Here is a 72,089-nt window from a genome sequence, read left to right as displayed (position 1 = left end):
CAGAATGTATGGATATGCACACCGTTGAGGAGCATGATGCTGTTAACCTTCATCTAGAAGATTTACCCCCTGACCTCACAAAACACTTCTCTTTCACAATCTTTTCAGCACTTAAAGGGTGACTGCACTTCCTGATTTTGCCTTTCTTTCTGAAGATTGCTCATTAAGAAATGCTAGCGGCCATGACTGAAGCCAAACAAGAGTTGTCTTGGGGGTGTGGTTTGATGTGGGTGTGTTATGTTCGCATATCATACCCTGGCAGGAACTGTTGTTTGTTCCTCCTGAGTCACCGTAGCAACAACAGCCACTTCATCAAAATGGTCAAAAAGATACATCAAGAAATGTGTCATTAATTTACACGTTTTTGCCAAGGAGGTCTTGGTCATGCAATTTTACATCTAGCTGAGATGTTTGGTGCAGTATTTCAGAAGTTAAAACATTTGCATGAAAAACTAGTCAATGCACTGCATACAGTCTATTGAGTTGGGAAAGTCTGGCTGCGTGCCCAGGACTGGTTTTTGAGAACAATAACATGTCTACAACTTTAGAATCTGCAAGCTGTCAAACTATCGTAAATAAAGCACAAGCTACACACTGTTTATTAGTTCTCAAAATCACTTGCTAGCTAAGCTACCCACTCAGTTTTGATTTACACCCTGTCATTTAGGTTAAAAGTTAGGTCAAATAAACATGAAATTCACTTATGTTGATTACTTTTTGCAAATCCAATCAGTTTTTCATGTCGATTTAAGGTCATCACATTGGATTTTTTGGGTTGAGATTATGTGGAAACAACTCAAATCAAATCATTTTTTAAATATTTTTTTTCTCCAATGATTCAACAACAATACAGTAAGAGTAAGTACTATGACAAAAGGTATTTCAACCCTCCCCAAACACAAAATAAACAAATAAATGACATATTACAAAAGAAATCAATTACATTAGAATAGAAATAATACTAACAATGACTAAATAAGACAAATGACAAGAGAGGCCAACATATACACAAAGCAATGCAAACAGTACATTACAGAGAGACCAACATATACACAAAGCAATGCAAACAGTACATTACAGAGAGACCAACATATACACAAAGCAATGCAAACAGTACATTACAGAGAGATCAACATATACACAAAGCAATGCAAACAGTACATGACAGAGAGACAATTGCTACATGATTCTACAAGCTCACATCTACCAAACCCCAATGGAAGTGTTTCCATATAGTCCAGGAAGGGTTGCCATATTTTCACAAAGTAATTGAATTTATTTCTTAAAGCGTAGGTAATCTTTTCCATCAGAGAGCCATCTTGTAATTGAGAGAGGGGAATCTGATTTCCATGTTGATTTCCAACAAATTGTCTTGCAGTGGCAATTTCTGTAAATTTCATGTTGAAGTTACTCCTCAAATTCACATTTGTGTTGTTACCCAGAAGGCATTTTTTAAAATTGTATTTAACTAGGCAAGTCAGTTAAGAACCAATTATTTTTTACAATGACAGCTTAGGAACAGTGGGTGAACTGCCTTGTTCAGGGGCAGAATGACAGATTTTTACCTTGTCAGCTCAGGGATTCAATCTAGCAACCTTTTGGTTACTGGCCGAATGCTAACAACTAGGCTACCTGCCACCCAAGGGACAAGTGAGAAAGGGACCTCCATAAATAACCCTTGGCTTTGGGCCAATGTTATTTCAACATAACATTGACAACATGTTGTCTTATGTAAACAAGTCTGAAGCGATGCGTAATGGGCAGATCTGTCTCACTGTCTGGAGGTTCTGGCTGCTATGATTAGCATCTGATAGAGGGCAATCAGCACAGCTGCTTCTTTCTGGTTAGTGGGCACTGTGCAAGTGGGCATGACCTTTATCCACACACAGCCATCTAGTAAGTTGTGACAAACTCACTTATAAAACTCAGTTTTGGACGAGACTGGCTTTATGAGCAAAATTATCCTATTTACACTTTGTAGTCAATGTTGACACTAGATTTCATGTTTCTGACTCATATCGATGCCACAAAGGCTGTTTAAAATCAGAGAAGTTGGTTCTAAGGTGCAGTTGACTTTTAAAGGTTATTCCAAACATGTCCTTTATTAAAGGTAATATGTTACGCTCATGAATAATCCCCTTATTGTTGAATTAGCCTCTCTCTCTCTCTCTCTCTCTCTCTCTCTCTCTCTCTCTCTCTCTCGCTCTCTCTCTCTCTCGCTCTCTTTCTCTCTCTCTCTCTCTCGCTCTCTTTCTCTCTCTCTCTCTCTCTCTCTCTCTCTTTCTCTCTCTCTCTCTCTCGCTCTCTTTCTCACTCTCAAAGACATTGTGACTTGACACAACATGCTCTTGCTCTTTACAGGCAATTTGAAAGTATATATATGTACATACAAGCAGAGAAACCGGATAACAAGCCAAGACATCGCCATCTGAGTACATGCACTAATCGGCACAGAAACAGGGTGTTCCGCGGACACACACACCTTATTTTCCAGTTGGGACTGGTAGGCTTAACGAGTATGTTCATCCTATTCACTGATGACTAGATATAGAGACCACACACTCATGAGCTCCACCACACACCGTTAGTCACAAACAGACAGTGTTTCGATCCTGCAGGGATCTTCTCCAGGACATTTCCTCTTTTAGAGCCAGAGCTTAGAGCCAGAGTGTAGGAGAAGGAGTCACAGACACCCCCTCTCTCTTCACACGTTTCACTATAGTAGGGGAGTACCAGTGCCACTGCAGTATACTTACTGTATATTTTAATAAGGGGAGGAATAAAGAGATTAGCTTTTTTCCCCCTTCAGTCTGCAATCTGAAGTTCAAACAATAACATAGCGGTCACCCTGTCACTGATTTGGTAAAAAAGCTGTTGGATGGGCTGGAGAATTGTAACCACTCTCAAATTCATAAACAGAGCTATGTATGCAAGGACTGATCATCCTCAAGATCAAATGTATAATTCTGCCCATGTTCTGAGGCGAAATAGTGTTTAATTACAATGACATTGTTTACAAACATTAGCGTAAAACAAGCTAATATTTTGGATTCTGATGGGGTACGCCAGTTAGACGAATGAGCCAACTAGACGAATGAGGCAGTTTTAAGTTATGTTTTTCAAGTATCAACAGAATCTATTATAAATCCCAAAATGTAAATACCAATCACCCCTTTAAATGCATTACATTATTACCATATGCTCTTATCTAGATCGCCTTTACATTAGTGAGTGCCTTCATTTTCATACTGATCACCCAAGGGAATCAAACCCACAACCCTAGCATTGCAAGCGCCATGTAAGCACTAACCCTAGCGTTGCATTGCAAGCGCCAGCTAAGCCACGGTGGACACAACTGAGTATGCTCCATAATCAACTTTTGCCTCAGGAGACTAAGGATATGTGGCTTGTAACATATCCTTGACAATTCATGCACCTTTTTTCCCTTTTAATAGTTTTTTTAGTGTCCTTGGGTCTCTTGAAAGACGCTTTAAATCCCATTCTTTTTATTACTGTTATACATTTTACTCACGGCCCATCCCAGTTTACTGTACATATCAAATAGAATTAGCGCTACATTCTCCAGATCATGGCTAACTGTTCTCAGTTGTAGGAGAACCTTTGACCATTCACCAGCCCTGATAATTCCCTGTGCTCTGACGGGCACCCTAGTTGCCACATACTGTCTAGGTAATGGACAGTCAATAGGTGAGAAATAAATAGATTTAATTTACTCATTCTGTCTGTTATTATAAATAACTGTAGGATAATGTCTAGTGCAAACATCATCAGATTGTGAGACCACATTGAGGTAAATGACTTAAGAAATGTATGGAGCATGTCTTTAAGAAATGTATGGAGCATGTCTCTAAGAAATGTATGGAGCATGTCTTTAAGAAATGTATGGAGCATGTCTCTAAGAAATGTATGGAGCATGTCTTTAAGAAATGTATGGAGCATGTCTTTAAGAAATGTATGGAGCATGTCTTTAAGAAATGTATGGAGCATGTCTTTAAGAAATGTATGGAGCATGTCTTTAAGAAATGTATGGAGCATGTCTTTAAGAAATGTATGGAGCATGTCTTTAAGAAATGTATGGAGCATGTCTCTAAGAAATGTATGGAGCATGTCTTTAAGAAATGTATGGAGCATGTCTTTAAGAAATGTATGGAGCATGTCTTTAAGAAATGTATGGAGCATGTCTTTAAGAAATGTATGGAGCATGTCTTTAAGAAATGTATGGAGCATGTCTCTAAGAAATGTATGGAGCATGTCTTTAAGAAATGTATGGAGCATGTCTTTAAGAAATGTATGGAGCATGTCTTTAAGAAATGTATGGAGCATGTCTTTAAGAAATGTATGGAGCATGTCTTTAAGAAATGTGTGTTAGAACTGCTTCTGTACTGTATTGTTCTGGTTGTCAGCTAAGAGCAGATAGACCGGACTCCATACAAAGAACATACGGCAGGCCGCTTGTTGATACCCCCAGCATAATGCAGGCTGGGACAAGGTGCACCAATCTCCTTCAACCTTTAGAAATATCACATTTTTCTACAAAAGGTTCTAGGATGGGCGTTGCCACCTGTTGGGGCCTGCCTTCCAGAAAGAATACTCGATTTGGTGCTGGAGGTGGTGTAGGCCAATCAATGAGACACTATTTACTCCACACACAGAGTTTACAGTAAGTCATAAATCTGTCTGCGACCAGGGAGCCTAATTCCACCTCCACCACATCACACTGTAAAAACCCTTAACAACTGTGTTGATATACAGTATGTCGTGGAAGAAGCCAAAGGCATTTTTCTGCTTTTAGTTTAAAAAATAAAGACTCGATAGTACGGTATATACTTTATGTAACAGCTCAACCTGGTGTGGAATGAGGTCAATTGTGAGCAACAATATCAGTCAGCTTCATGTGGAATTCTCCATCTTCCTTTCCATCCTACTCTTGTACTACAGTAATCATGGTATTAATCGTCATCAATTCTGTCCAATATTGACTCCACCAACTCCTCACAGTGGCACAAAGGAGGTTTTTGGATTGCTTCCTCTCAATAGGCTTCAGTGTATTATGATTTTACATAAGCTCTGTCCTTTACACTCAAAACAACAGCGCTAGTTCTGATCGGTCCACAGACAGATTGCTGGACTAACACCATTGTCATCCAGCCAACGAGGCCTGGGAAATCAGCAACACTGGCCACTGGGATGCCAGGCTGCAGCCAACTAGATCATCTTACTCATGGCTTAGCTGTGTGAGTCATGCGACAGTGGTGTGATCGAGAGCGACTCATCTAGTCCACACCCATTTTGCCAGGCGCCGGCATCTCTACCACACTAAAGCCAACCAATGGGATGACACTGTCTACTGGGCTTGTACCAACAGCTTCTCCATGAGCCTGGCAATGCAGGACTCCAACTGTACAGAGGAGAGAGTGAAGCAGCTTGAGAATATGTGGTGAATACCTGTCACATAACGCCTCTGGAAGGGCTCCACACTCTGGAGGTGTGGCTCTAGCCGACAGGCATTTGTGTGTTTGACTCACAATACCTTCAGAATGTATTAACACCCCTTGACATTTTCCACATTTTGTTTTGTTACAGACTGAATTTAAAATGGATTACATTCAGATTTTGTTTCACTGACCTACACACAATACCCCATAATATCAAAGTGGAATGATGTTTTTAGACATCTTTACAAATTAATAAAAAATGTTAAAGCTGAAATGTCTTGAGTAGTCAAATATTCAATCCCTTTGTTATGGCAAGCTGAAATAAGATCAGGTGTAAAAATGTGCTTAACAAGTCACATAATAAGTTGTATGGACTCACTCACACAATAATACTGTCTAACATCATTTTTGAATGACAACCTCATCTCTGTACCCCACATATACAATTATCTTTGAGGTCCCTAAGTCGACCAATGCTTCGCAAAGAAGGGCACCTATTGGTAGACAGGGTGTAGCAATACACCCAGTCATTACAAAGATACTGGCGTCCTTCTTAACTTAGTTGCCGGAAAATAAGGAAACCGCTCATCGATTTCACCATGAGGCCAATAGTGACTTTAAAACAGTTACTGAGTTTAAGAAAAACTGAGAATGGATCAACAACATTGTAGTTACTCCGCAATATTAACCTAAATGTCAGAGTGAAAAGAAGGAAGCCGGTACAGAATACAAATATTCCAAAACATGCATCCTGTTTGCAATTTTTTTTACATAAATGTAACCTTTATTTAAAAAGGTCAGAATAGGTTCACAATCCCTCTTGCTGCTAAGTTTCAAGACACCTTCCTTGTGCTGCTAACGCCTCATTTATGACGCTGCATTGTTTCTGCACTAACAGTGGACATTTGGGTGCAGAGACCCCAGTAGATGTAAAGACTAGGTACTTCAGATGAAATGTAACCGCTTCAAGACAACGCCCTTCTGATTAGTTCACTTTCTCTTTGAAATTAGCTTTGATATACATTTCATATGGAATGATTAAGGAGTGGGGTGGTTGGAGGTATCCTCCCTTGGGGAACTCTAGACTGTAAAGGATTGAACAAAAGAGAACATACATTCAGTATTCATAATGTAACGTGTAGAGAGATGAATGGAGCAAGATTGACTCTTATTTGTCATAAGGGGAGAGGTTGACTGGTCATAGAACAATTTATTTGGTATTACAATGAGTGTGTAAAAAAATCACCTTGATGAAGTCCCATTACCTGTACCAAGGGACCACACCCACTCATACCCACCCAGCAGTTGGCATGGAGCAGACAAAGCTGTGCCTGGGACTGGCACAGGACCAGTGTCCCACAAATTAATGATGAAAGCCGGCAGTGCCCTGCCACACCCTGGCGGTGTTCTCTACAATTATGTGCATTAATACTGGCAGGTGTGTGTGTATGCAATTCACACTGTATAACAACCACACTTCTGAAAGCGCTATCCTGAAATCCAGAATCTGCAATAGACTGAATACCGGCCTTTTGGTATTCTGAGATTCATCAATAAACATCTGTGAAAGCTGTCTCCTTTGTGTATCTGCATTCCCTATGAGGGTCGAATGGCATGTCCTTAGTTCAGTAGCTAGTTATATAATTATATAAGACGTTTTCCCATCAGCACCTGCTTTACATTTTTAATGGGTAGAATGTAAGACCATTACATGACGTATTATCGTTAATGGGATGACATGCTATTTTTTGAATAGTTAACTATGTTTACAATTACGTGATTAAATGAATCCGGTAACTATTAACTCAGTAACCTGGGGCACCACGGGAAAAGTTTGTTAATTGAGTAACCAGTCATGACAACCATCAGCCTGAGGGTGGCCTTGCGGTCAAGTCGCCTTTGGCACATTATGCGTATCCCCTCAAGGTCTGTAGTATTACTGATTGATGTGTTTGATAAGCCAGAGAGTCCATTCACCTGGGTGTATCCCAAGCTTTGTCTATTGTAAGTTTACCACAACAAAAACTGCATTCCAAAAGCAAATGTTGACAGATCACCTGGGGATTCCAAATTTTGGCAAATTAGCATCACCTAACTTGCCCAGGCTGTTGGTTGTTTGTGTGTGTCTGGTTAAATCAAATGAAAGTGTAATAGTCATGTAAACAGTTTAGCAGGTGTTATATCGGTGCAGGAAAGGCTTATGTTCAACCTTGACTCAGGGGTAGAGGTAAGATAGTAAACGTAAATCCAGGACACTCCAATTAGTATGATATGTTACAAATTGTATGGTATGTAATCATTTGTGGATGTCATCCATTTCGTACGATATGTTATGAATTTCAATCCGTACAATATGTTACAAATTTGCAAAGCATATGATATGTTACGAATTCCAATTTGTTGTGGCTAACGTTAGCTAGGTGTCTAACTTGAGCTAGGCTATGGGTTATGGGTTAAGGTTAGGGTTCAGGTTAGGGTTAAGGTTAGGAGTTAGGTTAAATGGTTAAGGTTTAGGTTAGGGGAAGGGTTAGCTAACCTGCTAAGTACACTGAACAAAAATATAAACGCAACATGCAACAATTAGTTACAGTTGTGTAGATAAAAAATATAATAAATAAAAAATCTATCGATTTTAATCCCACTTTGTAACACAATAAAATGTGGAAAAAGTCAAGGGGTATGAATACTTTCGAGAAGGCACGGTACTATTAAAAGTATCTTGTGGGAGCTGTTTTGTTAGACTTCAGTGCAGATTTATATGTCATTGATCATAAGCTATTGCTGAAAAATGTATTTGCATCCTCTGCATTATTATGGATTGTGAGTTACCTATCTAATAGAACACAGAGGGTTTGAGCCTCTCTCATGCAAATTCTGTTGAGAGTAGTGTACCGCAGGGCAGCCTGCCAGAGACATTTTTTTTCTTCTGTTTTTACAAATGACCTTCCACTGATCTTGAATAAAGTCTGTGTGTCTATGTACGCTGACGACTCACGGCTCGCTGACGGCTGCAACAGTAAAATAAATAACTGACACCCTTAATTAACATAGAGCTCCAGTCAGTTTTAAAATGAGTCACTAGCAATAGGCTGGTGCTAAATATCTCAAAAACTAAAAGCATAATTTTTGGGACAAATCACTCGCTCAATGTTAAACCTCGTTTAGCTCTATTATTGAATAATGTGGTTATTGAGCAAGTTGAAGAGATAGCATGGGGTAACCCTAGATATCAAGCTTTCATGGTTGAAACATATAGACTCAATGGCTGCTAAAATGCAAAGAGATCTGTCCATGATAGGATGTTGCTCTACCTTCTTGACATCTCAGTTGACTAGGCAGGTCCTACAGGCCCTAGTTTTGCTGCACCTGGACTACTGGCCAACTGTGTGGTCATGCGTAGCAAAGAAGGACATAGGTAAATTGTAGTTGGTCCAGAACAGTAGCACGTATCACTCTTAAATGTACACAAAGGGAAAGTGTCAGTAACATGAGTTTCAGTCTCTCCTGGCTCAAAGTTGAGGAGAGATTGACGGCATCACTATTGGTCTTTGTGCGAGATATTGATGTGTTGAAGGTACCGAGCTGTCTGTTCAAGCAGTTGGCACACAGTTCAGACACTCATCAGTACAACATAAGACATGCAGCCAGAGGTCTCTTCACAGTCCCCAGGTCCAGAACAGAGGCTGGGAAACGCACAGTATTAAATAGAGCCATAACTACAAGGAACTCTCTGCCATCCCATGTAACTCAAGGTAGCAATACAACCAGTTTCAAGAAACAGATTAAAGAACACCTTACTGCACAAAGGGGACTGTGAAGAGACACAGCCATTTTATATATATTGTAGAGTGATTTTTACTGTAATGTGTACAGTACCAGTCAAAAGTTTGTACACACCGACTCATTCAAGGGTTTCTACATTGTAGAATAATAGTGAAGACATCTATGAAATACAAAACTATAAAATAACACATATGGAATCATGTAGTAACCAAAAAAGTGTTAAGTCTGCCTTGAATTCTCAATAAATCACCTACAGTGTCACCAGCAAAGCACTCCACACATCACACTTCCTCCTCCATGCTTCACGGTGGGAACCACACATGCCGAGATCATCCGTTCACCTACTCTGCATCTCACAAAGACACGGCAGTTGGAACCAAAAATCTCAAATTTGTACTGATCAGACAGAAAGTACATATTTCCAGCAGTCTAATGTCCATGGCTCGTGTTTCTTGGCCCAAGCCAGTCTCTTCTTCTTATTGGTGTCTTTTAGTAGTGGTTTCTTTGCAGCAATTTGACCACAAAGGTCTGATTCACGCAGTCTCCTCTGAACAGTTGATGTTGAGATGTGTCTGTTACTTGAACTCTGTGTAGCATTTATTTGGGCTGCAATCTGAGGTGCAGTTAACTCCATTGAACTTATCCTCTACAGCAGAGGTAACTCTGGGTCTTCCTTTCCTGTGGCGGTCCTCATGAGAGCCAGTTTCATCATAGCACTTGTGTGCATTGACTGACCTTCGTGTCTTAAAGTAATGATCGATGGTTGTTTCTCTTTGCTATTTCGAGCTGTTCTTGCCATAATATGAACTTGATATTTTACCAAATAGGGCTATCTTCTGTATACCACACCTACCTTGTCACAACATAACTGATTGGCTAAAACGCATTAAGAGGGGAAAAAATTCCACTCGGCGTATGTCGCAAGTCACTACTTCACAGGAGAGCAGTTTGAACTTAAACATATTTTTTAATCAAAATGTATTTCTTGGCAGAAATGCCTTCTTGAACATGTGCACTTTCATGTGCCTTAATAACAAACGTGTATGCCATCTGTAAATACGAATACAATTGTTAAATTACGAGCCTTGTTGGTTAAGCCACATAAAAAGAAGCAATCTTCCCACTAGCCATGATTGGCTGAGATAATGAGTGGGCTGGACATGCCGAGAGATGAGTTCGGATTGGTCTGCCATATAGAAGGCTTCTGTCTATTTGAGCTGGTCAGTCTGTGTTGGTAATCCTGTCGAATGCGGCTTTTTTTTTAAATGTAGCTGCATAAGTGTTGCTCTCCACCTTCTGGAGGATCGAGTTTTGAAATCAGTGGAATTAGAGTATGATAGCTAAACAGATGGGAAAACACCGTTTCCGGATTATGTCTTCAAACTAAGCGCATCTGTGGCATGGATCCGTGACAGGGAGACGCGTCCATCATGCATGATGCATCATCATGCATGATGGTAAGCTAGCTACATTTTCAGATATTACACATTTCTAATTTTGACAGAAAGTGGTTTCATTTCAAGCTAAAGTGTACTGTTAGCTAGTGTTAACTGGCTGGCTCACTTGCTAACGTCAGGTGGTGTGACGTGATGTGTGTGATCTTGCATGTTGTTTACCTAGCTAGATTAATTGTTTACCCAGGTAGCTAGCTACATGTCTTAAGCTAAAGTGTACAACACCCGTTGAATATGGCCGGTGTCAGTAAACGTCGGTAAAAAAGCACAATGAAATTGTTGCCAGCAGAGCTGGTTACGCTGTTTTCATGTTATCCATAGGTAAACAAATCATCGGCCAGAGCGTCAAGTGTGCGCTCTGAATGCAAGGAAATGGGTGGGGCTAAATCTTAAGAGGGTGTGAACAATATCTGAATGGGTGAAGACAAAGAAGAGCTCTCTCACCGAAACACTAAAATGCCATTTTCTCAAAAGTGAGGTTACAAGTTTATCAACATTCAAAGCAGAATTACTTTCCCATTGTTCCTCAAATGCAGTGTGTGTTAAACCATTTAGCTCTGAGTCTCTACTTTTATCCAATGTTACATAAGACCAAATCCAGGTGGTGAGACACAAATTAACTTTTAACAAGGCACACCTGTTAATTTAAATGCATTCCAGGAGACTACCTCATGAAGCTGGTTGAGAGAATGCCAAGAGTGTGCAAAGCTGTCATCAAGGCAGAGGATGGCTACTTTGAAGAATCTTTGATTTGTTTAACACTTTTTTGGTTACTACGTGATTCCATATGTGTTATTTCATAGTTTTGATATATTCACTATTATTCTACAATGTAGAAAATAGTAAAAATAAAGGAAAACCCTTGAATGAGTAGGTGTGTCCAACCTTTTGACTGGTACTGTATTAGACCTAGATATTGTGTGTCTGTACTGACATGTAGACTATGTGTGACATTTTAAATTTATGTATTTCTAATTGACTAATAAAGTTCTGTACTATGTATTATGTTTCATGTGGACTCCAAGAACAGCTGATGCTTTTGCAGCGACTAACGGGGATCCTAATAAATACCAAATACCAATACCAAATCTTAAGCATATTGTATCGTGTTTTGGTTTGTATATGTACCAAGGGTGTGCCGAGTCGTAGGACAAAACTAGTATTGTAACGGATATGGGCAATTTTAAGGATATGATTATGATCCTAGTATATTTTTCTCCCCATGAGCCGAAAAAAGTTGTTTTAGAGTGCCAGCAAGCGTCTTTCTAATGTCAGTCAGTCTACAGAGTTTCTAAACCATTCTGTACTGTCTTTGAGTCAGTCATGTGCGTTGTCTAAATAACTCAACTGGCTAGTTTACCAGTCTGTTAAAGAAAAGGGTGGGATGTACGTTGATCCTGCTGCTCTGATTGGATAGAGTGAAGCTGTATTTCTCTGTCCACTCACTTGTTTTTGGTCTGATCATTTAGATTGCTGCTGCTTGCTATTATGATAAATCACATGGCGAGGATGTTCGCTATCAAGCTATGAATGTGCATAATATCTAACAAGCAGGGTAAGGGTAGGAAAAAATATGAAAAGCTGATGCTCAATCTGACTGAGCGACAGCAAACTTGGCTGCCGACTGCACACTGAGGAGACACAGACACACATACACACCCACCCTATCCCTGTAATGTTTAGAGAAGATCTTATGTCAAGTGTTATTGAAGTGTTGTGGTTGCAGGTTCACTTGGCACATCTAAAGCCTTTTCTTTTGGGGTGTTGCTATAGGTCACCAAGTGCTAACAGTCAGTATGTAAATAATATGTGTGAAATTATTAATAGGGTATGTGATGTAAACAGAGAGGTCTACTTTTTTGGGGACCTGAATATTGACTGGGTTTCATCAAGCTGTCCGCTCAAGAGGAAGTTTCTCTCTGTAACCAGTGCCTGTAATCTGGTTCAGGTTATTAATCAACCTACCAGGGTGTTTACAAACACTACAGGAACAAGATCATCCACATGTATCGATCATATTTTTACTAATACTGTAGAACTTTGTTCTAAAGCTGTATCCATAGCCATTGGATGCAGTGATCAAAGTATAGTGGCTATATCCAGGAAAGCCAAAGTTCCAAAAGCTGGGCCTAAAATAGTGTATAAGAGATCATATAAAAGATTTTGCTGTGACTCTTATGTGGATGATGTGAAACATATTTGTTGGTGTGATGTGAGTAATTAATAACGCTGCACTTGATTAATTTATTAATTTCCCTCTTCCAATTATTGACAAACATGCAGCTGTTAAGAAACTGTTGGAACTGTTAAGGCTCCATTGATTGATGAGGAAATATTGTTATAGATCAATAATGACAAACCTCTTGGCATTGACAACTTAAATGGAACGCTACTGAGGATGATAGCAGACTCTATAGCCACACCTATCTGTCATATCTTTAATCTGAGCCTAGAGGAAAGTCTTTGTCCTCAGGCTTGGAGGGAAGCCAAAGTCATTCCGCCACCCAAGATTGGAAAAGCGGCCTTCACTGGTTCTAACAGCAGACCTATCAGCTTGATGCCAGCTCTTAGCAAACTGTTTGAAAAATTGTGTTTGACTATTTCTCTGTAAACAAATGAACAATAGATTTTCAGCATGCTTATAGAGAAGGGCACTCAATTCAACATGACACAAATTACTGATGATTGGTTGAAGTAAATTGATAATAAGAAGATTGTGGGAGCTGAGAAACTGATGCCACACAAGTCCTCAACTGGCAGCTTCATTAAATAGTACCAGCAAAACACCCGTCTCAACGTCAACAGTGAAGTGGCGACTCCTGGATGCTGGCCGAGGCAGAGTTCCTCTGTCCAGTGTCTGTGTTCTTTTGCCCATCTTAATCTTTTATTTTTATTGGCAAGTCTGAGATATGGCTTTTTCTCTGCAACTCTGCCTAGAAGGCCAGCATCCCGGAGTTGCCTCTTCACTATTGACGTTGAGACTGGTGTTTTGCGGGTACTATTTAATGAAGCTTCCAGTTGAGGACTTGTGAGGCGTCAGCTTCTCAAACTAGACACTCTAATATACTTGTCCTCTTGCTCAGTTGTGCACCGGGGCCTCCCACTCCTCTTTCTATTCTGGTTAGAGCCAGTTTGCGCTGTTCTGTGAACACAGCATTGTACGAGATCTTCCGTTTCTTTGCAATCTCTTGCACGGAATAACCATTTCTCAGAACAAGAATAGACTGACGAGTTTCAGAAGAAAGTGCTTTGTTTCTGGTCATTTTGAACCTGTAACTGAAGCCACAAATGCTGATGCTCCAGATACTCAGCTAGTCTAAAGAAGGCCAGTTTTATTGCTTCTTTAATTAGAACAACAGTTTTCAGCTGTGCTAACATAATTGCAAAAGGGTTTTCTAATGATCAATTAGCCTTTTAAAATGATAAACTTGGATTAGCTAACACAACGTGCCATTGGAACACATGTGTGATGGTTGCTGATAATGGGCCTCTGTACGCCTATGTAGATATTCCATTCAAAAATCTGCACTTTCCAGCTACAATAGTGATTTAAACATTAACAATGTCTAAACTGTATTTCTGATCAATTTAATGTTATTTTAATGGACAAAAAATTAGATTTTCTTTCAAAAACAAGGACATTTCTACGTGACCCCAAACTTTTGAACGGTGGTGTATGTGTTATGGCTTTTCAATCTTTGCCATATCGTGGATTCAGAGCTATCTATCTAATTGAACTCAGAGGGTTTTCTTTAATGGAAGCTTCTCTAATGTCAAACATGTAAAGTGTGGCGTACCACAGGGCAGCTCTCTAGGCCCTCTACTCTTTTCTATTTTTACCAATGACCTGCCACTGGCATTAAACAAGGCATGTGTGTCCATGTACGCTGATTATTCAACCATATACACACTGAAACCCTTAACAAAGAGTTGCAGTCTTTTTTGGAATGGCTGGCCATTAATAAACTAGTCCTGAACATCTCTAAAACCTAATGCAATGTATTTGGTATAAGTCATTCCCTAAGTTCTAGACCTCAGCTGAATCTGCATATGAATGGTGTGGTTGTTGAACAAGTTGAGGAAACTAAATCACTTGGTGTTACCTTAGATTGTAAACTGTCATGCTCAAAACATTTACAGTACCAGTCAAAAGTTTAGACACGTCTACTCATGCACGGGCTTTGCACATTCTTGGCATTCTCTACATTACTATATAGCTCTGTTATTTCATGGAACTCACTTCCATTTCTTATTGCTCAAATAAACAGCAAACGTGTATCAAAAATCAGATAAAGCAACCCCTCATGGCACAAAGCCTCTCCCCCATTTGACCTAGATAGTTTTTGTGTATCTATTGATATGTAGGCTACGTGTGCCTTTTTTAAATTGATGTAGTTCTGTTGTTGTGTATTAAGGTTCTGTATTATGTCATGTTTCATGTTTTTTGTGGGCGCCAGGAGAGTAGCTGCTACTTTCGCAACAGCTAATGGAGATCTTGATAATATACCAAATACCCTCCGCGCGAAGCTTCTATTCTGCAGCTTTTTTGCAGTGACAACATGCAGGGAGGTATTTTGCCAACATCTATTTAGACATATTAAAACACATTTACGAATACGGATACGATTGCAAATAAAAGTATGGCCATATCGGCACACCCCTAATGTTTTCCAGTAGTTGCAAAGTAGCTAATTAACTAAAATGCTAAAGTTGTCTGTGATGAGATCCCAACACACACACAGCCTTCGAGTTGCTAGACGTTCAACCACCCATCCACCCCGACCAATTACCCTACTTTCGTTTCTTTTGCCTTAAGTAGCCTTCTGTCTGTAACCACGCCAGACTTAACATACCATACTAATTTGAGTGTCACGGATTTACATTTACTATGTTACGTTTAGTCTATGAGACTAGGCTGTTATGTTACTAGCGCCTAACAATGCAGTCAAATGTCAAACAAGAAACAAAATGTTTTTTTAAAGACAAGAAATCAAGAACAACTGGACGAATCCAAAATAGAGAAGATCATTTACCTTCTACATTCTCAAAGTGGTTCTCACACTTCTCTCTGCATAGTTCAACCGTATCTGTCTTTGAGACCTCTTTTCTGTCATTTATATCAGTGTGGTTTGAAAATGTGGATTGTCTTTTAACTCAAAGAGCTCAAGATACAAACATACTTCCTCTAAAAAGGACAATATAGTAAACTGAACTAAAATGGGTATTTATATGTATTATCACTCAGGGTTGGATATGTTTCTTTCTAAATGTAATCTGTACAGTTTCTAGTAACCTGTCCAAAATTGTAATCAGTAACGTAACTTTTGGATTACCCAAACTCAGTAAATTAATCTGATTACTCACCCTTAAGAAGCATGTGAAGAAGACAAATGTAACAAAATATGATTGCTTTCATTTACTTTTGGATAACCATCCCCTTAAGAGAAATTACAAGAAAACAAAAAGGATCCATCCAACGCATTTGGTGTTTCATCATAGTGGTCTCTGACTTGTGGTCAGACCGCTCAGATGGAACAAACTTAAATTTGAGCCCTTTTTCAATGCTGAACTGAATGTCATTGAGAAAACAGAAAGGTGTCTTAATGTATTTTTTATATATTTTTGATTACACTATTTAACATATAATATGGTAACGTAACTGATTACAGTTATCTTTTTTTTGTAATCCGATTACATGTAACTGATTATATGTAATCAGTTACTCTCCAACCATGTTATCACTCCATTTGACATGTTTTATTGGTTTCAAGGAGCTGGCATCGCCTACCTAGTGACTGAAACACTACAATTGTGTTTACAGTTTTATTATTGGAAGCTCTACCTTATTTTTATTTTACACAGAACAATCCTCAGCCACTCTCACCTTCTGCTCCACACCCCTTCACTGACAGGCTCCCCTGGGGTAATACTCTGTGATGTAACTCCCCAGGGGTAATACTCTGTGCTGTATCTCCTCTGGGGTAATACTCTGTGTTGTAACTCCCCTGGGGTAATACTCTGTGATGTAACTCCCCTGGGGTAATACTCTGTGCTGTAACTCCCCTGGGGTCATACTCTGTGCTGTAACTCCCCTGGGGTAATACTCTGTGATGTAACTCCCCAGGGGTAATACTCTGTGCTGTATCTCCCCTGGGGTCATACTCTGTGATGTAACTCCCCAGGGGTAATACTCTGTGCTGTATCTCCCCTGGGGTAATACTCTGTGTTGTAACTCCCCTGGGGTCATACTCTGTGCTGTAACTCCCCTGGGGTAATACTCTGTGAGGTAACTCCCCAGGGGTAATACTCTCTGATGTAACTCCTCTGAGGTCATACTCTGTGCTGTAACTCCTCTGAGGTCATACTCTGTGCTGTAACTCCTCTGAGGTCATACTCTGTGCTGTAACTCCTCTGAGGTCATACTCTGTGCTGTAACTCCTCTGGGGTAATACTCTGTGCTGTAACTCCCCTGGGGTAATACTCTCTGATGTAACTCCTCTGAGGTCATACTCTGTGCTGTAACTCCTCTGTGGTCATACTCTGTGCTGTAACTCCTCTGAGGTCATACTCTGTGCTGTAACTCCTCTGGGGTAATACTCTGTGCTGTAACTCCTCTGAGGTCATACTCTGTGCTGTAACTCCTCTGGGGTAATACTCTGTGCTGTAACTCCTCTGAGGTCATACTTTGTGCTGTAACTCCTCTGAGGTCATACTCTGTGCTGTAACTCCTCTAAGATCATACTCTGTGCTGTAACTCCTCTGAGGTCGTACTCTGTGCTGTAACTCCTTTGAGGTCGTACTCTGTGCTGTAACTCCTCTGAGGTCATACTCTGTGATGTAACTCCTCTGAGGCCATACTCTGTGCTGTAACTCCTCTGAGGTCATACTCGTTTCAGTAAGTAACTGCTGAAGCCTGCACTTTGAACCATGAGAGATTTACCTGCCTTTTACTCGTGTTAGTGCTTTATTGGGACTACAGGTAGCCTACTGGTTAGAGCGTTTGGCCAGTAACCAAAAGGTGGCTGAATCAAATCCCTGAGCTGACAAGGTAAAAATCTGTCGTTCTGCCCCTCAACAAGGCAGTTAACCCCACTGTTTTCCGGTAGGCTATCATTGTAAATAAGAACTGACTTGCCTAGTTAGCACGAGGAAGATAATCTGAACCTTAGCAGCAAGAGGAAGGTATTCCGAACCCTAGCAGCTCGAGGAAGGTATTCTGAACCTTTTCAGCTCGAGGAATGTATTCTGAACCTTTTCAGCTCGAGGAATGTATTCTGAACCTTTTCAGCTCGAGGAAGGTATTCTGAACCTTTTCAGCTCGAGGAAGGTATTCTGAACATTTTCAGCTCGAGGAATGTATTCTGAACCCTAGCAGCTCGAGGAAGGTATTCTGAACCCTAGCAGCTCGAGGAAGGTATTCTGAACCTTTTCAGCTCGAGGAAGGTATTCTGAACCTTTTCAGCTCGAGGAAGGTATTCTGAACCTTTTCAGCTCGAGGAATGTATTCTGAACCCTAGCAGCTCGAGGAATGTATTCTGAACCCTAGCAGCTCGAGGAAGGTATTCTGAACCTTTTCAGCTCGAGGAAGGTATTCTGAACCTTTTCAGCTCGAGGAAGGTATTCTGAACCTTTTCAGCTCGAGGAATGTATTCTGAACCCTAGCAGCTCGAGGAAGGTATTCTGAACCCTAGCAGCTCGAGGAAGGTATTCTGCACCTTTTCAGCTCGAGGAAGGTATTCTGAACCTTTCCCGTACTGCTCTCTCTGATGTCAAACAGTATGTCTCACTTACCACATTTAATGAGGGCTGCTTCTCCTTTAGTTGTACCATTCTAACATCCACTATAATTTTAATATTTCATAGTTATAAACGCCTAAGGCCTAACTCCTAGGGGGAAAGCACATGCCATAGTATGACAATAAAAACCAACCATTTAAAATGTTTTTATCACTTCTATAGGGAGCGGCTTCACCTGTGTTTGATTGCCTGCAAGATCTATTAATGATAATAACATACTTGTTTTCGTCTCTGTGGTGAGATTGACAAGACACTTCTATCTCAGCAGTAAGTCACTTTAACGAGTCTGGAAATACCACGCCCATCCACAGTCACAAGAGTTATAGCTGCCTGAATGAGAGGGGTATTTTAGCCCCTACAGAGGCTGATAGGAAGAAACATGCAGGAGAGGCTTTTTGTATCTAACCTTATACTTAATCCTGACCCTGACCTTTGTTGACATCAAATCAAATGTATTTATATAGCCCTTCTTACATCAGCTGATATCTTAAAGTGCTGTACAGAAACCCAGCCTAAAACCCCAAACAGCAAGCAATGCAGGTGTAGAAGCACGGTAAGGTAGTGGACTTACTTTCGCGTGAACATAATAGCACAATGCTCTGCAGAGATGTAGTACCACAGGTGTCCATGGTCTGAGACCATACAAATCCCTTTAGAGCATTTTGATGTGCCTTGTCCAACGGAAGTCTCCCATAATTTGGAGACAGGGAGGTGAAATGAAGTCAATCTGATCAGAATGCCTCCTTCACTAGAGGTGTAATTGTGGTCCTGAACCCAGATGCAGTGTAGAGCTGATCTGGGATTACTCTTGTTCATGAGAGTCCAGGTACAGTTAGGCCTATTGCAAGGTATTTACTACAGCCATTAGACATTGAGAAGGTAAACAGGGACACTAAGATACTACAGTCATTAGACATTGAAAGGGTATACAGGAACATTAGGAAGTATTTGATGATTATTTACATTCATCCACATTAGACACAATATCTCATGTTGAAGCCTGTAAAGTATCTGTACTACATTTCCATGTACATTTTAGTCATTTAGCAGATGCTCTTATCCAGAGCAACTTACAGTTAGAAAAATTCATCTTAAGATAGCTAGCTGGTACAACCACATATAACAGTAAGTATATTTTTCCTCCATAGCAATCAGCAAAGTCAGAGCTAGTACGGGGGGGGGGCAAAGTCAGAGCTAGTACGGGGGGGGGGCAAAGTCAAAGCTAGTACGGGGGGGGGGGGCAAAGTCAGAGCTAGTACGGGGGGGGGGGCAAAGTCAGAGCTAGTACGGGGGGGGGGCAAAGTCAGAGCTAGTACGGGGGGGGGGCAAAGTCAGAGCTAGTACGGGGGGGGGGGCAAAGTCAGAGCTAGTACGGGGGGGGGGAAAGTCAGAGCTAGTACGGGGGGGGGGGCAAAATCAGAGCTAGTACGGGGGGGGGGCAAAGTCAGAGCTAGTACGGGGGGGGGGCAAAGTCAGAGCTAGTACGGGGGGGGGGGCAAAATCAGAGCTAGTACGGGGGGCAAAGTCAGAGCTAGTACGGGGGGGGGGGGAAGTCAGAGCTAGTACGGGGGGGGGGGGGAAAGTCAGAGCTAGTACGGGGGGGGGGGCAAAATCAGAGCTAGTACGGGGGGCAAAGTCAGAGCTAGTACGGGGGGCAAAGTCAGAGCTAGTACGGGGGGGAAAGTCAGAGCTAGTACGGGGGGGAAAGTCAGAGCTAGTACAGGGGGGAAAGGTTAAGTGTGAATATTAGTTCACAAAAGGGGGGTTGCTGTGAGATTGTTTAAGTTTCAGATATTTTAGGAAGATGGACAGGGACTCTGCTGCCTTATCTTCAGGGGGAAGCTGGTTTCCACCATTGTGGTGCCAGGTCAGAGAATAGCTTGGACTGGGCTGAGTGGGCGCTGTCCTCCCGTAGGGGTGGGAGGGCAAAGACACCAGAGGTGTCAGAATGGAGTGCTAAGGATGGGGTGTAGGTTTTGAGCATAGCCTGAAGGTAGGGAGGTGCAGTTCCTCAGTAGGCAAGTACCATGGTCTTGCAGTGGAAGTATACCCTTGACTATTTTGAGCATAAAATATACACAAATAAATACCATTTAGTGAATGCTTTTATCCAAAGTGACCAGCAGTGTTACTTATTAGACCTGAACACCATGTGTGGACAATAGGGCCTATGCTTTAGAATGTTCAGTTAACGGTAGAACTCCAAAATGCTGGCGGAGGTGTGAGATGCAATGATTCATTCAGACCGCAACAAAACAGTTCCTCCATTTTAATAGTACATATTCCGCCAGAGGCTCATTTTGCTCAAATAATCACTCTAGCTTTTCTCAGTAAAACCTGCCAAGTATCTGGAGATGAACTGAATTTGAGCTGGGCTCTCAATGAAACAAGAGCAACATACCGTACCAAAAGGCAACCTAACTTGTCACATGTCATAGCTGAGAAGATCTTCTAAGATCCTGTGACAGGCTGATTCCCATCTACTATCTTGGAAGAATGTTAACAACAATAGGTGCACAGAGATAATGAATACAATTAAATAAAATGGTGTGACCTGATTTTAACGACCATGGTGCCAAAGCTAGTGCCTCCACTACAGATTACGATTCTACAGTCATTAGACATTGAGAGGGTATACAGGAACATTAAGATGCTACAGTCATTAGACATTGATAGGGTATATAGGGACATTAAGATGCTACAGTCATTAGACATTGATAAGGTATACAGGGACATTAAGATGCTACAGTCATTAGACATTGATAGGGTATACAGGGACATTAAGATGCTACAGTCATTAGACATTGAGAGGGTATACAGGAACATTAAGATGCTACAGTCATTAGACATTGATAGGGTATACAGGGACATTAAGATGCTACAGTCATTAGACATTGAGAGGGTATACAGGAACATTAAGATGCTACAGTCATTAGACATTGAGAGGGTATACAAGCATTCAAATCCAATTGTATTTGTCACATGAGCTGAGTAAAATGCTTACTTATAAGCCCTTAACCAACAATGCAGTTCAAGAAATAGAGTTAAGAAAATAATTACTAAATAAACTAAAGTAAAAAATAAAATAAAAAGTAACACAATAACATTACATAACAATAACGAGGCTATATACAGTGGTTACCGGTACCAAGTAAATGTGCGGAGGGATAGGTTAGTCAAGGTAATTGGTACATGTAGGTAGGGGTAAAGTGACCATGCATAGATAATAAACAGGTACGTTTGCATGCAAGCATACTGTAAAGACCATGCAGACCTTTTCAATTGACATGGCATTGACACTGATATGACATTGACAGTGTCTCTATCACGTTGCACTTTTCTGACAGTACCATGCTTGGGAGAAAAATGTCTGTGTAAGCCCTCTGTAGGTGACGGCATGAAGGGTGTGTCCCGCCCATAGTTCACTTGCACCCTGCGGACATTCTAGGTGTACTACGGAGAAAGGGATGTCTCCACCTCTGGCTTAATAAGTCTGAACAAGTATTTCCTTCTCGTTTTCACTACCGCTGTCCTTTCTTCCAAACTGCCAATGCGATACTCTGCCATGTTTAAGCTTCCCATTTTTGCACAATAAACCAACTTAAAGTGCATTTAGTAACCCAGAAATAGCCTTTAAGGTATAGGACCATTTACAGTATAATAACAAACCGCTGAATGTTGCATATAGTGTGACTTCCCCAAAAACGTTTCAAGATGTTAGCGTCTTTTGGCACCAAAGCGGTAGGTGGTATGCTTTCCCATTGCAGCCTATACAGTAGCAGGGCTAGACACAGAAGACCCATTGCAGCCTATAGAGTAGCAGGGCTAGACACAGAAGACCCATTGCAGCCTATACAGTAGCAGGGCTAGACACAGAAGACCCATTGCAGCCTATACAGTAGCAGGGCTAGACACAAAAGACAGCCAATGCCAATGCTATAGATCCCTTCAAACTCAACTCTGTACCTCAAAGCCAGTTCCGCTACATTTTTTCATTGTTCCCCTCTAATCAGGGACTGACTTAGACCTGGGACACCAGGTGTGTCCAATGAATTATCGGGTAAAACAGAAAACCAGAAGGTTCCGGACCTAGTAGGGTAAGAGTTGAACACCCCTGCATAGAGGATGACTGGAAGGCTTGGGGCATGCTACCAGCTCACTTTATCATGCTAGCTTCTCTCCTATGCCTTTCACCAGGAGAATATGAGCCAATAAATAAATCAGATGTCTAATAGTAAGGTACTTGTAAAAAAAAAAAAAGAATCCTAGCCTTGTTGTTATTTCTGTTGTCATAATACTGTCAAAGTTCCAGTAAACTGTGAGAAAAGCACCTTCCTTACTTCATAAAAATGTATTCAGAACACTGACAACTCAATCACTCCCCCAGAGTAAATATTTTTCTCTATGCATTATTTCCCTGGTTCTCTCAGCGGATCAAATTACTTACAGTACGGCTGTAGAATCTTAATTTGAGCCAGTTTGCTACAGCAGGAAAATAATCCTGCAACAACAGGAAATATATATCATTGTGTGGATTATAATTATTGTAGGGGTTAATACATTTTTCTTTAGGGCAACTCAAGTCTGACATTTTAGAGTGGAAATTTCAATTAAACATATATATATATATTTTTTGTTGTTAAACTTTAGAGACCTTTTAAACCCTGAATACACTACAAGTTTGCATTTCCCGCGGTGCAGAAAAATTATCAGAAACAAAATAATGATCAAATTAAGATCCTACATCTGTATGTGTCCACACAGCACTGAGCTTACAGTGTTTTGACTTCACAAGGTAACTATAGCAACACAAGGACTACAATTATCAATATATAACTCTTATATTGTCTAAGCCTACAATAAAGTTAGTCTTCTTCTATGCCTTTTCTGCATCCCCTCCTTATCTCCATTGCCCTCCCACAGTTCAGCTCTTTTTCAAACTTTTGTCATTCCCTCAACCAAGATCAAGAGTAACTCCAGAACAACTCCCTGTAACCAAGACAGTAAACATACAAGAGACAGGCTGAGACAGAGGCAGGCAGTTACATTCCTCCTAGCACTGAAACGCCACCTACAGAACTTGTTGTCCAGAATGTAGTGTCATACATTTCTGTCACCCCACTACGGTGTAAGAACAACCCTTACGGTAGTGCTGCAGAGATGAAACCTACAATGTAGTTAGGGATTTATCAATCTGTAAATAAAAATGTCACAGATCCTAACAAACAATGATAAATGTGAACAAAACACTGAACTATTCTTAGGCATTTTGATAGGACCAGTCTCCCGGACGACCAATCCAGTCTGTGTATCCGTGAGTGAGGCATTGAGTAGAGGGAACAGAGAAGTGTTTGTGTTTTCCAGACAGTTGTAGTCTCTGTCTCCGTGGGGATGAGTGAGATGCTAGCCTCTTCTGATGAGAGATTAAGAAGCGTGGTACAGTCTCTTCAGCAAACGTTACACATTCAACAATTCCAACACAACCGGCAGGCTATCCTATCCTATACAGTCCATGCAGATATTAGTCTTTGCTCAATCGTGCAGAGTAGCTGACCTTTTGGATATCACCATGCACAAAACCCCAGATTAAATTATGTGATGAACATTTAGTCTTCAATACACATGAGAAAGTAATGACTCTGAGAAACCTCCCTTCCCCCTCTCCCCCGGAAATAACTGAATGGGTTTGCCATTTCTCTGTGTGTGTACCTGGGTGTGCCGGAAGCCTGATTAGTTTACAGCGGCTACCCGTCTGACGAGCTGGGTCGCTCCGACCCCTCAGCCTGCAGGTGAGAGAACTAGGAGGCAGGCAGATGCTGGGGAGGAGCCCTGTACCATGCAGACCCACCCCTTGAGAGGGAAATATAAGCCAGCCGCCTCCAGAGAGCAGTCACTCAGAGGGACTTGACTTTCCTCTTAGTGAGATCACCTGCTCCACTAATCCTCTCTGTCTCACCATTTCTACTACCCCCATCAGAGGACCAGAACAGCTGCAGCCATGAGCATCAGTTACAAGAGCAGTGGCAGCATGAGCGGAGGCTTCGGCTCCAGCAGAGGATTCAGCTCCGGTGGTGGTGGCGGCGGCGGCGGTAGTGTGAGGAAGAGCTTCTCCAGCTTCTCCTCTTCAGCAGTTCCCATGGGCTCCAGTCGTATGAGCAGCTCGTCGGTTAGACGCTCTGTAGGCGGCAGTGGTGGAGGAGGCTTCGGCCTGGGCGGTGGTGGTGGTGGAGGAGTCTCCAGCTACAGCTACATGAGCGGTGGTGGAGGCATGGGCGGTGGCGGAGGCGGAGGCATGGGCGGTGGCGGCGGCGGTGGAGGCTTCGGCCTGGGCGGCGGTGGTGGAGGCTTTGGCCTGGGCGGAGGAGGTGGAGGCGTCGGCATGGGTGGTGGCGGTGGAGGCTATGGCATGGGCGGCGGCGGTGGAGGCTTCGGCATGGGTGGCGGCGGCGGCGGCGGCTTCGCCCCAATCACAGCTGTCACAGTCAACACAAGCCTGCTAGCCCCCCTCAACCTGGCGATCGACCCCAACATCCAGACCGTCCGTACCCAAGAGAAAGAACAGATCAAGGGTCTCAACAACCGCTTCGCCTCCTTCATTGACAAGGTCAGTACTGTTCTATTCTCTGAAAGCCCTTCCGTCTAACAGGATGTTAAAAGTATTAAGTATGCCATAACTATGGGCCTGTCTAAGTAAATGAAATATACTGCATTGATCATCATCTACCATATGCCAGCATAGACAGGATGCATATACAGTATACTACAAATCAGATACTGCAAAGAGATACTGAGAAGTATCTGCAATAGTAATTGATGGCTGGGATATTGTTTTATGGTACAGGTTGCAAATAGCACACTTGAATAGCTGCAAGACTGTGTCTGTTGTACGCTATTGTAAGGCTCATTAAATATTTCACAGCCACTCATTATGCAACACCCCGAAATCCTAACCATATAGGAACCAGTTAGGACTGGCTGTGAAAACAAATACACTGAATGCTGTAGTGGCTGCATCCTTTGCCTTAAAGTATAAACATGGGGCTTATCCTTTACCTTAATGTATAGACGGGCATATACTCTACCTTAATGTAGAAACAAGGGTGTATCCTTTACCTTAATGTATAAACAGGGGCATATCACCTTGTCACAGGTGGTCAAAGTTCCAATGTGCAGCCTGTTGCATTGAAACTGAAAGCACATCACTGCTTGAGTAGTTTTGTTAGACTGTAATTGCCCTGGCTCTGTGAGTTAGAGGGGAGTGAGTTTGGAAACCCTAGCCCAGGCGGATCCTATAACCACGGGCCCACTCTGAGTGGAGTGAGGGATCAGGTTATAGCCCCATTCCCATGGCAGCAGGAAGGGACTCACTGGCTTTCAATAGAATGCTATGTCTCTGATGGTGCACCTGAGAGTTTCTCCTCTCTCCCATCTCTCCCTCAGAACTGGCAGAGACACACCTGCACATGTTTGAAGTTAATATGGCTAATAATATACTTTTTCAATCTGTCTGAAACAGCAAGTTGTGTTAGAGGTTGTTCCTAAATACTTTAATATTTCAGACTACGACGGTATGGACAATAGTGAAGATCTGACATCTTCTCAAGGGAGTGATAGAAATCACCTAGCCTCACCCTGTTAGTGAAAATGCATCTTTTCATCTTTTCACAGACACAGAACTGCTTTTTTTCTGGACGGTTGAACAGATCAAATTCAGTCATCTCATTTGTCTTTCTTCTGTAAAACATTTGTATTTAATAAACCCTTAATTCCATAACTCAACCAAATGTAAATCAATGAATACTTTGCCAAGTGGGTTGTTTTACCCAAACAGGACAGTAAATGCCCTCAGGCAGGTAATTCTCAGATTCTGTAGAATAATGTCTTATAATTACAGGGTGTGGCAGCAGGCAAGTTCATTCACTAGGCTATTCCACCTCAGGCTAAGGCGGGGCAACCCAGCCATATCTGCTGGGGCTTGCCATTGGTGATAATAAGGGAGGATTGGCTCGGGTGTGGCAGGCTAAGACTCCCTCCCTCCTCAGGGATGTGCAGCCTCGCCCATGTACCTCACATGGAAGGAATCTTCTGTAAGCAGGAAACTGTTGAAACTTGTTCAGGTTATGGCAAGTCAAGGCAACATGACCTCAATAGAACAGAACACACTTATAGTACAGAGAGATATAAAGTGGATGGATGTCTTCCTGTCCGCCCCAGCCCTGAGGGAAGAACTCAGCTCAGTACCTGCCAACAGGGGTCCACAGAGGGCTGTGTGTGCAAGTCAGTCCTTTTATACAAAGGTGTAGGAGAATGGCAGCTTTGTCTGAGACTCAATAAACAGCTACAAGCATACCGTCTTCATTAACTAAGTGAATGCAAGTCTTGAAACACAAAATAAATACACAAGTTAACGTTGCCAGGGAGATGTTACCAAGGCAACTCATATGGCAATGCATATCAATCAATTAAATGTATTTATAAAGCCCTTTTTATATCAGCTATAAAGAAACCCAGCCTAAAACCCCAAACAGCAAGAAATACAGATGTAGAAGCACGGTGGCTTCTACATCACATGATACAAGGTGATATAATATTACGTAACCCGGATTGGTATTCTGTAGTGGAAGATGTGTGCAACCCTGGTTGTAGTTGTAAATATGACACCTGATTGTAACTGTTCTATTTGCATCACAACACACAGGTACGCTTCCTGGAACAGCAGAACAAGATGCTGGAGACCAAGTGGAGCCTCCTGCAGGACCAGACCACCACCCGCTCCAACATCGACGCCATGTTCGAGGCCTATATCGCAAACCTGCGCAGACAGCTGGACGGCCTGGGAGGAGAGAAGGTCAAGCTGGAAGGAGAGCTGATGAACATGCAGGGTCTGGTGGAGGACTTCAAGAACAAGTGAGTTTGACACCAGACATTGTATGGATGCTCTAACTGTCCTAAATGCTGAACCCATATAACCATATGCAATGTGTTTTTGTAGATATGAAGATGAAATCAACAAGCGTGCCTCAGTGGAGAATGAGTTTGTCCTCCTCAAGAAGGATGTTGATGGCGCCTACATGAACAAGGTTGAGCTGGAGGCCAGGGTTGACTCCCTTCAGGATGAGATCAACTTCCTCAGGGCCATCTATGAAGCGGTGAGGACCATGTCAAAATACAATAAGCTTTACATTTGAAAAAAAAATATCCACATTATGGCTTTCCTGACTTCCTCCTATCTCCTTCTTTCTCTCCAGGAGCTGAGTGAGTTGCAGGGACAGATCAAGGACACCTCAGTGGTGGTTGAGATGGACAACAGCCGTAACCTGGACATGGACTCCATTGTGGCTGAAGTGCGTGCCCAGTATGAGGACATCGCCAACCGCAGCAGAGCCGAGGCCGAGTCATGGTACAAGCAGAAGGTATGAGGAGACTTCAGTATATTTCTATCACAGTAGGTTGGTGGCAACCTTTATTGGGGAGGATGGGTGCGTAGTAATGGCAGGAGTGGAATGATTGGAATGGTATCAAATACATCAAACACATGGTTTGATGCCATTCCATTCGCTCCGTTCCCCTCAGCAGCCTCCACTGATTTCTATAGATTTCCTTTAATTAGGTACAGTACATAATAACATATAGGCTTCACACTGACTCATGCCTGGGCCAATCCTCTATTCCTCCAGTTTGAAGAGATGCAGTCCTCTGCAGGACAACATGGTGATGATCTGCGAAACACCAAGGCAGAGATGGCCGAGCTGAACCGCATGATCAGCCGTCTCCAAAACGAGATCGAAAACGTCAAAGGACAGGTACAGTAGGTTGGCAAATGATGGCCAATTCAAAATAGTATCATGTCTGGCACGACACTAATATTCCATTAAGTGAAAATATCAATCTGATTTCTGATCTTGTCTTTCTTTTACCCTGTAGCGTGCCAACTTGGAGAACCAGATCGCCGAGGCTGAGGAGCGCGGGGAGATGGCGGTGAAGGACGCCAAGCTCCGCATCAAGGACCTGGAGGAAGCCCTCCAGAGAGCCAAGCAGGACATGGCCCGGCAGGTGCGCGAGTACCAGGAGCTGATGAACGTCAAACTTGCCCTGGACATTGAGATCGCCACCTACAGGAAACTACTGGAAGGAGAGGAGAGCAGGTAATTACACGATCAAATAAAGAGATAGTGAAACAAAATGTACCAAATGCATGGATAGGAAAGGTAAAGGCTAAACACAAGTAATTGAAAATCTTTTAATTGAAGTCAGCTCTTTCACTGTAGTATATGCTTAGTGATCATGTCAACTAATCTATGAATCTCTTCAAAGGATTACCGGAGGTGGAACTGGAGGTGGAATTGCAACCATCCACGTACAGACCTCCAGCAGCGGCGGTGGTGGCGGCGGCGGTAAGAACCTCATACATATGCATTTAAATTCAGTTAGACAAGAAAATGATAACAGTGAAGACATTCTGTCTGATTAGTCCAAGTACTGACTTCGTCCCTTCCATCTTCCTCTCCCAGGCTCCGGCGGTGGATTCGGCATGGGTGGTGGTGGTGGAGGCGGTGGAGGTGGCTTCGGATATGGAGGTGGCAGTGGCATGTCCATGAAAAGCAGCAGCGGCTTCGGCATGAGCAGCGGTGGTGGCGGTGGATTCGGCATGAGCGGCGGTGGCGGCGGCGGCAGTGGCTACGGCATGAGCGGCGGCGGTGGTAGTGTCTCCATGTCCCGTTCCTCCATGACCTCCTCATCCAGACGCTTCTAAACACAGAAGTCTGTCTGGCTGTCCCCACCTCCCCCTCACCTCCTCCTCTCCCTCTCTTCCTCGACAACCAAAGCAAGTTACAAACTCCTCTTGTCACATGCAGGCACAGAGCATCTATTGATCTACACTATAACCCAGGGTGGTTTGACCCCCTTCTTAGCTGCGTATGCCCCATAGTTACTGGCTGATAGGAAATACTGGATGCACATCAGAGGATGCACTTTGAATACAGCTGACAGATCTTTTCCAGCCCAATATTTCATGTGATTTATTCCTGCGCTGAGTATCCTGTCCCTCACAGATTCAGAACATACACCAACAAAGATGGAGGCAGAGAGATAGTAAGAACCGGCAGCAGAGAAGTGAGTCTGCTCACTCTACATTCAGCCTGGCTGTCTTTTAGTTGCTGGATGGTGCCTGTCATGGAGACACAATATTGGTTGACAGTGCTGTGACAGTGCATCTTCATAAGGCAACAGTAGGTTCCCTTTGCACACATAGCCTCCAAATGGGCCTGGCAGAGAGGTGCCATGCTGTTCACTCAATGTTGAGACAGTTAACAAGTACAGAGAACACCCCCCCCCTCCCAACCCCCCACCCCCACTGCTTCGCTGCCCCCATATTGCTATGCATTGTGGGGAATGCCAGGAGATCAACATAAGCAGCCATACTAAAGTGTCGCCCTTTGCTCTGAGGTAAATAATCTAGCATTAACTCTTAACTCTCCCTGTCATAGGGACAATGGGTTCTCCACTGATGTTTGCAAACATTGTTTTTCTTTTCATTCTGACTGGTACACCCAGATTTATTGAATGTTATTGATCATGTACAACCAAAACATTGTGAATAAATCGGAGTTCTATAAAATACTTGTGTTCACTCTCTCTTCTTACTATATCTGTTCTACATAGACACAATGACATTACTGACAGGGCTGATAGGGTTACTAAAAGCAACCACACTTTTAAAGTTCACAAAGAGTTAACTTACTTGTAAATTAACTCTTTGTATTTGTATTGGTATTCACAGCTGAGTTTGAAAAGGCCATTGACAAAGCACAACTAGAATTGATATATAAATGCCTGGACTATTTCAATTTTGGAGATTCTCTTATAAAATGGGTTAAAGTTAAGTATAGTAACCCCAGGTGTAAAATAGTAAATAATGGCTACTTCTCAGAAAGTATTAAACTGTCAAGAGGAGTGAAACAAGGTTGTCCATTATCGGCATATGTGTTTATTATGACCATTGAAATGCTAGCTATTAAAATTAGATACAACAATAATATCAATGGGATAGAAATGTTTATTTTACCGTTATTTAACTTGGCAAGTTAGTTAAGAACAAATTCTTATTTTCAATGACATGCCTAGGAACAGTGGGTAACTGCCTTGTTCAGGGTCAGAATGACAAATTTATACCTTATGAGCTCAGGGATTCAATCTAGCAAACTTTCGGTTATTGGCCCAACACTCTAACCACTAGGCTACCTGCTGCCACAGGCTTAAAAACAAAGTGGTCATGTTTTCTTTTAAATCTGCAATTTGGAACCCTACACAGCCTCAAAGAGGATCTAGATAATCCCTCTCACCTCTCTGGATACACCTTAGCCAAATACATTTAAACTCAGTTTTTCACAATTCCTGACATTTAATCCTAGTAAAAATGCTGTCTTAGGTCAGTTAGGATCACCACTTTATTTTAACATTGTCTAATGTCAGAATAATTGTAGAGAGAATGATTTATTTCAGCTTTTATTTCTTTCATTACATTCCCAGTGGGTCAGAAGTTTACATACACTCAATTAGTATTTGGTAGCATTTCCTTTAAATTGTTTAACTTGGGTCAAACATTTCGGGTAGCCTTCCACAAGCTTCCCACAATAAGTTGGGTGAATTTTGGCCCATTCCTCCTGACAGAGCTGGTGAAACTGAGTCAGGTTTGTAGGCCTCCTTCCTCGCACACATTTTTTTAGTTATGCTTGGGGTCATTGTCCATTTGGAAGACCCGTTTGTGACCAAGCTTTAACTTCCTGACTGATGTCTTGAGATGTTGCTTCAATATATCCACATCATTTTCCTACCTCATGATGCCATCTATTTTGTGAAGTGCACCAGTCCCTCCTGCAGCAAAGCACCCCCACAACATGATGCTGCCACCCCTGTGCTTCACGGTTGGGATGGTGTTCATCGGCTTGCAAGCCTCCCCCTTTTTCCTCCAAACATAACGATATCTTTGTCCCCATGTGCAGTTGCAAACAGTAGTCAGACTTTTTTTATGGTGGTTTTGGAGCAGTGGCTTCTTCCTTGCTGAGCGGCCTTTCAGGTTATGTCAATATAGGACTGGTTTTATTGTGGATAAAGATAATTTTGTACCTGTTTCCTCCAGCATCTTCACAAGGTCCTTTGCTGTTGTTCTGGGATTGATTTGCACTTTTCGCACCAAAGTACGTTCATCTCTAGGAGACAGAACGTGTCTCCTTCCTGAGCGGTATGACGGCTGCGTTATCCCAATGTGTTTATACCTGCGTACTATTGTTTGTACAGATGAACGTGGTACCTTCAAGTGTTTGAAATTCAAAAGCCACTTGCACATCTGAGCAATCTTTTTTGCAGCAGTTGAACAAGGTGAAGGAAAGAGCAGTGTTTCCTTTTTTCTTCAGCTTCAGGTGTTTGGAAATTGCTCCCAAGGATGAACCAGACTTGGAGGTCTAAAATGTTTTTTCTGAGGTCTTGGCTGATTTCTTTTGATTTTCCCATGATGTCAAGCAAAGAGGCACTGAGTTTGAAGGTAGGCCTTGAAATACATCCACAGGTACACCTCCAATTGACTCAAATGATGTCAACTAGCCTATCAGAAGCTTCTAAAGCCATGACATCCTTTTCTGGAATTTTCCAAGCTGTTTAAAGGCACAGTCAACTTAGTGAATGTAAACTTCTGACCCACTGGAATTGTGATACAGTGAATTATAAGTGAAATAATCTGTCTGTAAACAAATGTTGGAAAAATTACTTGTGTCTGTAACGCTCGTCCTCCTCCTCGTCTGAAGAGGAGCATGGATCGGACCAAAATGCAGCGTGGGTTGAATACATAATGATTTATTAAAGAAAGACGAACACGAAAAAACACTTGATAAACTACAAAACAATAAACGACGTTAACAGACCTGAACTTGAGAACATATAACAAGAACGCACGAACAGGAAAGAACGCACGAACAGGAAGGAAAACACGAACGAACAAAACAGTCCCGTGTGGCACAAACACTGACACAGGAACAATCACCCACAAACAAACAGTGAGAACAGCCTACCTTAATATGGTTCTCAATCAGAGGAAACGTAAAACACCTGCCCCTGATTGAGAACCATATCAGGCTAATTGAAAATGAACCCAACATAGAAACACATAACATAGAATGCCCACCCAGCTCATGTCCTGACCAACTAAACAAGACTAAACAAAGGAAATAAGGTCAGGAACGTGACAGTACCCCCCCCCCAAGGTGCGGACTCCGGCCGCAAAACCTAAACTAAGGGGCAACACTGGACTGAGGGGCGGCACCGGACTGAGGGGCGGCACCGGACTGAGGGGCGGCTCCGGACTGAGGGGCGGCTCCGGACTGTGGGGCGGCTCCGGACTGAGGGGCGGCTCCGGACTGAGGGGCGGCTCTGGCAGGTCATGGCTGGCTGACGGCTCTGGCAGGTCAGGGCTGGCTGACGGCTCTGGCAGGTCATGGCTGGCTGACGGCTCTGGCAGGTCATGGCTGGCTGACGGCTCTGGCAGGTCATGGCTGGCTGACGGCACTGGCAGGTCATGGCTGGCTGACGGCACTGGCAGGTCATGGCTGGCTGACGGCACTGGCAGGTCATGGCTGGCTGACGGCACTGGCAGGTCATGGCTGGCGGGCGGCTCTGGCTGCTCCTGTCTGGCGGGCGGCTCTGGCTGCTCCTGTCTGGCGGGCGGCTCTGGCTGCTCCTGTCTGGCGGGCGGCTCTGGCTGCTCCTGTCTGGCGGGCGGCTCTGGCTGCTCCTTTCTGGCGGGCAGCTCTGGCTGCTCCTTTCTGGCGTGCAGCTCTGGCTGCTCCTGTCTGGCGGGCGGCTCTAGCGGCTCCTGTCTGGCGGGCGGCTCTAGCGGCTCCTGACTGACGGACGGCTCTAGCGGCTCCTGACTGACGGGCGGCTCTGAAGGCTCAGGACAGACGGGCGGCTTTGAAGGCTCAGGACAGACGGGCGGCTTTGAAGGCTCAGGACAGACGGGCGGCTTTGAAGGCTCAGGACAGACGGGCGGCTTTGAAGGCTCAGGACAGACGGGCAGTTCAGACGGCGCTGGGCAGACAGATAGCGCTGGCGGCACTGGGCAGACGGGCAGTGCAGGCGGCTCTGGGCAGACGGGCAGTGCAGGCGGCACTGGACAGACGGGCAGTGCAGGCGGCACTGGGCAGACGGGCAGTGCAGGCGGAACTGGGCAGACGGCAGACTCTGGCCGGCTGAGGCGCACAGTAGGCCTGGTGCGTGATGCCGGAACTGGAGGTCTGGGCTGGAGACACGCACCACAGGGAGAGTGCGTGGAGGAGGAACAGGGCTCTGGAGACGCACAGGAAGCCTGGTGCGTGGTGTTGGCACTGGTGGTACTGGGCTGGGGCGGGGAGGTGGCGCCGGATATACCGGACCGTGCAGGCGTACTGGCTCCCTTGAGCACCGAGCCTGCCCAACCTTACCTGGTTGAATGCTCCCCGTAGCCCGACCAGTGCGGGGAGGTGGAATAACCCGCACTGGGCTGTGTTGGCGAACCGGGGACACCATGCGTAAGGCTGGTGCCATGTATGCCGGCCCGAGGAGACGCACTGGAGACCAGACGCGTTGACCCGGCTTCATGGCACCTGGCTCAATGCTCAATCTAGCCCGGCCAGTGCGGGGAGGTGGAATAACCCGCACCGGGCTTAGCACACGTACAGGAGACACCGTGCGCTTTACCGCATAACACGGTGTCTGCCCGTACTTTCGCTCTCCACGGTACGCTCGGGGAGTTGGCGCAGGTCTCCTACCTGACTTCGCCACACTCCCTTGTAGCGCCCCCCAAAAAATTTTTTGGGCTGACTCACAGGCTTCCTACCGCGTCGTCGTGCTGCCTCCATTCGCCGGTATCCCTCCTCACACTGCTCCAGAGAATCCCAGACGGGCTCCGGCATTCTCCTTGGGTCGATCGCCCACCTGTCGATCTCCTCCCACGTAGTGTAATCCAGACTCTGCTCCTGCTGCCGCTCCCTGTTACCCCGCTGCTTTGTCCTTGGTTGGTGGGTGATTCTGTAACGCTCGTCCTCCTCCTCGTCTGAAGAGGAGCATGGATCGGACCAAAATGCAGCGTGGGTTGAATACATAATGATTTATTAAAGAAAGACGAACACGAAAAAACACTTGATAAACTACAAAACAATAAACGACGTTAACAGACCTGAACTTGAGAACATATAACAAGAACGCACGAACAGGAAAGAACGCACGAACAGGAAGGAAACCACGAACGAACGAAACAGTCCCGTGTGGCACAAACACTGACACAGGAACAATCACCCACAAACAAACAGTGAGAACAGCCTACCTTAATATGGTTCTCAATCAGAGGAAACGTAAAACACCTGCCCCTGATTGAGAACCATATCAGGCTAATTGAAAATGAACCCAACATAGAAACACATAACATAGAATGCCCACCCAGCTCACGTCCTGACCAACTAAACAAGACTAAACAAAGGAAATAAGGTCAGGAACGTGACAGTGTCATGCACAAAGTAGATGTCCTAACCGACTTTCGACTTCAACTGTATGATAACTGTACCATATTACGTATTGGATAGCAAAAAAATATTACTTTTTCATTACCGTGTAGTTTACCAATAAAAAGGTCTGACGGTGAAGTGGACATACTCGGTATTTACATCCAAAAGAAAGAAACGATCGAACTGCAATACATTTTTACAGAAAGTTATCAAAAATAGATAGGATTTTGCTACCATGGAAAGGTAAATACCTGTGTATTTGTTGAAAAATCACCCTGATTAATTCTTTAGTCATATTCCAGTTGACCTATTTACTTATGGCCCTGACTACACCAAACAACTTGTTTAAAAAAAATATATGAACAAAAATATTACATTGGATTTGGAACAGCAAGAAAGATCAAAAATTAAACGTGACAATTTATATAATGAATATGAATTCGGAGGGCTGAAATTATTAGATAAGAAAGCATTGACCCTCTCACTAAAGGATTCAGTAATACAAAAGTTGTACTTAAATCCTAACGGGTTTTCGAACAGATTAGTAAGAATGGCTCGCGCCGTGTTTAGAAATGGCCTTTTTCCCAATATTCAGATTACAACCTCTGGCATTCCTCATTACGCGCACTTGACACCCATCATTACGCGCACCTGGCATTCATCATTAGGCACACCTGGACTCCGTCACTTCACTGATTACCTCCCCTATATCTGTCACTCCCTTAGTTCCAGTCTCCAGGCAGTATTGACTATGTGTGTCATGTCTATACATGAGTCGTGGTTGTTATAGTGGCATATTGTCTGTTTATTATTAAACTCACCACCTCCACTTGCTTTCTGACTCCCAGCGTACATGCTACAGATCTGTCATGCTCATTGAAAGCAAGTCTAAACAGCGATAGATCTATGCTTCCTGAGTTTTGTTTTTGTGTCTTTTACATTTGGTTTTGTACACCAGCTGAAAATACAACATATTTGTTCATGGGAAATATATGTCAGCGGTTAATATGGTACAATGATTCTCTACATGATTATTTCTTGTTTTGCCACAAAAACTGAAATGAAGCGAACTATTAGAATTTTAGCAACCAGGAAAACAAGATGCCATCAAGAGGTGAACGGCTCTTTGCAATGTCAAAGTGTGAGCTGATTTGTGAAGGATTAGATTTCAAACCACAAAATAGCCAAATGTAATGACACAACGTCAAGGCCTGTAACACAACATAGAGGAATCTATCCTCACTATAATCTAGTTAACCACCAAGTTATTAAAGGGATAGTTCATCCAAATTACAAATTACATTGTTTTCTTACCTTGTGTAAGCAGTCAATGGACAAGGTATGACCGTAGTCCATGCTTTGGTTTTGTTTACCTAGCCACTGTTTCAAAAGCTTCTTTTTAGCATTTGTAGCACAAAATAAATGCAAGTCAATGGTACCTATATTAGCATTTTTATGCTTCATGTCCGAATCATGTAAAAATGTATCGCAACTCATTGAAGTTTCTTATAGATGATATGCTATAAAGAGCAACAATTATAATATAGGTACCAATGACTTGCATTGGATTTGAGCCAAAAATGCAGAAAACTTAGCATTTGAAACAGTGACCAGGTAAAGAAATAAACAAAGCATGATTGCTGTCATACCTTGTCCATTAACTGCTTACAGGGTAAGGAAAACAATAAAATTGTGAAATTTGGATGAACTGTCCCTTTAAATGGGATTTACAATGAATCTGACAGTATTAGATAGTGTGAACTTGTGTTACATCTCTTTACTAAAAAAAAAATATTAACCATGTATGGATGTTTTCTGAGGAAATTAGGATAGCATTCATAGCACCCAAAACAATACAATCAAACATTCATATTGCCTTCTTTTTGGAATGCTAGTGAATCGTTACAGACAAAAGCAGTAGTACTGTTTAATTTAAATTAAATCTGATTCAATTTAAATTAATTTAATCTACTTCAATTTCAGCAGGTGGGATACAGGCAGACAACTTTAACTAACGTAAGACACACGTACATCTACTGTAACAGTGGTGAAAAAAGTACTCAATTATCATACTTACAATAAGCAGACCAGATGGCACAATGTTCTTGTTTTTTTATTTACGGACAGCCAGGGGATGCACTCCAACACTCAGACATAATTTACAAATGCAGTATTTGCGTTTAGTGAGTCCGCAAGATAAGAGGCAGTAGGGATGACAATGCGTTATATTGATAGGCGCGTGAATTGGACCATATTGCTGTCCTGCCTGAACATTCTAAATGTAACAAGTACTTTTGGGTGTCAGGGAAAATGTATGGAGAGAAAAAGTACATTATTTTCTTTAGGAATGTAGTGGAGTGAAGGTAAACGTTGTCAAAAAATATAAATAGAAAAGTACAGATACCCCAAAAAATGACTTAAGTAGTACCCTAAAGTATTTTTACTTATTACCTTAACACCATTACTGTAACAGAACTGAAATGATAACTTGACCTATTTAACCCGTTCACAAAAAAAAGGTCAGCATGAGAACATTATACGTTATACTGAACATGTGCCGTCTACTGTACACTATGTGGATCTACTGATTGAGATTTAGTGTTCTAGCATCAAACATCATTTTTCAGTTAAGATACCAAAACATGCTTCATTCTGGAAAATGCTAATTGAGTCAGAGATGAAAATGTGTTCATAGATGAGATTGATTTGAGGTGTGAGGTTTTACTCAGTCATGATAAAAAACATTGTTCATACATAGATTGTAGCCAATTGGATAAACATGCAAATGGTGTGGTCGATTACCACGTTACTATATTTAATATGATAATACTACTAATATATGAAAAGTTTGTACATCATTCATATGCATTTACAAAGCATTCTGAAAATGTATACCTTAAAACAAGTTAAAACCATGACCTACCCTTAAATGAGGGATCCATAAAAATGATGACATACCAAATCAAATGAAATTGTATTTTTCACATGCGCCGAATACAACAGGTGTAGACCTTACTGTGAAATGCTTACTTACAAGCCCTTAACCAACAATGCTTTTAAACAATCGCACAATTAGTTACGGGAACGTAAAACGACAACCATCTCCTTCGGCGACATTCTTTCCAGTATCATGTTTCATGAAGTCATAAAACCATGTTGTGAAATATGATGTTTTTTATAAGATGGAGCCATGGGGGAGCCAGTGTTCTGTTGTGTCTGTCCACTACATTGCAGTGGCACTGGGGTTTCTGGGGTCAAAAGTCATAATCTCCATGTGGATCAGACCTAACAGGAAAAGAGTAAATATTTTTTTGAATTTTACCACATGAAGCACACCATACAGTATTTTAGAATTGAATTTCCTAAAAGGTCAACTTTGCAGAACTGTAAGTGTAGGGCTCTAAAAACAGTGAGTAATTCAGGATCAATCCCATCAACATGTACAACAAGGTAATCAGTCATAGGTAAGATATACTCACTACTCCACTCTCCCACATCAAGCTCCATGCTTTCAAAGGAGTCGTCGTACGGTGGGGAGTTGGGTTCAGATTCTGGATCATGGAACTCAGAGAGGTAGGGGTGTGAGAGGCCCTCTTTAGCTGTCATCCTGGTGTCTGGGTCCAGCAGCAGCATGCTGTCCAGCAGATCCACCGCTGGACAGAGTTACACACAGGACATGAAGAGAGAGAGAGGTAGGCATTTAAGCAGTAAGGCCCAAGGGGGTGTGGTATATGGCCAATATACCACGGCTAAGGGCTGTTCTAACGTACGACGCAACACAGAGTGTCTGGATACAGGCCTTAGCCGTGGTATATTGGCCATCTACCACAAACCCCCAATGTGCCTTATTGCTATTTTAAACTGGTTACCAATGTAATTAGAGCAGTAAAAATACATGTTTAGTCATACCCGTGGTATACGGTCTGATATACCACGGCTGTCAGCCAATCAGCAATCAGGGCTCAAACCACCCAGTTTATAATAGGAAATAGAGCATGAAGTAGAGTCATCACAGCCCTCAACTGTTCTCAATACGAAGCAGAAAAACATCACTGAACACTTGGATATTCATAACCACCGTGCAGGATGTCCCATTGGCAAAATAATGATAGATAGACCAACTCACCATTTACATCCAAGGAGGGAAAGACTTCCTTAAAGTTTTTCTTCTTTTGGATAGGGAGACCCTGCACATATGAACGAGCCTGCAAGACAATACCAACAACGTTCAACTGTCAATCCCAAACTGACCATAACTTGTGACTTCAACACCAAGCTACATTGAATCATTGCAAGCTGAATAGTTGCATTAGACTGAGATGACAGTAGGCCTACATCTTTGCTCTGCATCTTCTGCAGCAGGGAGGACGGTGGTGTTCCTGTTACGTGGAGGATCTTCTTCAACTGGTCAATGCCTGAACAGGACGGTCAAGGAGGGGGTAGAGACACACAAAGGCAGACAGTGGAAACCGTTTCAAGCAAAATAGTTACAGCAATGATCAGTGAACAGTCTGATTGCATGATTGGTGTTGTACTTAGTGCAACTGCACAATGATAACTACACAATAACTACATCAGATAACTTCACCTGATAACTACACGCGAACTACACGCTAACTACACAAGATAACTACATGATAACTACACCTGATAACTACACCAGATAACTACAGGATAACTACACCTGATAACTACATCAGATAACTACAGGATAACTACACCTGATAACTACATCAGATAACTACACCTGATAACTACACCAGATAACTACAGGATAACTACACCTGATAACTACATCAGATAACTACAGGATAACTACACCTGATAACTACACCTGATAACTACATCAGATAACTACAGGATAACTACACCAGATAACTACATCAGATAACTACATGATAACTACAGGATAACTACACCAGATAACTACATCAGATAACTACATGATAACTACAGGATAACTACACCTGATAACTACAGGATAACAACACCTGATAACTACATCAGATAACTACACCTGATAACTACACCAGATAACTACAGGATAACTACACCTGATAACTACACCAGATAACTACAGGATAACTACACCTGATAACTACACGCGAACTACACGCTAACTACACAAGATAACTACATGATACCTACACCTGATAACTACATGATAACTACACCAGCTAACTACAGGATAACTACACCTGATAACTACATCAGATAACTACATGATAACTACACCTGATAACTACATGATAACTACACCAGATAACTACACCAGATAACTACATGATAACTACATCAGATAACTACACAATAACTATACCTGATAACTACACCAGATAACTACAGGATAACTACACCAGATAACTACACACGAACTACACGCTAACTACACAAGATAACTACATGATACCTACACCTGATAACTACATGATAACTACACCTGATAACTACACCAGATAACTACATGATAACTACATCAGATAACTACACAATAACTATACCTGATAACTACCAGATAACTACACGCTAACTACACCTGATAACTACATCAGATAACTACACGATAACTACACCTGATAACTACATGATAACTACACCTGATAACTACACCAGATAACTACATGATAACTACATCTGATAACTACATGATAACTACACCTGATAACCACAATATAACTACACCAGATAACTATATGATAACTACATCAGAAAACTTCACCAGATAACTAACTACATAATAACTACACCAGATAACTACACGATAATTACACCAGATAACTGTATGCTAACTACACCAGATAACTGTATGCTAACTACACCAGCTAACTACAGGATAATTACACCAGATAACTGTATGCTAACTACACATGATAACTACACCTGATAACTACCTGATAACTACATGATAACTACACCTGATAACTACATCAGATAACCACAATATAACTACACCAGATAACTATATGATAACTACATCAGAAAACTTCACCAGATAACTAACTACATAATAACTACACCAGATAACTACACGATAATTACACCAGATAACTGTATGCTAACTACACATGATAACTACACCAGATAACTACATCAGATAACTACACCTGATAACTACATGATAACTACATGATAACTACATGATAACTACACCAGATAACTACATGATAACTACATCAGATAACTGCATCATATAACTGCATGATAACTACACCAGATAACTACATCAAATAACTACATCAGATAACTACATCAGATAACTACGTGATAACTACATCAGATAACTACACCTGATAACTACATGATAACTACATCAGATAACTGCATCATATAACTACATGATAACTACACCAGATAACTACACCAGATAACTTCCTGATAACTACACCAGATAACTACATGATAACTACACCAGATAACTACACCAGATAACTACATGATAACTACACCAGATAACTACATGATAACTACACCAGATAACTACATGATAACTACACCAGATAACTACATGATAACTACACCAGATAACTACATCAGATAACTACATCAGATAACTACGTGATAACTACATCAGATAACTACGTGATAACTACATCAGATAACTACGTGATAACTACATCAGATAACTAAATGATACGTACATCAGATAACTAGATGATAAGTACACCATTAATATACACTGGATGGGGTACAGAATCTATGTGTTTGAGTTTATGTAGAATGAGTGAGTTATACAGTGGAAGTGTCAGAGGGAACATTAGAGGATACTGTCTTTGCCTGGGAACAGAACCTGGCCTGTGATCATCTCAACCAAGATGCAGCCTGCTGACCACAAGTCCACTGAGAGGGAGACAGACACACAGAATATATAACACATGAGATACCAATGAGCCAATAGTACAAGAGTAAGATAACCCCAGAAGTGTTTGCAATGCAAGGAAAGTGAAGCCCAAATATATGAAACGGTCTTCATTGTGCGTTGGCGATAGGTCACCTGACTGGCTATAGTGCATCCAGTTGAAGATGACCTCTGGTGACCTGTACCAGCGTGTCACCACATAGCCCGTCATCTCACTCTCTGCATGTCTCGCTAGACCAAAGTCCAGGATCTGAGATAGAAAGAGAAAGCGAGGGAATGTGAAGGAAAAGTGAGGAAAAGGTTATTAAAAGAGAGGCTTATATTTAATCACAACAATCAAACAATAAAGTGTAGTCTTTAAACATCAGTGTGGCATCTTTCTAAATCAAGTACATTACATTTCTCTCACTGTCTGAAGGTTATAAAATGAAAAGTGCAGTATACATGGACATGCAGGTTGTTGCCCAGTTCTTATTTACCTTCAATTCACAGTTATCGTTCACGGCGAGGTTGCCAGGTTTTAGGTCCTAAAGAATAAAGCAAAGTATTGTAGGATGTTAAATGATCTGGTCACTCAAATGTACTTAGAAATGTGTTTCATGTATATTGATAAGAACCTAATACAAACCCGATGGATGATCCCTGCAGAATGGATATACTAAGGGATAGAAAAATATACATTTGCGATGAATCATTTTCACATTGGTAATAGCATTATTTAAAGGCCTGTGTATAAACTTAATGAGTGGTAGCAAACACCTTGAGGCCACATAGAAGCTGGTAGAAGAGGTAAACGATGACGCGATCAGTCAATCTCCTCCTCTTCATGATGTTACCGAGATCCTCAGCAACGAAGGGCATCACCATGTAACTGTGACATGAAGGAGAGAGAGGGGGGGGGGGGGGACAGTAGCCAGATACAAACAGTATCACCATGTAACTGTGACATGAAGGAGAGAGAGGGGGGGGGGGGGGGGGCAGTAGCCAGATACAAACAGTATCACCATGTAACTGTGACATGAAGGAGAGAAGGGGGGGGGGGGGGGGACAGTAGCCAGATACAAACAGTATCACCATGTAACTGTGACATGAAGGAGAGGGGGGGGACGGGACAATAGCCAGATACAAACAGTATCACCATGTAACTGTGACATGAAGGAGAGGGGGGGGACGGGACAGTAGCCAGATACAAACAGTATCACCATGTAACTGTGACATGAAGGAGAGAGAGAGGGGGGGGGGGGCAGTAGCCAGATACAAACAGATTCACCATGTAACTGTGACATGAAGGAGAGAGGGGGGGGGGGGGACAGTAGCCAGATACAAACAGTATCACCATGTAACTGTGACATGAAGGAGAGAGGGGGGGGGGGGGGGGGACAGTAGCCAGATACAAACAGTATCACCATGTAACTGTGACATGAAGGAGAGAGAGGGGGGGGGGGGGACAGTAGCCAGATACAAACAGTATCACCATGTAACTGTGACATGAAGGAGAGAGGGGGGGGGGGGGGGGGGGCAGTAGCCAGATACAAACAGTATCACCATGTAACTGTGACATGAAGGAGAGGGGGGGGGGGGGGGGCAGTAGCCAGATACAAACAGTATCACAAATGTAACTGTGACATGAAGGAGAGAGAGGGGGGGGGACAGTAGCCAGATACAAACAGTATCACCATGTAACTGTGACATGAAGGAGAGAGAGGGGGGGGGGACAGTAGCCAGATACAAACAGTATCACCATGTAACTGTGACATGAAGGAGAGGGGGGGGGGGGGGACAGTAGCCAGATACAAACAGTATCACCATGTAACTGTGACATGAAGGAGAGAGGGGGGGGGCAGTAGCCAGATACAAACAGTATCACCATGTAACTGTGACATGAAGGAGAGAGAGGGGGGGGGGCAGTAGCCAGATACAAACAGATTCACCATGTAACTGTGACATGAAGGAGAGAGAGGGGGGGGGGGCAGTAGCCAGATACAAACAGTATCACCATGTAACTGTGACATGAAGGAGAGAGAGGGGGGGGGAGGGACAGTAGCCAGATACAGACAGTATCACCATGTAACTGTGACATGAAGGAGAGGGGGGGGGGGGGGGGGACAGTAGCCAGATACAGACAGTATCACCATGTAACTGTGACATGAAGGAGAGAGAGGGGGGGGGGGGGGGGCAGTAGCCAGATACAAACAGTATCACCATGTAACTGTGACATGAAGGAGAGGGGGGGGGGGGGGCAGTAGCCAGATACAAACAGATTCACCATGTAACTGTGACATGAAGGAGAGAGAGGGGGGGGAGGGACAGTAGCCAGATACAAACAGTATCACCATGTAACTGTGACATGAAGGAGAGAGAGGGGGGGGGGCAGTAGCCAGATACAAACAGATTCACCATGTAACTGTGACATGAAGGAGAGAGAGGGGGGGGGGCAGTAGCCAGATACAAACAGTATCACCATGTAACTGTGACATGAAGGAGAGAGAGGGGGGGGGGGACAGTAGCCAGATACAAACAGTATCACCATGTAACTGTGACATGAAGGAGAGAGAGGGGGGGGGAGGGACAGTAGCCAGATACAAACAGTATCACCATGTAACTGTGACATGAAGGAGAGAGAGGGGGGGGGAGGGACAGTAGCCAGATACAGACAGTATCACCATGTAACTGTGACATGAAGGAGAGAGGGGGGGGGCAGTAGCCAGATACAAACAGTATCACCATGTAACTGTGACATGAAGGAGAGAGGGGGGGGGGGGGGGCAGTAGCCAGATACAAACAGTATCACCATGTAACTGTGACAGAGAATACGAGCAGGGAAATGGAATGATACAAAACATAATGTACTAATTCTACCTCCTACAACTAAGTGCTACAAGTGTATAATAATATGACAAAACAATGCAGGGTACATCATATACTGTGTCTCATGGTAGGAATCCTAAACCAGACATCAAATCTATGTTTTATCTCAGATAAGAGAAGATATCACATACCCAAGCACAAACAAACATGAACAAACCTGCACGCCTGCAAGCACACACACACACATACACACAGACACAGACACACACAAACACAAACATAAAACACACACTATGAAACTAAAAGTCCAAGATACACTCTAAGCAGCCTGTCTCAACAAGCTGAGACAACTGACAGAGGAATGCTGTTCACAGCTCACCACTCACAATGTCTGGAATTTCTCCAGGGAGAAATCAGGTGTGAAGACATTGAGGAGGCAGATCACCTTGAGGAAAACAACAGGGAGTAGGAGAGGAAAGGAAGGGTTTATTCCCACGATAAGTGAGCACACGCACATTATACATTGCAGTAAGACTTATTCATCACCCGTAACAGAACAAGTGGGCCTGATGAACAGTTCTCTAGGAATCTGTGCACTGTGAAGTGTTGAGTGAAAACACTGGCCCATAAGGGCTGCTACTCCTTTCCCCTAAACATAAATAAACACATAGGAAAGAGGCAAAGCAATACAACTGGATGCTGAATAGTGTCCATAGGACTGCAAATTATTCTGATGTGAAGTACTGTAGAATGACAATTACTGCATTGTAATGAAAAGCCGCTACATTTTTGAGTGACTGGAATCTCTGTCTAGGGGAGCGCATCTCAGATGTCCCACTATAATAGTAGGTAACAAGTACTTACATTGTCATGCTGGATGTGGCGCAACAGTCGTAGTTCCCGGTAGGCCCGTTTAGCATGGATCAGGGACTGAAATGGACGATAGAGCTTCTTAATGGCCACCTTCTCCTTGGTCTGCTGGTCAATAGCAGAACTAATAAATGAGACAAGGTCAGAAGTCAAAGTACATTAGTGCTGGATATAACATGTATGTCTCAGACTAGATAGAATGGTTTACTCTCAATAGCAACAGACTGTGGGGGATATAGATAGAAAGGTTTACTCTCAATAGAAACAGACTGTGGGGGATATAGATAGAATGGTTCACTCTCAATAGCAACAGACTGTGGGGGATATAGATAGAAAGGTTTACTCTCAATAGAAACAGACTGTGGGGGATATAGATAGAATGGTTTACTCTCAATAGAAACAGACTGTGGGGGATATAGATAGAAAGGTTTACTCTCAATAGAAACAGACTGTGGGGGATATAGATAGAATGGTTCACTCTCAATAGCAACAGACTGTGGGGGATATAGATAGAATGGTTCACTCTCAATAGCAACAGACTGTGGTGGATCTAGAATGGTTTACTCTCAATAACAACATAATGTGGGGGATATAGATAGAATGGTTTACTCCAGTGAAGGCTGCTGAGGGGAGGACGGCTAATAATAATGGCTGGAACAGAGCAAATGGAATGACATGTGTTTGATGTATTTGATACCATGCCACTAATTCCGCTCCAGCCATTACCACGAGCCCATCCTCCCCAATTAAGTTGTCACCAACCTCCTGTGATTTACTCTCAATACCAAGTCATCAAAGACTGCAAAATCTTTGATTGACTTTTATGTCAGAGTTTGACAAATTATTATCTGTAGTCCTACAAATAACATTTGATTTCAGACATTCCATATGACCTATATCTGGCAGAGGTTAAACTGTGTTTCAAGATTACGGGGCTTGCTCCAGGTTGGGAGAGCAAAATTCTTGTCTTATCTTGAAACCTGCTTCAACTTGCTTATTTGCTTGAGGCAATACAATAGTGCCTCTGTTAGCAATGACTAGTCTATTCAGTATTGAACAAATGCAACAAAATAACTGTCCAAATCCAATAATGTAGAGGTTTGCATTTTATTGAAAATAAATAAACAATTATAGGTTAAGGGAAAGTTGTTCCTTCCATTATTTTTATTTTCTACATATTTTTGCAATGACTGAGATTGAGAACAACTGTATTTATACAGAGGTATATTCTAAAGAATACAAATACATGCTGGTTTGGCGTGACGTTATTCCTGCAATGCCTGACAATAATTACCCTTTCACCCAAAGGGTTTGTGCTATCCTTGGGATATCCCTACCCCCATTGAAGGTTACATTTAAAATGGTTAAGGTAAGGGTTAAGGATATGATTTGGTAAGGGATATGGTTAAGGTTAGCGTAAGGGTTAAGGTTAGGGTTAGGGTTTAGGGTAGTGATGTCCCAAGAATCCCGGAACGCACTGACCGTTCACAAAGTCAACTCACCATACTGTCCCGTAAGCACCTGAGCCAACAGCTTTCAGTGCGGTATATTGCTCCGGAACCTCCCATGTTGTTTTCTGTATTTCCAGTCTAAGGAAACCTTTCTTCACGGGCGATTCCATTTTGTCAATACAAAATGTCCCTTTAGTTCAAACCAGTGCAGTACCTATTGGAAATCTGTAATGGCCTTAAGATTTTAACATGACAGGTAAGCAAAGGTAGCTGGGAGACGCCCACCCTGAGGGTGCGTTCATAAAATTCACTCTGGTTATCTACTACGATTTCAGAGCTCTTGTCTGAGTGTGCCAGAGCGCAGAATAACTGCTGAATTTCTGAATATGGCCAGTGTCAGTAAATGTCGGCAAAAAAGCGTAATTCAATTATTGCCAGCAGCACAGTTACAACCACCAACGGGCTGGATAACATGAAAGCAGCCTAATCATCTCTGCTAGGGCGAGTAAAATGGTCAGTGAGGTGTTTTCTTATTTGTGTCTGGAAGTAGTTAGCATGCTAGCCAAGTTAGCTTGGTTGCTTGACTGCCGTTGTAAGGTCAGAACGCTCTGATCAACCCTACTCCTAGGCCAGAGCGTCCAATCTGCGCTCTGAACACTTCGAGAACCCAATGCTCTGAACAGACAATCTGACAATGCTCTGAATTTATGAATGCCCAGAGAGCAATCTGAGCGCACTCTGGCACCTCAGATTGAATTTACAAACACCGCATCCTGTCCTTTCCGCTGCACTGCAATGTGTAAACAGTCACCTGTCAGAGGCTCTGTATACCACCTCTGGCCTTGAATCATCAACATAAACTAATCTCTGATTACCTATACAGTTAAAGCAACACTAAGTAAAACAATTTTGGGGGGTAAAAAATGGAGGAATCTCTTTTAAAGCATTTCAACCGTGCTCATTCATGATACTCACAAACATCACATCTACAGCCTTTAACGTTCCTCTCTTTTTGTAGCACCAGTCTAAATGCTATCAAAGGCTGCCAAATTCCTCTTGCTCTTCTGTTCAATCAGATGTGTAAGAAAAAGGTTTGTGTTTGTGTGTGAGATCAGGTATGAATAAGGCGTCTTGTTCCTAGTAAAATCTTTGTTTGTGTGTGAGATCAGGTATGAATAAGGCGTCTTGTTCCTAGTAAAATCTTTGTTTGTGTGTGAGATCAGGTATGAATAAGGCGTCTTGTTCCTGGGAAAATCTTTGTTTGTGTGTGAGATCAGGTATGAATAAGGCGTCTTGTTCCTGGGAAAATCTTTGTTTGTGTGTGAGATCAGGTATGAATAAGGCGTCTTGTTCCTAGTAAAATCTTTGTTTGTGTGTGAGATCAGGTATGAATAAGGCGTCTTGTTCCTGGGAAAATCTCTGTCATGCACAGATTGCACACTTATTAATAGAGTCACACAGATCACAGTTACAGTTTTCGATTGGTCCGTGGTTGGTTGTACAGAAAGCTAATGACATAACTAGCATGTATTGAGTATTACAACTCAAAGGCTACTGTAAAATCCATACTGTACATTATAAACTTGATGGTTTGAGCCCTGAATACTGATTGGCTGTAAGCCATATTTTTTTAACCTTTATTTAACTAGGCAAGTCAGTTAAGAACACATTTTTATGTTCAATGACGGCCTAGGAAGAGTGGGTTAACTGCCTTTTTAAGAACAACAGATTTTTACCTTGTCAGCTCATGGATTCGATCTTGAAACCTTTCGGTTACTAGTCCAACGCTCTAACCACTAGGCTACCTGCCGCCCCATTTCAGACCGTATACCACGGGTATGGCAAAACAGTTATTTTTACTGCTCTAATTACGTTGGTAAGTAGTTTATAATAGCAATAAGGCTGCACAGAGTTTGTGGTATATCGCCAATATACCACGACTAAGGGCTGTGTCCAGGCACTCCGTGGTGCGTTGTGCTTAAAGAACAGCCCTTAGCCGTGGTATATTGGCCATATACCACACCCCTTCAGGCCTTGATTACTATTGTAAGACCTTTGTCTGAGCTCATTAAATGATTTACTATGGGACTTATAACATGAACATTTGTGGAATATGGGCATCCTATGGACACTCCTGGCAACAAAACAAATACAACAAGTTATTGATTCAAAGCCAGCCCAGATTTTCTCATCTGAATGTTCAGATTGAATTGACCACCAGCAGCCGGAGTGAGGGAGACACTTACTGGTCATAAAGAATACTGCTGGACACTCTGTCAAATAGACCTTATTGGTCATAAAAAATACTGCTGGACACTCTGTCAAATAGACCTTACTGGTCATAAAGAATACTGCTGGACACTCTGTCAAATAGACCTTATTGGTCATAAAAAATACTGCTGGACACTCTGTCAAATAGACCATACTGGTCATAAAGAATACTGCTGGACACTCTGTCAAATAGACCTTATTGGTCATAAAAAATACTGCTGGACACGCTGTCAAATAGACTTTATTGGTCATAAAAAATACTGCTGGACACTCTGTCAAATAGACCTTACTGGTCATAAAGAACACTGCTGGACACTCTGTCAAATAGACCTTATTGGTCATAAAAAATACTGCTGGACACGCTGTCAAATAGACTTTATTGGTCATAAAAAATACTGCTGGACACTCTGTCAAATAGACCTTATTGGCCATAAAAAATACTGCTGGACACTCTGTCAAATAGACCTTATTGGTCATAAAGAATACTGTTGGACACTCTGTCAAATAGACCTTATTGGTCATAAAAAAATACTGCTGGACACTGTCAAATAGACCTTATTGGTCATAAAGAATACTGCTGGACACTCTGTCAAATAGACCTTATTGGTCATAAAGAACACTGCTGGACACTCTGTCAAATAGACCTTACTGGTCATAAAGAACACTGCTGGACACTCTGTCAAATAGACCTTATTGGTCATAAAGAACACTGCTGGACACTGTTAAATAGACCTTATTAGCGTAAAGCCTACTGTAGTGGGACGGACTACAAGTGCGGGCACTTCTGAGAACGTTGCATTATTCATTTGAGTCCCTGTAATATGATTATCTGAAAAGTCGTTTTCGAAGTTGTAGAGGCTAACCTATTCAAAAGGTTCCTGATAGCCGTTCTAGCAAAGGTGGGATTGCAACATGTTCATACGTGCAAAATAATCCCTTTCCAAACATCCATCTTTGGTCTTTTTGTTTTGGCCATTTTTAGCAGCAAAGATAAAAAATATACCAATAATTCCATACAGGCAGATATAATTACAGTAGACACATTGTGTAGATCTTAGAGCACCTACTGTAGATGGAAAGGAAGGAACCATATCAACCCTACACCACCATGCACTTGTGGAGATCTGAGAGTATTGGATTGGTAGAAGCAATATGGTGAAACTTCCAGCCAGCCTATCGGAGTGCAAAGTGGAGCTGCTACCATATTGTTTACTGTCAAAAAACAAAAGTGTATAGAGCTTAGGGGTCCACTTGGGATTGGGTCGTATACTCTCTATGGGAGCATCTGAATTGGTTTTGCTCGACTCCTCGCATCCTCTCTTCTGTCCTCTCTCACCTCCTTTTGAAAAAGGTCAGTCTCCATTCGCCTGTCATTAGGCAAATTATGTTTACAGGGGTGGATCCCAAAATGAATGTATAAAGTGATCAAAAGGAATTAAGTTAGCTGTGGAAGACATTTTACAGATAAAACATTAAGTAGCATATTGTTTTTAAACGTGTTCATGTTTTTCCCCTCTGACAAAACAAAAGCTGACTCAAAGGGGGTGTGGCAGATTTGAAAACTCTTCTGCGGTTGGATACACATGAGTATCCTCGATGAAAGGTGGCTATCGAGGAGGGGAGGAAACTCTTTCATTTGATTACTAACAAATTGACACACAGCTCGACCACTCGTCAACTTAACGGTTTCCGGGTCACTGAGGAGAGAGGATGGTCTTTTGCCCAAACAAGAAAAGCCCATTCCCTCCAAACATGTGACCACTGACCCCATCATATAGTGGACATACAACAACAGAACACAATCCACATTTAATTTAACTAGGCAAGTTAGTTAAGAACAATTTCTTATTTACAATGACAGCCTTCCGGGGAACAGTGGGCAGGGGCAGAATGACAGATTTTTACTTTGTCAGCTCAGGGATTCAATCTAGCAACCTTTCGGTTACTGGTCCAACGCTCTAACCACTAGGCTACCTGTGCCCCAAAAGTAGACACATATGTAGACAAAAATGGCTCATACACAATAAAGAATGAAAGTCATGCTATACAATTATTAGTGGTAATCCAATCTGTTTTGTTTTTTCTAACTGCTTTCAGTCCCACTGGCAACCACCAGAGGAGGCTCATCTAACATACGTCTACATCACAGAAATGCTGAGAGAGGGTGTTGTGACGTTATCAATGAATTGCCTCTTGTGTTACCACCTGGAACTGTGAATTCATACCGTTCTTTGTTGTTGATAATTAAATATGTCTGTGGTGGTGACAATCACTAATATTTTGGGCAGGGGATACATAGCCTATTGGGAATCTGGTAAACCATTAAATAATTACAAATAGGGAAAAAATATTAATCATTTTTATTTATTTATTATTATTTAGCATGGAAGCTATTTGTAAAAGTTCGACAAAACGTAGGCATTTACTGCGTTATCAAACCACAAAAACAGAAGGTGCCCCACTTGTTATGCCTAAAAAGGATTATGCCTAAAAAGGATTATGCCACTCAGCTAGAGCTTGTTCGTTTTGGTAACTGTTCCTCTGAACTCCTCGTGCGCACAGCCAGGCGGATGGTCGGCTGTGGGGATCCTTAAAGACACAACGAATGTACCCACATAACAACGAGCAAAGTGCTGCCAGGTAAAGAACAGGAAGGAGCACCTGAGTAAAACAAACGCAGACACTTGGATTAAGTGGAAGTAACGGTCCTCCTTTTGGACTGAACAGAGACACCTTTTCTCGCTATTTAAGGTAAGAATACAGTTTGATTAGAGTGTATTTAAGCAAATAATTACAAGAAAAGTTGTCTGAAGTGCCTAATAAATGTAATAGTGAAGAAACAAACTTGACAATTCAGACTACTAAACACATTTGAATGAAACTGCACTAGAATGGTTGTGCAGCTAGCTGGTGGTTACAAATCTAACCGATTTCCACATTCAGATAGGAAGGTGGCATGATTTGTTATAGCAGTAGCGTTGCCAGTGGGTGGGCCTGCAGAAATGTGTGTAAAGAAACATGATAACCAAAAATTCTACACATGTTGCCATGGTGCAAAGAGAAAAATGTGCAGTTCAATAGTTTATCTCATGCTATTCTACACATTTTGCCATGAGGCAGAGAAAATGATGAATTAAAGCTAAAAATATAGGTGTGTTGACTGTGATTAAGGCACTGGATCATGAGCTGTCTTGTTTGCTAAATGAACAACTGAAGTAGGCGGTGGCATGGTGCATATAGCAATAGAGAAGCACAGTGACATATGCCTCAATGTGGTCATATTGGTGGCTTATTGGGGGTGTGACTTTCAGTTAGTTATTTTGGCCACCCATTACATGAGAATCAATGTCATTGCAGTTAATCTTAATGTCATTCCAATGCACTGCTTGCTATGAATTCAATCTGATGGTGTTTGCATGTTTAGGTAAAAAGACAAATAATGTCCCATTTGCAGATGTGGAAAACTACCCCCAGAGAATAAATATTAAATCCACTTTTTTGTATTGAGTGAGAAATGCCTCTTTCATTTGTGTAGATCTTTGTTTTTGGTCGCACTGTGTGAAGCTCTGTCATCTACTACATGTGGCCAAGTCACAATGAAACAACTAGTTCCTGCAAAGATGTTGGGAAATGCAAGATGTCTGGCAGCTAAAATGGCGAGGGAATTCCTCACTTGGTGCAAAAAGTGGATTTAATATCTTTCTGAATATGTTTTTTGGAGTTCGGCCTGTAACTGAACACAGGCGTTTAATGAGACAAGTTTCTTCCAAGTCGAGAACAAAAAGTTTTGCCAAGAAAAGGTTAGTTGAAAAATTGATGCCGGGATTTTCCACTAGCTAAGGTGGAACAGTTCTATGGAAGAATTCACATTATCACTGTTACAATGTGTAGCTAGCCATATAGGTCCATTCTACTTTCTTGATGCAGGGATTGATGGAGCCCACACATTTGGGCTCCACTGTCACCTGTTATACGGTACTGGATGTGTTGTGTGACGTTTCAAATGCCATTTTCACCTGCTGTCACAATCTCTTGGGGACAAACAGTCAAACTTTTCCTACTGTCTAAGCTGTGAGTTTGGAACTCAGTGGTGAGTATTGCAACCTAGGACAGACGATTTTTATGCGCTTCAGCAATCCGCGGTCCCGTTCTGTGAGCTTGTGTGGCCTACCACTTTGCAGCTGAGCCGTTGTTGCTCCTGACTTGTTGGAAAGGTGGCATCCTAAGACGGTGCCACGTTGAAAGTCACTGAGCTCTTCAGTAAGGCTATTCTACTGCCAGTGTTTGTCTATGGAGATTTCATGGCTGTGTGCTTGATTTTATACACCTGTCAGCAAAGGGTGTGGCTGAAATAACCGAATCCACTCATTTGAAGGGGTGTCCACATACTTTTGCATATAGTGTATACTCTAGCCCAAACCCTTATCCTTAAACCTTATCCTCATGCTAAACTTAGCCCTTACCTTAAACCATGTGGAACACCATTTGGGTCTTTGCTTGTTAAAAAAGATTCAAGTCAAATAACACTATTTGACACGTCAAATAAGCTTGTTGACCAATCAGGATCTGAATATGACTGCACATCTCATAATAATTTAACACGTTCATACATTTTTTACAAGGGCACACGGTCTGTGAATGTATTGTAATGTTTTTTTTAAATTGTATAAACTGCCTTAATTTTGCTGGACCCCAGGAAGAGTAATGGGAATCCATAATAAATACAAATACATAGTGAATACACATTGATCACTCGTATTTCTTATGTCACAGCGATTCACTGATACATATGCTGATACATATGCTATGATGCTGGAAAGTTGTCTTGCGTAGCTGCCGCTGCCGCATAAGGCAAACACACACTTCCCGAAGCACTGGGACAGTGCTGGTCAGAAAAAAGCTAGCTAGCTGATGGATGCAAAAAAGAATTCCCCTAAACATAGCAAAACGACATCATCTGTTTCAGTGGTGGAAAAAGTACACAATTGTCATACTAAGGTAAAGATACCTTAATAGAAAATTACTCAAGTAAAAGTGAAAGTCACCCAGTAAAATACTACTTGAGTAAAAGTCTTAAGTATTTGGTTTTAAAAAGTGTATGTAATTGCTAAAATATCCTTAAGTATCAAAGTAAAAGTCAAAATAATTTCAAATTCTTTATATTAAGCAAACCAGACAGCACAATTTTCTTGTTTTTTAAAATTTACAGATAGCCAAGGGTGTACTCCAACACTCAGACATAATTTAAAAATGAAAAATGTGTGTTTAGTGAGCTCGCCAGATCAGACGCAGTAGGGATGGCCATGGATTTTCTCTTGGTAAGTGCATAAATTGGACAATTGTCCTGCCCTGCTAGGCAATCAAAATATAACGAGTACTTTTGGGTGTCAGGGAAAATGTATGGAGTACAAAGTCAATCATTTTCTTTAGGAATGTAGTGGAGTAAAAGTTGTCAAAAATATGAATATTAAAGTAAAGTACAGATACCCCAAAAAACGACTTAAGTATTACTTGTGGCTAGCTTCACAACACATAACCCGGTCCGGTCGAGCCTCACTAGCCAGATGAAGCTAGCTGGCTACTTATAACATTAGCTTTGGGCAACAGGGTTAGGTAGCTGGCTAGCTATTTATTTCAATTTCAATAGGCGAACAACAACAAGTGGCAACCTAGCTAATACTTAGTCACAAGGATTCCTAAATCATTGTTAAGAATAATGAAAATGACTGCAGTTTCTACTGGTCATTGTTTTCAGGCTGGTTGTAGGCTAAAGCTAGCTACCCCAGAAGTTGCGGTCGAAAAAATTATGCTTTATTACCAACGCGGTATTGTAAACACATCGTTCGTGGTGTTTGATTGTTTGCAGACCTTGTTTGCAGACTTTTTTTGTACAGCTTTGACAGTGCTACTGTATCTTTTTTGACACGCAAAGACCCAAATGGCGTTCCATATGTCCGTATGTCGTGAAGCTAATAGCATTGACGCTATTACTGTGTAACTCCGGTAGGGCAACATCTTAAAAATAGCACACTTGGTAGTGTGTACTGGTGCTCAACCAGTTGGCAAAAGCCAACATCACCCACGACAGAGAATGGTTGATTGTTATGGGCAATGAATTTCATTATCTTGGCTTTAATGGTTTCGCCTTCGAGTTGTCTTGCTGAAATGTTGTTACTCTTTCAAATGACTGCTCGACTTGTTGACTGCTTGATCCACACAGCAGACATTGTGGGCTAGTTTAGGAATGCTGTGTTGCACATATAGTGGAAAATTTTCCGCGGCGTCATCACGCCATGTACCTACGTTATATAAGTATGCACGTCAGCTTTGACATCGGTTTTGCACATTGCCGTTAAACTAGACATCCCGATATGTTCACCGGTATGTCGTGCATCCCTACCTAATACCCCATAATGTCAAAGTGGAATTATGTTTTTAGAAATTTTTTACAAATTAATAAAATAGAAAGCTGTAAAGTATTCAACTCTTTGTTATGGCAAACGTAAATAAGTTCAGGAGTAATAATTTGCTTAACAAATCACATAATAAGTTACATGGACTCACTCTGTGAGCAATAATAGTGTTTAATATGATTTTTGAAGGACTTCCTCATCTCTGTACCCACACATACAATTATCTGTAAGGTCCCTTAGTCGAGCAGTGAATTTCAAACACAGATTCAACCATAAAGACCAGGGATGTTTTCCAATGCCTCGCAAAGAAGGGCACCTGTTGGTAGATGGGTTAAAAAAAGCAGACATTGAATATCCAGTTCAGCATGTTGAAGTGATTAATTACACTTCGGATGGTGTATCAATACACCCAGTCACTACAAAGACACAGGCATCCTTCCTAACTCAGTTGCCAGAGAGGAAGGAAACCACTCAGGGATTTCACCATGAAGCCAATGGTGACTTTAAAACAGTTACCGGGTTTAATGGCTGTGATAGGAGAAAACTGAGAATGGATCAACAACATTGTAATTACTCCACAATACTAACCTAATTGACAGAGTGACAAGAAGGAAGCCTGTACAGAATACAAATATTCCAAAACGTGCATCCTGTTTGCAACAAGACACAAAAATAATACTGCAGAAAATGTGGCAAAACAATTAACTTTTTGTCCTGAGTACCAAGTGTTATGTTTGGTGTAAATCCAATACAACACATTACTGAGTACCACTCTCCATATTTTCAAGAATAGTGGTGGCTGCAGTATGTTATGGGTATGTGTAACAGTTTAACTTTAGTCCGTCCCCTCGAACCAGGGACCCTCTGCACACATCAACAATAGTCACCCACGAAGCATCGTTACTCATCGCTCCACAAAAGCCACGGCACTTGCAGAGCAAGGGGAACCACTACTTCAAGGTCTCAACGCGAGTGACGTAACCGATTGAAACGCTATTAGCGCGCACCACCGCTAACTAGCTAGCCATTTCACATCTGTTACATATGCTTGTAATTGTTAAGGACTGAGGAGTTTTTCAGGATAAAAAAGAAACCTAGGTGAAAACCTGGTTCAGTCTGCTTTCCAACAGACACTGGGAGATTATTTCACATTTCAGCAGGACAATAATCTTAAACAGTTTTGACTTAAATCTGCTTGATAATCTTTGGTAAGACCTGAAAATAGTTGCTTAGCAATGATCTACAAAAAAATTGACAGAGCTTGAAGAATTTTGAAAAGAATAATGAGCATTTGTTGCACAATCCAGTTGTGGAAAGCTCTTAGAGACATGTAATCACTGCCAAAGGTGATTCTACAAAGTATTGACTGAGGGGTGTGAATTCTAAGTGACCCCAAATTAGCTAACACAACATGTCATTGGAACACAGGAGTGATGGTTGCTGATAATGGGCCTCTGTACGCCTATGTAGATATTCCATAAAAAATATGCAGTTTCCAGCTACAATAGTCATTTACAACATGAACAATGTCTACACTGTATTTCTGATACATTTAATGTTATTTTAATGGACAAAAAAATTGCTTTTCTTTCAAAAACAAGGACATATTTTAGTGACCCCAAACTTCTGAACAGCAGTGTATGTAAATGAGAAATGTCTGTATTTCATTTTCAGTACATTTGCTAAAATGTCTAAAAACATGTTTTCACTTCGTCATTATGGTGTAGATGGGTAAGAACAAATTACAATTAAATCCATTTTAATTCCACTTTGTAACACAACACAATCTGGAGAAAGTCAAGGGGTGTGAATTATTTCTGAAGGCACTGTATCTAGCTAGGCGTCATCATCTAAAATACCCCTAATTTACAAGACAGTTTTTGTATTTGGGGGATGATGGTTGGACCCGGGCCAGTCAACCCACACTAGCCATGCTTATAACGACAACAGGGCTAGGTAGCTGGCTAGCTTTTTTAGTTATCTATACTGAACAAAAATATAAATGCAACATGCAACAATTTCAAAGATTTGCAGTTCATATAAGGAAATCAGTCAATTGAAATAAATTCATTAGGCTGTAATCTATGCATTTCACATGAGTGGGAATACAGACCTGTTGGTCACAGATACAGTAATGGTATCGTGGATCAGGGGCGTGGATCAGAAAACCAGTCAGTATCTGATGTGACCCATTTGCCTCATGCCCCAGGATCTCGTCACAATATCTCTGTGCATTCAAATTGCCATCAATAAAATGCAATTGTGTTTGTTGTCCGTAGCTTATTCCTGCCCATACCATAACCCCACCACCACCATGGGGCACTCTGTTCACAATGTTGACATCAGCAAACCGCTCATCCACCAGACGCCATACACATTGTCTGCGGTTGTGAGGCCAGTTGGACGTACTGCCAAATTCTCTAAAATGACATTGGAGGCGGCTTATGGTAGAGAAATGAACATTACATTCTCTGGCAACAGCACTGGTGGACATTACTGCAGTCAGCATGCCAATTCCACGCTCCCTCAAGACTTGAGACATTTGTGGCGTTGTGTTGTGTTACAAAACTACATATTTTAGTGGCCTTTTATTGTCCCCAGCATAAGGTGCCCCTGTGTAATGATCATGCTGTTTAATCAGCTTTTTGATTTCCACACCTGTCAGATGGATGAATTATCTTGGCAAAGCAGAAATGTTCATTGCACAAAATTTGAGAGAAATAAGCTTTTATTCATATGGAAAATATCTGGGATCATTTATTTCAGCTTATGAAACATGGGACCAACACTTTACATGTTGGGTTCATATTTTTGTTGAATGTAGCTAGCTATCTAGTTATTTTCATGAACTGAAGTTCAATTTCAATAGAAGAACAACAAGTTGGTGCCTAGTCAGATTCCTAAATTATTGCTAAGAATATTTACAATGATTGCAGTTTCTGGTCATTATTTTCAGGCTGGTTGAATTGGTACTAGTTAGGTACCAAGCTAAAGCTAGCTAACTAGCTACCCCAGAAGTTGCTAAAAAACATCTGTATCAAATACATTTGTGAGTGACTTTGTCATACTGCAAACCGAAGTCAACTTAGTAAGGAGAAAACCAACCTCCTGTTCCAAAACTGTCATCAATGTTGACAAAATGCTTGACTACTATTCTGTATTTTGACTAGCTAGGATGAATCAGGTACAACTGCTTTGGATATGGCTGGCTGGCAGAAGAAGCAGGATTTCCATCCTTTCTCCCCTGCCTGTAGTCTGGTTGTATGTCATGGAGAATGTTGGACTACCTAGCTAACATTTTAGATTTTGCCCGTTTGATCCTGATCTTATTTCAAATGCTCACACAGACGTTTTGTCATTCGGTCGAACAAATAATGGTTTATTACCAACGCGGGAATTGTAAACACATCGTGGCCGGTGTGTGTGTGCTTGTTTGCAGATTTTTTTGCTACTAACCGTAGTGGTGGCGCTTGACTTGCTCATACAATTTCAGAGCACACAACATTCAAACTAAAAGCTTATTTGATCCAAACGGTGTTAAATAAAACCTAGCCCTAACCCATACTTAACTCCTAAACTAACCCTTATTATAAACCTAACCCTAACCCTTATTATTAACCTAACCCTAACCCTTATTATAAACCTAACCCTAACCCTTATTATAAACCTAACCCTAACCCTTATTATAAACCTAACCCTAACCTTAGCAGGCAGTTTCTTATCAACAGATAGTTTGCTGATAGTATGGCCATCTGTAGATCATCTATATGGGACCATCCAAATAAAGTGTTTAAAAAAGATGTATATATATATTAACCATCATTTTTTAACCTAGCCCAGTGACATCACTAGCAGAAGACTTTATAGTACAATGGCCATGAGCATGACCTTCGATCTCTTACACACTCTTTCACTTGTTTTGCTGTTCAAAACCCAGACGGACATTCTTGAATAGCAGGCCATCTGCTAGTCCAAGTGCACAATATCTCATTACCCTCAGATCACTGTGAAAAAGTGTGGGGCGATATGATTGGTTGGCAAGGGGGAACAGTCTCATTCCCCTCTTTGACACAATGTCTGGTAAAAATGTTTTTTTACCCCCTTTTTCATCATATCCAAGTGATTGTTACAGTCTTGTCCCATCGCTGCAACTCCCGTACGGACTCGGGAGAGGCGAAGGTCGAGAGCCGTGCGTCCTCCGGAACACAACCCCACCAAGCCGCACTGCTTCTTGACACAATGCACGCTTAACCCAGAAGCACCAATGTGTCAGAGGAAACATTGTACACTGGGCAACCGTGGCAGCTTGTATGCGCCCAGCCCCACAGGAGTCGCTAGAGCACGATGGGACAAGGACATCCCGGCCGGCCAAACTCTCAATAACTCAGACAACGCTGGGCCAATTGTGTGTCGCCTCATGGTTCTCCCGGTCACGGCCGGCTGCGACCTAGCCCAGTATCGAACCAGGATCTGTAGTAACGCAGCTAGCACTGCGATGCAGTGCCTTAGACCACTACACCACTCGGGAGTCCCTGGTAAAAGGCTTTATCATTTGTGTGGGTGGCTTCCGCTCAGGCCATCTTTGCTTCCTCTAAAAACCCTGCCATCTGATTGGTTGAGAATTGTGGGCTCACTTTCCTTGGCTGGCAATGGGCACCACCTGGGATAAGTCTCCGATTTGGATTGCTGTGTGTTTTTGATCATGTCTTCGAAACTGTCTGCCTATTTGATCCATAGGCCTATGTCAAGTTTGCAGGTAACAGGGATGAAAAAAATCTAATGCTGTAGGCACTTGGACCTCTCAAGCAGACAGCAGGCACTGGGACCTCTCAAACAGACTGCAGGCTCTGGGACCTCTCAAACAGACTGCAGGCTCTGGGACCTTTCAGGCACACTGCAGGCAATGGGACCTCTCAGGCACACTGCAGGCAATGGGACCTCTCAGGCACACTGCATGCAATGGGACCTTTCAGGCACACAGCATGCAATGGGACCTCTCAGGCACACTCCATGCAATGGGACCTCTCAGGCACACTGCATGCAATGGGACCTCTCAGGCACACTGCATGCACTGGGACCTTTCAGGCGGACTGCAGGCAATGGGACCTCTCAGGCACACTGCATGCAATGGGACCTTTCAGGCGGACTGCAGGCAATGGGACCTCTCAGGCACACTCCATGCAATGGGACCTTTCAGGCACACTGCATGCACTGGGACCTTTCAGGCGGACTGCAGGCAATGGGACCTCTCAGGCACACTGCATGCACTGGGACCTTTAAGGCGGACTGCAGGCAATGGGACCTTTCAGGCACACTCCATGCAATGGGACCTCTCAGGCACACTGCATACACTGGGACCTCTCAGGCACACTGCATGCACTGGGACCTTTCAGGCGGACTGCAGGCAATGGGACCTCTCAGGCACACTGCAGGAACTGGAACCTCTCAAGGGGAACTGCAAGCACTGGGACCTCTCAGGCGGACAGGAGGGCCCTAGGACCTCTCAGGAGGTCTGCAGGCACTAGGACTTCTCAGGCAGATGAAATTAAACACTCCAACAACAGTTCCTATATCAGTCTTGCTTTGTGACTGATGCTTTCTGTAAAAAGCTATTTTTACAAGCAATAGAAGGGTGGCTGTCATCTACAGGCTACATAGAGAGGCTGTTTTGATTGATAACAGTCACATGTTACGGATGTAGGCGAACCCCTTTGATTTTATCAACATGAGAACAAGCAGACAGAGGAGAGATCTGTCGGCCCTTTTGAAATAGGAGTAGGGGGTTACCCAGAGTGACTGTTGCAAACAAGTATGTCCTGAGATCATAAAAAGTAGCTGTTCACATGTAACATGACCATTAATGGTGCTTTTGACATTTGTGGCTCTGCCCAACTGGTCTAGCCATTCCTCCTCATCCTCTTCAGACTTGTTGTGTAGACTTGTATGCTAGGCCCCAGAGACACAGCCGATTGACATCTTGGATTGGTGGAGATCCAAGCCACAGTACAAGTGTAGCATTGCAAAGGTGATTGACACTTGTCTTCCTCTGTAGCAGCAGTAGATGTATCTAAAGTAATTATTCTCACAGTGGAACAAACACTAGCGCAGCCCTAGATGACAGAGACGTGGCAATAGAAAGAGAGAGGGTCAAAGAACTCCAAGCATATCTAGACAGAATGACACATCTTCTACTAATCTACTTCAAGAAAGATTCGTTGGGGAGAAGATGGGCAACTTGATATTTGGGGGATGGATGGCAGATCTGAGAGGTTGGTGATTGGAAGGAGGTATTTGGGGCTTCCACCCCATCAGTCACTCTAGCAGCAGCTGCTCTGGTCTCATGGTGCATTCTTGTGCTGAGGGTGTGCTTTATGATGGTATGGAAGGTTGACCAGGGGGCACTAACCAGGGGGCTCTAACCAGGGGGCTCTAACCAGGGAGCTCTAACCAGGGGGCACTAACCAGGGAGCTCTAACCAGGGAGCTCTAACCAGGGGGCACTAACCAGGGAGCTCTAACCAGGGGGCACTAACCAGGGAGCACCACTTTGGACATACTGCTCAGAACATCACCGTGAGAAATATTTAAGGAATATTATAAGTATTGAAATACAATGTCTGCTAATTGTTTGTAACACTTATGGTGTTTAACAGTCAAAAGGTTTTGATCTGATTTGATACAGTGACATAATATGATGTCCACCACAATGTGATGTCACTGATTATGATGAACATACATCCTGCTGTTTTGGTAATTACATCTGTCAGTCAGACCTGTAGCTAGATGCACTGCACAGGGGGAGTGTACATTACTGTTACCATGTAGATCTCAGAAGCAGCCGACTCCCTGTCTGCTCTTCATCGCATCACTAAGCCCACCCAGGATGGGGTATTCATTAGCTAACGCTAACACGTGAAAGCCCTGCATAGTTTCCTTCTTGTTAGGCAAAAGGGTCTCTTCATGCCCTCTGCTTTCATGTCCCCCCTCTCTTTCATGGCACCCCTCTGCTTTTATGGTTCCCCTCTCTTTCATGGCTCCCCTCTCTTTCATGGTTCCCCTCTCCTTCATGGCGCCCCTCTGCTTTTATGGTTCCCCTCTCTTTCATGGCTCCCCTCTCTTTCATGGTTCCTCTCTCCTTCATGGCGCCCCTCTGCTTTTATGGTTCCCCTCTCTTTCATGGCTCCCCTCTCCTTCATGGCTCCCCTCTCTTTCATGGCTCCCCTCTCCTTCATGGCTCCCCTCTCTTTCATGGCTCCCCTCTCCTTCATGGCTCCCCTCTCCTTCATGGCTCCCCTCTCCTTCATGGCTCCCCTCTCCTTCATGGCTCCCCTCTCCTTCATGGCTCCCCTCCTTCATGGCTCCCCTCTCCTTCATGGCTCCCCTCTCCTTCATGGCTCCCCTCTCCTTCATGGCTCCCCTCTCCTTCATGGCTCCCCTCTCCTTCATGGCTCCCCTCTCCTTCATAGATCCCCTCTCCTTCATAGATCCCCTCTCTTTCATGGCTCCCCTCCTTCATGGTGCCCCTTTGCTTTCATGGCTCCCCTCTCCTTCATGGCTCCCCTCTCCTTCATGGCTCCCCTCTCCTTCATGGCTCCCCTTTCCTTCATGGCTCCCCTCTCCTTCATGGCACCCCTCTCCTTCTTGCAAGTCACTGTGTGGAAGTTGGAACACACGCCGGCTGCTGATCCTCCTCTGAGGCTGTGCCCATTTGATTTGGCTTCCTAATAAATAGTTGTAAGCATCTTCTGTGTTTTGCTTGCCCATGATGAGGTTTTTCGTCTCCTGGCCTATCTAGGGACAGTGCTTATGTTCTATAACCTCCCTGGGATCTGGTCTGGTGATGGACGGGTTGAAGAGAACCCTCCCTGGTGTCTGGTCTGGTGATATACAGGTTGAAGAGAACCCTCCCTGGGGTCTGGTCTGGTGATATACAGGTTGAAGAGAACCCTCCCTGGTGTCTGGTCTGGTGATGGACAGGTTGAAGAGAACCCTCCCTGGTGTCTGGTCTGGTGATGGACGGGTTGAAGAGAACCCTCCCTGGTGTCTGGTCTGGTGATGGACAGGTTGAAGAGAACCCTCCCTGGTGTCTGGTCTGGTGATGGACAGGTTGAAGAGAACCCTCCCTGGTGTCTGGTCTGGTGATATACAGGTTGAAGAGAACCCTCCCTGGGGTCTGGTCTTGTGATATACAGGTTGAAGAGAACCCTCCCTGGTGTCTGGTCTGGTGATATACAGGTTGAAGAGAACCCTCCCTGGGGTCTGGTCTGGTGATGGACAGGTTGAAGAGAACCCTCCCTGGTGTCTGGTCTGGTGATATACGGGTTGAAGAGAACCCTCCCTGGTGTCTGGTCTGGTGATATACAGGTTGAAGAGAACCCTCCCTGGGGTCTGGTCTGGTGATATACAGGTTGAAGAGAACCCTCCCTTGGGTCTGGTCTGGTGATATACAGGTTGAAGAGAACCCTCCCTGGGGTCTGGTCTGGTGATGGACAGGTTGAAGAGAACCCTCCCTTGGGTCTGGTCTGGTGATGGACAGGTTGAAGAGAACCCTCCCTGGTGTCTGGTCTGGTGATATACAGGTTGAAGAGAACCCTCCCTGGGGTCTGGTCTGGTGATATACAGGTTGAAGAGAACCCTCCCTGGTGTCTGGTCTGGTGATGGACGGGTTGAAGAGAACCCTCCCTGGGGTCTGGTCTGGTGATATACAGGTTGAAGAGAACCCTCCCTGGTGTCTGGTCTGGTGATGGACGGGTTGAAGAGAACCCTCCCTGGGGTCTGGTCTGGTGATATACAGGTTGAAGAGAACCCTCCCTTGGGTCTGGTCTGGTGATGGATGGGTTGAAGAGAACCCTCCCTGGTGTCTGGTCTGGTGATATACAGGTTGAAGAGAACCCTCCCTGGGGTCTGGTCTGGTGATATACAGGTTGAAGAGAACCCTCCCTTGGGTCTGGTCTGGTGATATACAGGTTGAAGAGAACCCTCCCTGGGGTCTGGTCTGGTGATATACAGGTTGAAGAGAACCCTCCCTTGGGTCTGGTCTGGTGATGGACAGGTTGAAGAGAACCCTCCCTGGTGTCTGGTCTGGTGATATACAGGTTGAAGAGAACCCTCCCTGGGGTCTGGTCTGGTGATATACAGGTTGAAGAGAACCCTCCCTGGTGTCTGGTCTGGTGATGGACGGGTTGAAGAGAACCCTCCCTGGGGTCTGGTCTGGTGATATACAGGTTGAAGAGAACCCTCCCTGGTGTCTGGTCTGGTGATGGACGGGTTGAAGAGAACCCTCCCTGGGGTCTGGTCTGGTGATGGATGGGTTGAAGAGAACCCTCCCTGGTGTCTGGTCTGGTGATATACAGGTTGAAGAGAACCCTCCCTGGTGTCTGGTCTGGTGATATACAGGTTGAAGAGAACCCTCCCTGGGGTCTGGTCTGGTGATGGACGGGTTGAAGAGAACCCTCCCTGGTGTCTGGTCTGGTGATATACAGGTTGAAGAGAACCCTCCCTGGTGTCTGGTCTGGTGATATACAGGTTGAAGAGAACCCTCCCTGGGGTCTGGTCTGGTGATATACAGGTTGAAGAGAACCCTCCCTGGTGTCTGGTCTGGTGATATACAGGTTGAAGAGAACCCTCCCTGGGGTCTGGTCTGGTGATGGATGGGTTGAAGAGAACCCTCCCTGGGGTCTGGTCTGGTGATATACAGGTTGAAGAGAACCCTCCTTGGGGTCTGGTCTGGTGATGGATGGGTTGAAGAGAACCCTCCCTGGTGTCTGGTCTGGTGATGGATGGGTTGAAGAGAACCCTCCCTGGTGTCTGGTCTGGTGATGGATGGGTTGAAGAGAACCCTCCCTGGTGTCTGGTCTGGTGATGGATGGGTTGAAGAGAACCCTCCCTGGTGTCTGGTCTGGTGATGGATGGGTTGAAGAGAACCCTCCCTGGGATCTGGTCTGGTGATGGACGGGTTGAAGAGAACCCTCCCTGGGGTCTGGTCTGGTGATATACAGGTTGAAGAGAACCCTCCCTGGTGTCTGGTCTGGTGATGGACGGGTTGAAGAGAACCCTCCCTGGTGTCTGGTCTGGTGATGGATGGGTTGAAGAGAACCCTCCCTGGGGTCTGGTCTGGTGATGGATGGGTTGAAGAGCACCCTCCCTGGGGTCTGGTCTGGTGATGGACGGGTTGAAGAGAACCCTCCCTGGTGTCTGGTCTGGTGATATACAGGTTGAAGAGAACCCTCCCTGGGGTCTGTTCTGGTGATATACAGGTTGAAGAGAACCCTCCCTTAGGTCTGGTCTGGTGATATACAGGTTGACGAGAACCCTCCCTGGTGTCTGGTCTGGTGATGGACGGGTTGAAGAGAACCCTCCCTGGTGTCTGGTCTGGTGATGGACGGGTTGAAGAGAACCCTCCCTGGGGTCTGGTCTGGTGATATACAGGTTGAAGAGAACCCTCCCTGGTGTCTGGTCTGGTGATGGACGGGTTGAAGAGAACCCTCCCTGGGGTCTGGTCTGGTGATGGACGGGTTGAAGAGAACCCTCCCTGGTATCTGGTCTGGTGATATACAGGTTGAAGAGAACCCTCCCTGGGGTCTGGTCAGGTGATATACAGGTTGAAGAGAACCCTCCCTGGTGTCTGGTCTGGTGATGGACGGGTTGAAGAGAACCCTCCCTGGGATCTGGTCTGGTGATATACAGGTTGAAGAGAACCCTCCCTGGTGTCTGGTCTGGTGATGGACGGGTTGAAGAGAACCCTCCCTGGTGTCTGGTCTGGTGATGGATGGGTTGAAGAGAACCCTCCCTGGTGTCTGGTCTGGTGATGGATGGGTTGAAGAGAACCCTCCCTGGTGTCTGGTCTGGTGATGGATGGGTTGAAGAGAACCCTCCCTGGGATCTGGTCTGGTGATGGACGGGTTGAAGAGAACCCTCCCTGGTATCTGGTCTGGTGATATACAGGTTGAAGAGAACCCTCCCTGGGGTCTGGTCAGGTGATATACAGGTTGAAGAGAACCCTCCCTGGTGTCTGGTCTGGTGATGGACGGGTTGAAGAGAACCCTCCCTGGTATCTGGTCTGGTGATATACAGGTTGAAGAGAACCCTCCCTGGGGTCTGGTCAGGTGATATACAGGTTGAAGAGAACCCTCCCTGGTGTCTGGTCTGGTGATGGACGGGTTGAAGAGAACCCTCCCTGGGATCTGGTCTGGTGATATACAGGTTGAAGAGAACCCTCCCTGGTGTCTGGTCTGGTGATGGACGGGTTGAAGAGAACCCTCCTTTGGGTCTGGTCTGGTGATATACAGGTTGAAGAGAACCCTCCCTGGTGTCTGGTCTGGTGATATACAGGTTGAAGGGAACCCTCCCTGGTGTCTGGTCTGGTGAAAAACAGGTTGAAGAGAACCCTCCCTGGTGTATGGTCTGGTGATATACAGGTTGAAGAGAACCCTCCCCGGTGTCTGGTCTGGTGATGGATGGGTTGAAGAGAACCCTCCCTTGGGTCTGGTCTGGTGATATACAGGTTGAAGAGAACCCTCCCTTGGGTCTGGTCTGGTGATATACAGGTTGAAGAGAACCCTCCCTGGGGTCTGGTCTGGTGATATACAGGTTGAAGAGAACCCTCCCTTGGGTCTGGTCTGGTGATATACAGGTTGAAGAGAACCCTCCCTGAGGTCTGGTCTGGTGATATACAGGTTGAAGAGAACCCTCCCTGGGGTCTGGTCTGGTGATATACAGGTTGAAGAGAACCCTCCCTTGGGTCTGGTCTGGTGATGGATGGGTTGAAGAGAACCCTCCCTGGGGTCTGGTCTGGTGATATACAGGTTGAAGAGAACCCTCCCTGGGGTCTGGTCTGGTGATGGATGGGTTGAAGAGAACCCTCCCTGGTGTCTGGTCTGGTGATGGATGGGTTGAAGAGAACCCTCCCTGGTGTCTGGTCTGGTGATGGATGGGTTGAAGAGAACCCTCCCTGGTGTCTGGTCTGGTGATGGATGGGTTTAAGAGAACCCTCCCTGGGATCTGGTCTGGTGATGGATGGGTTGAAGAGAACCCTCCCTGGGGTCTGGTCTGGTGATATACAGGTTGAAGAGAACCCTCCCTTGTGTCTGGTCTGGTGATGGATGGGTTGAAGAGAACCCTCCCTGGGGTCTGGTCTGGTGATGGACGGGTTGAAGAGAACCCTCCCTGGTGTCTGGTCTGGTGATGGATGGGTTGAAGAGAACCCTCCCTGGGGTCTGGTCTGGTGATGGATGGGTTGAAGAGAACCCTCCCTGGTGTCTGGTCTGGTGATGGATGGGTTGAAGAGAACCCTCCCTGGGGTCTGGTGATGGATGTGTTGAAGAGAACCCTCCCTGGGGTCTGGTCTGGTGATGGATGGGTTGAAGAGAACCCTCCCTGGGGTCTGGTCTGGTGATGGACGGGTTGAAGAGAACCCTCCCTGGGGTCTGGTCTGGTGATGGATGGGTTGAAGACAACCCTCCCTGGGGTCTGGTCTGGTGATATACAGGTTGAAGAGAACCCTCCCTGGTGTCTGGTCTGGTGATATACAGGTTGAAGAGAACCCTCCCTGGGGTCTGTTCTGGTGATATACAGGTTGAAGAGAACCCTCCCTTGGGTCTGGTCTGGTGATATACAGGTTGACGAGAACCCTCCCTGGGGTCTGGTCTGGTGATGGACGGGTTGAAGAGAACCCTCCCTGGTGTCTGGTCTGGTGATGGACGGGTTGAAGAGAACCCTCCCTGGGATCTGGTCTGGTGATATACAGGTTGAAGAGAACCCTCCCTGGTGTCTGGTCTGGTGATGGACGGGTTGAAGAGAACCCTCCCTGGGGTCTGGTCTGGTGATGGACGGGTTGAAGAGAACCCTCCCTGGTATCTGGTCTGGTGATATACAGGTTGAAGAGAACCCTCCCTGGGGTCTGGTCTGGTGATATACAGGTTGAAGAGAACCCTCCCTGGTGTCTGGTCTGGTGATGGACGGGTTGAAGAGAACCCTCCCTGGGATCTGGTCTGGTGATATACAGGTTGAAGAGAACCCTCCCTGGTGTCTGGTCTGGTGATGGACGGGTTGAAGAGAACCCTCCCTGGTGTATGGTCTGGTGATATACAGGTTGAAGAGAACCCTCCCTGGTGTCTGGTCTGGTGATGGACGGGTTGAAGAGAACCCTCCCTGGTGTCTGGTCTGGTGATATACAGGTTGAAGAGAACCCTCCCTGGTGTCTGGTCTGGTGATGGATGGGTTGAAGAGAACCCTCCCTTGGGTCTGGTCTGGTGATATACAGGTTGAAGAGAACCCTCCCTTGGGTCTGGTCTGGTGATATACAGGTTGAAGAGAACCCTCCCTGGGGTCTGGTCTGGTGATATACAGGTTGAAAAGAACCCTCCCTTGGGTCTGGTCTGGTGATATACAGGTTGAAGAGAACCCTCCCTGGTGTCTGGTCTGGTGATATACAGGTTGAAGAGAACCCTCCCTGGGGTCTGGTCTGGTGATATACAGGTTGAAGAGAACCCTCCCTTGGGTCTGGTCTGGTGATATACAGGTTGAAGAGAACCCTCCCTGGTATCTGGTCTGGTGATATACAGGTTGAAGAGAACCCTCCCTGGTGTCTGGTCTGGTGATATACAGGTTGAAGAGAACCCTCCCTGGTGTCTGGTCTGGTGATATACAGGTTGAAGAGAACCCTCCCTGGGGTCTGGTCTGGTGATGGACGGGTTGAAGAGAACCCTCCCTGGTGTCTGGTCTGGTGATATACAGGTTGAAGAGAACCCTCCCTGGTGTCTGGTCTGGTGATGGACGGGTTGAAGAGAACCCTCCCTGGTGTCTGGTCTGGTGATGGATGGGTTGAAGAGAACCCTCCCTTGGGTCTGGTCTGGTGATATACAGGTTGAAGAGAACCCTCCCTTGGGTCTGGTCTGGTGATATACAGGTTGAAGAGAACCCTCCCTGGGGTCTGGTCTGGTGATATACAGGTTGAAGAGAACCCTCCCTGGGGTCTGGTCTGGTGATATACAGGTTGAAGAGAACCCTCCCTTGGGTCTGGTCTGGTGATATACAGGTTGAAGAGAACCGTCCCTGGTGTCTGGTCTGGTGATATACAGGTTGAAGAGAACCCTCCCTGGGGTCTGGTCTGGTGATATACAGGTTGAAGAGAACCCTCCCTGGTGTCTGGTCTGGTGATATACAGGTTGAAGAGAACCCTCCCTGGGGTCTGGTCTGGTGATATACAGGTTGAAGAGAACCCTCCCTGGTGTCTGGTCTGGTGATGGACAGGTTGAAGAGAACCCTCCCTGGGGTCTGGTCTGGTGATATACAGGTTGAAGAGAACCCTCCCTGGGATCTGGTCTGGTGATGGACGGGTTGAAGAGAACCCTCCCTGGTGTCTGGTCTGGTGATATACAGGTTGAAGAGAACCCTCCCTGGTGTCTGGTCTGGTGATGGACAGGTTGAAGAGAACCCTCCCTGGTGTCTGGTCTGGTGATGGACGGTTTGAAGAGAACCCTCCCTGGGGTCTGGTCTGGTGATATACAGGTTGAAGAGAACCCTCCCTGGTGTCTGGTCTGGTGATGGACGGGTTGAAGAGAACCCTCCCTGGGATCTGGTCTGGTGATATACAGGTTGAAGAGAACCCTCCCTGGTGTCTGGTCTGGTGATGGACGGGTTGAAGAGAACCCTCCCTGGTGTATGGTCTGGTGATATACAGGTTGAAGAGAACCCTCCCTGGTGTCTGGTCTGGTGATGGACGGGTTGAAGAGAACCCTCCCTGGTGTCTGGTCTGGTGATATACAGGTTGAAGAGAACCCTCCCTGGTGTCTGGTCTGGTGATGGATGGGTTGAAGAGAACCCTCCCTTGGGTCTGGTCTGGTGATATACAGGTTGAAGAGAACCCTCCCTTGGGTCTGGTCTGGTGATATACAGGTTGAAGAGAACCCTCCCTGGGGTCTGGTCTGGTGATATACAGGTTGAAAAGAACCCTCCCTTGGGTCTGGTCTGGTGATATACAGGTTGAAGAGAACCCTCCCTGGTGTCTGGTCTGGTGATATACAGGTTGAAGAGAACCCTCCCTGGGGTCTGGTCTGGTGATATACAGGTTGAAGAGAACCCTCCCTTGGGTCTGGTCTGGTGATATACAGGTTGAAGAGAACCCTCCCTGGTATCTGGTCTGGTGATATACAGGTTGAAGAGAACCCTCCCTGGTGTCTGGTCTGGTGATATACAGGTTGAAGAGAACCCTCCCTGGGGTCTGGTCTGGTGATATACAGGTTGAAGAGAACCCTCCCTGGTGTCTGGTCTGGTGATATACAGGTTGAAGAGAACCCTCCCTGGGGTCTGGTCTGGTGATGGACGGGTTGAAGAGAACCCTCCCTGGTGTCTGGTCTGGTGATATACAGGTTGAAGAGAACCCTCCCTGGTGTCTGGTCTGGTGATGGACGGGTTGAAGAGAACCCTCCCTGGTGTCTGGTCTGGTGATGGATGGGTTGAAGAGAACCCTCCCTTGGGTCTGGTCTGGTGATATACAGGTTGAAGAGAACCCTCCCTTGGGTCTGGTCTGGTGATATACAGGTTGAAGAGAACCCTCCCTGGGGTCTGGTCTGGTGATATACAGGTTGAAGAGAACCCTCCCTGGGGTCTGGTCTGGTGATATACAGGTTGAAGAGAACCCTCCCTTGGGTCTGGTCTGGTGATATACAGGTTGAAGAGAACCGTCCCTGGTGTCTGGTCTGGTGATATACAGGTTGAAGAGAACCCTCCCTGGGGTCTGGTCTGGTGATATACAGGTTGAAGAGAACCCTCCCTGGTGTCTGGTCTGGTGATATACAGGTTGAAGAGAACCCTCCCTGGGGTCTGGTCTGGTGATATACAGGTTGAAGAGAACCCTCCCTGGTGTCTGGTCTGGTGATGGACAGGTTGAAGAGAACCCTCCCTGGGGTCTGGTCTGGTGATATACAGGTTGAAGAGAACCCTCCCTGGGATCTGGTCTGGTGATGGACGGGTTGAAGAGAACCCTCCCTGGTGTCTGGTCTGGTGATATACAGGTTGAAGAGAACCCTCCCTGGTGTCTGGTCTGGTGATGGACAGGTTGAAGAGAACCCTCCCTGGTGTCTGGTCTGGTGATGGACGGTTTGAAGAGAACCCTCCCTGTGGTCTGGTCTGGTGATATACAGGTTGAAGAGAACCCTCCCTGGTGTCTGGTCTGGTGATATACAGGTTGAAGAGAACCCTCCCTGGTGTTTGGTCTGGTGATGGACGGTTTGAAGAGAACCCTCCCTGGGGTCTGGTCTGGTGATATACAGGTTGAAGAGAACCCTCCCTGGTGTCTGGTCTGGTGATGGACGGGTTGAAGAGAACCCTCCCTGGTGTCTGGTCTGGTGATATACAGGTTGAAGAGAACCCTCCCTGGTGTCTGGTCTGGTGATGGACG

The 72,089-nt window shown here is 43.9% G+C and overlaps 2 protein-coding genes across 2 annotated transcripts; one reads left to right on the top strand and one right to left on the bottom strand.

The window, feature by feature from the left end:
• The first annotated feature begins 24,415 nt into the window (after positions 1-24,415).
• On the top strand, positions 24,416-30,094 carry LOC120058797 (intermediate filament protein ON3-like). The gene is made up of 8 exons (XM_039007532.1): positions 24,416-25,094; positions 27,189-27,397; positions 27,483-27,639; positions 27,739-27,903; positions 28,168-28,293; positions 28,415-28,635; positions 28,805-28,884; positions 29,002-30,094. Exons 1-8 carry the CDS (start codon positions 24,489-24,491, stop codon positions 29,241-29,243), a joined length of 1,806 nt encoding a protein of 601 aa, XP_038863460.1. The 5' UTR covers positions 24,416-24,488; the 3' UTR covers positions 29,244-30,094.
• An 8,151-nt stretch (positions 30,095-38,245) lies between these two features.
• LOC120058796 (mitogen-activated protein kinase 14A-like) lies at positions 38,246-47,177 on the bottom strand. Its single transcript, XM_039007531.1, has 12 exons — positions 47,059-47,177; positions 45,551-45,680; positions 45,073-45,131; positions 42,638-42,749; positions 42,507-42,536; positions 42,358-42,405; positions 42,014-42,128; positions 41,788-41,859; positions 39,358-39,437; positions 39,149-39,227; positions 38,502-38,675; positions 38,246-38,307 (listed from the first exon to the last, which is right to left on the bottom strand). The coding sequence occupies exons 1-12, from the start codon at positions 47,175-47,177 to the stop codon at positions 38,246-38,248; spliced, it is 1,080 nt and encodes a 359-aa protein (XP_038863459.1).
• Between the last annotated feature and the right edge of the window lie 24,912 nt (positions 47,178-72,089).

This window comes from Salvelinus namaycush, chromosome 14 (genome assembly GCF_016432855.1).
Source record: "Salvelinus namaycush isolate Seneca chromosome 14, SaNama_1.0, whole genome shotgun sequence".
NCBI classification, from domain to species: domain Eukaryota; kingdom Metazoa; phylum Chordata; class Actinopteri; order Salmoniformes; family Salmonidae; genus Salvelinus; species Salvelinus namaycush.
Note: the sequence above shows the minus strand (reverse complement) of the source record. Positions and strands in the feature narration are given on the sequence as shown.

Coding starts and splice junctions, on each gene's coding strand:
- LOC120058797 (XM_039007532.1), top strand. CDS start 24,489: ATGAGCATCAGTTACAAGAGCAGTGGCAGCATGAGCGGAGGCTTCGGC. Junction 27,904..28,167: donor AGTCATGGTACAAGCAGAAG/GTATGAGGAGAC, acceptor CTATTCCTCCAG/TTTGAAGAGATGCAGTCCTC. Junction 28,636..28,804: donor CTGGAAGGAGAGGAGAGCAG/GTAATTACACGA, acceptor ATCTCTTCAAAG/GATTACCGGAGGTGGAACTG.
- LOC120058796 (XM_039007531.1), bottom strand. CDS start 47,177: ATGGAATCGCCCGTGAAGAAAGGTTTCCTTAGACTGGAAATACAGAAA. Junction 42,537..42,637: donor AGCTTCTATGTGGCCTCAAG/GTGTTTGCTACC, acceptor TCTATCCCTTAG/TATATCCATTCTGCAGGGAT. Junction 38,676..39,148: donor TCCCTCCTTGGATGTAAATG/GTGAGTTGGTCT, acceptor AACTCTGTCCAG/CGGTGGATCTGCTGGACAGC.